Here is a 69975-nt window from a genome sequence, read left to right as displayed (position 1 = left end):
ACCTAGTAAGAATATATGGATATTGCTCAGAAAGATCTCATAGGATGCTGGTCCTCGAGTATGCTGAGAAAGGATCATTGGCCGACGTATTGTTCAAAAGCAAAATCTCTTTAGACTGGAAGCAGAGATTCAACATTGCCTTAGGTGTCGCCAAGGGGCTGGCCTATCTTCACCATGAGTGCCTAGAGTGGATCATTCACTGCAACCTGAAGCCTGAGAACATTTTACTGGACCAAGATCTGGAACCTAAGATCACCGACTTCGGGTTGGCGAAGCTGCTCAACAGGTCTGGGGATAATGAAAACGTATCTCGAGCACGAGGAACCATAGGTTACATTGCTCCAGAGTGGATATCTGGTTTGCCGATAACCGCGAAGGTCGACGTGTACAGCTATGGAGTTGTGCTTCTTGAACTAGTGACAGGAACACGGATTTTCGATTTGGTCAAAGGTGAGGATGACAAGGTGCATGTCATGCTGAAGAAGTTCATAAAGATGCTTTATTACAGATTGGACAGGGAGGAACCCTTTTGGATAGCAGAGTTTGTAGATGTCAGACTGGGAGGTGAATTCGACTACTCGCAAGCGAAAGCTTTGATCAAGTTGGCTGTCTCGTGCTTGGAGGAAGAGAGGAAGAAAAGGGCAACGATGGAGTCAGTAGTCGAGAGTCTCCTTTCAGTTGATTTAGCTGAAGATCACTGAAACGGCAATATAGTGAAGGAATCAAGGTTTCCTTTTTGCTTGATTCTAAGGTGCCATGGAATCCATTTATGATTTTTTTTTTGTAAGCACCATACTAGTTTTTGCACTCTTAATTTCCTAGGAAAATGTATATTATATGGAACAGTGGTAATGTATTTCTAGTGTCTTTTGTGTATATTAAGAATGCTCTCGATACCGACAATAATAGAAAGCACATTTGGGATGCTCTCTATATTTGGAATCGAAGTAACACTCTGAAATAGTGGAAAAATAGCAGGTGCATGATCCATAAGTCTGAATGATAAGAACCTGCATCAGCAACACTGGTACCAGCGCAATACACCTTAGTCCACAAATGTCTCTCGCACCTTTCGCTTCTCCTACTGCACAAGACAGTTTTGTTCTGCTTGCAGGGATACAAACTCCGCAGCGCAGCGCAAGTAGTTCTCTTTTCGGTGGCAAGGCAAACGATGTGCGCCTGTATTTGGTTAGCATCCCTTTCTGCTAAGACGGGCTCAGACAAGAACCTGAGGCAAGCAACGTTCAGCCCACATCGCAAATGCAAGGCCGTGCCCAAATACTTGATAGACAGAATGTCTGAGCAAACCACCCACACATGACGCGGCGTAAGTTACAGCAGGCAAAACTGGTGATAATAGACATCACAGAAACTAGAACGACATACTCGGGGTTCCCAATTCTCAAAAGGCTGCAAATAACGGTTTTAATTCAAATCCAGCCAGGCAGCAAGACAACAAAAACTTTGGTACCAACTGAGGACCTTTGGTCATACAGAACAGAGCATTAAGTTCAAGACTCCAGACCCTAGCGACACAAGACAGGAATTCATCATCTGAAATTCCAGCAGTTTACTCCTCTGCCTCAGCCTCACCGCTCTTCTTGTTGTTCTTCCTTGAGTACCTCAGGTTCCTCAGGAACTTTGGGTCCATCTAAAAGAGCACAAAACGAGACAGTTAATAGACAAACACAGAATAAAACAAAATTCAGAAGAGCATACTTAAACAAATATGCACAAGGTTTTACGAAAAATTTCATGAGCACTATACAGACATCAGAATATACAGCAAGAAACAATCTGTACATCATAATAACTAGCACTACCACAAACATCTTTTTTGGATCAAGCCACCAATGCAGAAGTACATAACCCATGCCATCAAGGCATAGGTCACCACAAGGGCCAAGTTACACCTTAGCCCATCGGTGACAAGTCTCATCACCTCAAAATCTTCAACATATCAAGTGATTTGATGTACAAAACACAAATCAAAGACCATTGAGGCAGCAACAAACACTGTAAAACATCAGGAAATGTAGCTACAAAGTTACAAGGGAAAATCTACAGTGGTACCAATGTAATCAAACAGGTCTAAAACTGGAGCAACATACAACAAAAATACCTAATCCTAGAGCCAGCAGTGAACCACTAATAAAACAGAAATAGACAGCATACCAAGTTCAGCGTAATACAAATCATAACTTCTACTGATGCACATTAAATACTTATACAGCATAATGTGAAATTTTAGAACAGTTACACTACAATTGCTTTCACAAATGTGCAATAAGCAAGATGATTTCGGACTGGTAGAAAACTACAGTAAGTTGCCAGCATCTGGTATTTATAGCATCAAACCATGATACTGAACCTGTTACGTTTGAATTAGACCACAAGGCCACATAATGAATAACATCGTGTTCTAGCGAAAGGCTGTAAAAAATGCAAGATTTACAGAGCATGCTTTCTTAAGAATTCAGATCTAGCATGATGCAGAGGCAAGCCTGGAAAGCGAAGCACGTACCCCCTTGGTGGAGGTCTGGCGGTGGCGCTTGGGCTTCTTGATGCCGTTCTTGTGCGCCTTGTACGACTGGTTGTGCGCCGTGTGGTTCTTTGACTTGGCCATCGCAGATCCCTCTTCAGGCTCCTGCTCCTAATCACCTGCGGTTCCGCAAAGAAATCCAAATACGAACAATCGCATTAGGATAAGGGGAAATGAAACAGAGGAAGGGAGCGAAGCAAAATGATTGGGAGCGCGCGCAGGAGGAAGAGGAGGAAGGGTTCTCTTGGGTCTTACCGTCGGCGGCGCAGCGTGAGGAAAGCTAGGGTTTCAGGGGTGACGATGCTTCAAGGGCTCGGTTTATATAGAGGAGGGGGCATTTTCGAACGCCCATTTTCAGACGTGGGCTTCAGCCCATTAGTAGCCCACCAAAGTGGCCTTCTGCGCACTCTACCGGCTACTCCATTTCCGTATGGAAAAAATCCTTTTATCTCCCTCAACTTTAACTTTATGATGAATCTGCATTTCCTCGCTACACAATAAAACCATATTCTTATTGTTGGATTCGCGACACCGGATACACGACCTTCCTGGATGGTTTATCTCAGTAGTTTTTTCTTTTTCTTTTATATTTAATTTGGCTAAATATTTGAAAAATTATAGTAACCACATAAGTAGATCTATGCAGTAAATATATGATATAATATAATTTAGTAAACTTTCTTTTACTTTTAGATATATACTTTTCTGTAATTAATTCATAACTACAGTTTTCGTAGTCCAATTATGATAAAATTTTATGATAGGCTAACCATTATATTCTTGAGCTGTAGTAAAAACTTCATACTCATTGGATCACGTATGCTTGAGTAACTAAATTCCAAGCTATATTAGGGAGATTATACATCCAGTATCGTAAGTTTAAGTAGTCTAGACGGACGATTTCATTGTTTAGTAAGAAAACGCGAGTTCATTCTAAAATTTAGGGAGATAATTTTTTTTCCTTTCCGTATTGCTGCTCCGGGCCCGTGCTCCCGACCCAGGCCGTCGTTTTTTCATCCGATTAACCCACCTACTCGAATGAGAACCTAACCAAACCAGCAGAGCGATCAAGTCGATGACAAAGGAAATTCGGAGCTGTAGAGAACATTGGGGGCTCGAGATGTCGAGAGGGAATTGCTTCTAAAACGATGGAATGTACCGTGGACGTGACCTGAGCTCGATGCATAGCTAATCACTTGCTCCTCTACATTATAAATTATTTTAACTTTTCTAAATATATATCATTTGCTATATCATTTGGTATGCATCTAGATTTAAATTATACCTAGGTACATACTACCTCCGTACAATTCGTTATTCATTTTGACTTTTTTAAATATATATTTTGCTATACATCTAGATGTATATTATATCTAAATATATAGCAAAATTATATATCTAATAAAATCAAAATAAATTATAATTTGAAACGGAAGAAGTAGAAAATACTATAAAAATACTATATATCTAGAAAAGCCAGAACCTCTGATTTGGAACGGAGGGAGTACGAAGGATCCAAAATAAATTGTTAATTTTCGGAATCACAGAAGACAATGTGAAAGTGGCAGTTCATCTAAGATCCTTCCCACCATACTCGAGCAACAGGCACAATGCGTAATACAGAACTAGCAGCACGCCGGATAGGGAAAGGCAAGCAGATCTGAGACACGCGCAATTAAAATTACTGAATCCATGATCACCATCACTGTAGTACAGATCATAAACAGCTGCCTCCGATGCCAAGTGATATGAATGCCAGCAGTACAAAACATGGTTGAATACAAGATGAAGGCTACCTGCTGCAGGTTGCTCTTTTCATGAAGATAGCCCTACACACCTGTGAAGAAATCGCAGGCCAAAAGCAATACCAGCTGACCATTCCCCAGTCCATCTTTTTGTTTAAACAAAAAACAAGTATCAGCACATGCTTCTGCTGAATTTTCTCCTACAATAAATGTATTCGGACATTTCGATCCTCATTCTGTTGAATTTTCATGGAGTAAAACGTACTTCCGGCTGCAGGGGAAAAGAGACCAACCGATTATTTTAACGTGATGATTCTGGAAATGTGTGGAAATAGAACCATTGCATCTGGTATGGAGAAAACATCAGGCAGCAATAAGTAGTAACTTTTTTCGGAAGATATTAAGAGGTCAAACTTGTGCGCACAGATCAATAAAAAAATGTTTTCCCATAGTAGAACATATGTTCCTTAGAACGACTTGGAAAGTTGAATTTGCAAACTGAAGCCGATTAATAGGGAGCACCATGAGGATTAATAGGGAGCACCATGAGCATAACGGGTATCATGCTGCAGGAAAGTTCTTACATTGTATATACTCCAACAACATATATAAGTTGGTTTAGCCTCAAGAATTCTCGAAAGAGATTGTTGCACCAATTTCATATTGTGCCCTAACTATATTAATGCAGTTCTCATAAACAAATGAGCCTCCACATTTCTCTTGAGCTCCTGCCCCTCCCCAACATACTTAAAAGAGAGAAAAAACTTAAGTATGGGGCAAATGAGGGGGCCATGGTCATTTTCTCTTACTACTTAATTTGTGAACCAAAAGGTGAAACAAATTACATTTCTATCAAAAAGAAGTACTTTCCTGAGAAATGACAGAATTAAAAATATACAATATATTAATATAGGTGGGAACAAGGAAAAGCTGCCAAAAGAAGAATGAATATATTTCACACCTAAATTTGAAAAAGGTTTAAACTGAGCAATTCACATAGGAAACCAAGTTACTACACATGATACTGAAGAATCTAGATATATGCCACTTTCTTGAATTGATGCAACGAGGACAAATGAAGAGAGCAAAGACATCTATGCACATATTAACCAGAAAACAGATATCGTGCTTCTTCAGTGGTTATGATCATGCCTACTATTGCCAAACTTGATTGTATCTTTTCCAAATAGTTCATAATAGCGACAAGGTTCGATGCGATTTTCCTGCATAAATAAAGCACATTCAGAACATGACCGCAGTCTGACTAGATTGACACAAATTACTAGAACACTTACATTAATGAAAGTCCCATTTGTACTATCAAGATCCATCAGATAAGGCCTGCCAAACAAGGCAGTATGATAAAGCATTGCTAATACATTGCAACCACAGAAGGCATTATAGAGATTGAGTAATAAAAACACTATGAAAACAATAGGATAACCATAAGAAACATTCAAGTGCAAAACAGAAGCATAGGATCACAAAGAGGAGCATGTCAGTTCTTCAGCATTCCACACATGAATTGTAAGTTCTAATAAGTATGATTTTGCAGGGTTCCACAAAATTGGAAAAAGCCAACTGATTGCATATGGTTTTGGTTTTGGTTTTGCATTTAAATGATTTTAAGCTTTAGGTAAAGAAGCCTAGAACCCTACAACACAAAAGGGGGAAGAAATGGCCCTAAGTGATGCAGGAAACTGAATAAAAGAGGTCAGATACAAATGCGCCTTCGGACCGCTGGTTGAGTGCATACCGGAGCTCAAATCCACTTTGCTGGCAACCTTTAGGTATGTTGGTCATTTGACCCACATTAGCAATGATATGGTCAACAGTAACTAAAACTAAATTAAGTTCATTCACTCCGATTCAAACGAAATCTAATGAGATATCTGTTGTGAACCGATGCTCAGCCGACACTGCAAATCTTTATTCATTCATGAAATAAGTTGCATTTGACGGATACAGCACACGGTACTTCAAAGAGCCCTTCTAATTCTCAGGAAGAGAAAAATAACTGTATTAGTTTAACCTTATGTTGTTATAATGTCATACTCCAAAAGTCCACAGGTTTGCATGTGCCCTATTTAAATGAACTGACAAGTGTCAAAAACTTTCTAAAATTGCTAGTAATAAGTGATGCTAGGTGTATTTAGACAAGCTTCTTGCGGTGGACCAGTTAGAGCGTTGAACTCCAGGAGTTGTTGAAACTAATGTTCCGACCCAGGTTCGAAGCACGAGACCTTAGAACAAAACCTGGGGAAGTCTCCCCTAATTGTTGAGTTTCTTTAAGATAGTGGTGTTTATGTTGTTTACGTGCAAAATTTTAATTCTAATTGGTGGATTTACCGGAGCATTAGGGGGGACCAGGGCTCCCCCTACCCACCCTACTGCCCCCATCCCTGATTGATAGTACGCAAAAGTTTGTTCTCTGTTACACTTACACCTCTCTGTTGCCATGGTCATTCCAATTGCAACCAAAAACAACTTGTCCTTTGCTTAAACTCGGGAGAGAAATTAAACATTATTATAAAGGTCCGCAAGTGGATAATTGTCATGCTTAAGTGATACAGTAGACATGAGATGTAGATGAATGTGGTCCTTGGATTTAATGGGAATGTGCCCATGGTTAACGATTAGAACAAAGGAGATAATTTTTGCTAGTGCAGCTGCTGGGTTCATCCGAGGAAAATAAGTATATGACACCATATGATGTTAAATGCCTAAATGTTAGTATGCTCCTTCTACCTATTTTGGGAAAAAAAAACTAGTTAACTAACAGAAACCATGACATGAAACAAAAATGGTATTCATACATGGAGTAAACAAGTCGAGAGAACAACTACCATTCAGCGGTTCTCCACCCTTAAATACATAGGGGCTCCATCTAATCTCTGACTTGCGAGCCTCTGGGGGTTCTGAATATAATAGATTTACACCTGAAGTAGGAACAAAGTGTCATCACCAAGGACAATGCAGTATGCTCACAGCACTACAGGCACACACAATTTGCTGCATCCAATTAATGGTTTCACCACTACAAACGATTGCACACCTATGCTCACATAAATAAATTATCATAAGATACAAGAGCCAAGCACCTGCAACTCTGTTGGTCTCCTCAGCAAGCTTTCCAGATAACTCAAAGGATGGCTTTTGCTGCAAAACAAGGGTGTGGGAGGTTTCAAATAACAGTACGCAGAAAATGGCAACTATCTAATATTTAAGAAAACAGCAAACATCGCATAAATGGAAATGCTGCAATATTCTTCAGATAGATAAATTGCTTTCATCATCATCTACTATATTCGTCATGGATCATGCACCACTTTTTCTTTTGCTTCAAGAGCTTCTGTGGCAGCATTCATTATTGCCAAAGCATCAGGATCTCCGCTCCTGACCAAAACAGGAAGACTTCACCATTACTAAATGTGAAGCATATATAAAAGTGAGAACCTTTCTTATAGTAATAGTAAACAGCAGGATTGAAAGCCGACAGTACAACATTATCTAATAGCAGGATAGAAAAAAGGCTAAATCCATCAATCCCACATTAATAATGAGAGGGTGAACAAAAGATAACGATCTGTCAATGCTAAATAAACAGCTATAGAAACTGCAAAGTGTTGCCTTCATTATGACTGTGTTTGGCATTGCCTGTTTTCCGTAAAGTGGAAAGATAACTGACTAGAGAAAAAAAATTGGCTCCTCAATGTCGAGCATTGAAATTGCAGATCAATAGCTGTTTTCGCTAAACATTTGTTCATCTACAGACTAAAATTAAAATCAGCAGCACACGATGCTTCTATTACAGATTAAAATGTCAAGAGTTATGGTGCTAATGGAACATGAGAGAGGTTAGTGTTGACTGTTGAGCACTGACCTGGATGCTTCACCTCCTCTAGAATTGATATCCTGAAATAAAACATAACGACAGTCAGATTGATATAACTAACATACTGCATCAGCAGTGAGAGTGTGAGGACTACTAATTTCACAATCTACAATTAATAGTCCAAAATTGATGGCATTGGAAATAATTTTCTGACTTCGTACTTATTTGGGAGACTATAAATTTGCCAGTAGTAACGGAAAACAGTCATGCAATAAGAGAACACCAAGCCAAGTACATATGGAGAAATGGAGAGATACAAAGTGAAGGATCGGATATCATCAGAGACCTCAGTACGTGCTGCACTTCTGGAGACCCTCGGTGATGGATGGGACTCATGCCTGCCCCTATGCCTGTGCTCATCTGGAGACACAGATCGACCACGCCTAGATGACCTTCCGATCCTCCATTGCTCTCCTCCCGACCCGTCAGTTTCTCCCTTGATGAATCCTTTTTCTCAGTACGGTCCACCCTTTGCTCCCTTGAAGAAGCAGCTTTCCAGTCATCGCGATCAGACCTTCCACCTCTTGAATCATGCCTATCATCATCCGGGCTCGACAATGTCTCCTTTGAAGCACCAGACTTATCATCCTTTCCAGCCCTTCTATGCCTTGAATGATCCTTTGAATCATCTCGATCAGATTTCTTATCTCTGGCATCCTCCCGCTCTGCCTTTCTATCTCTAGATGCATCCCTCCCTTCATCATGCTCACGGTGCTTGCCTCCTGAGTCCCTGTCTTCCCTGTGAAAGGACTTGCGGCGGTCACCATTGGTTACCTGCGCCATCTCCCGCTCAACCTTCCTGTCACTCGAAGCATCCCTCGCCTCATCAGGCTCCCAGTGCCTCCAGGTGGACTTGCGGCGATCATTGTCAGTCACCTGCGCAGCCTCCCGCTCGCCATGGGCTCTCCTCAGCCTCTTGGTGCGTGGTGATGGAGACCTAGAGCCGCGCCTCCTGGCAGGCGAAGGTGATCGTGACTGCTCCCTCCCGTGTTTCGGTGACCTGACCCGCTGGTCCTTCGCCTTCTCCCTCGGAGGCGACCTCTTCCTCTGCGTCAGGCTGGCCTTAGCAGGAGACCGCGGCGACCTGGTACGCTCCTTCGCCTTCTCCCTCGGAGGCGACCTCTCCCTGTCCCTGTACGACGCGCTGGCCTCCGCTTAGGCGGGCTCTGCCTGCATGGCGGCGTGCCCCTACGCTCCCTGTCCCTGGCCGGGGAGCGCGATCTCCGGGAGTGGTCCTCCCTCCGCCTCTCCACCACCGAAGCCATTCCAGACCTGGTGCAACATACTTTCACACCGTCGATTCAGGACGCGAGAAAAGCACCAAGCAATCGGGCGAGGGTTTTGGCCCGGCATTCGTGCGAAAACGAGGGAGGGGGACTTACCGGAGACGGCGGCAGCGGAGTGGCTAGATGCTACCTCCCCCGCGGTGGCGGCGGCAGCGCCACTACTGCTGTCCCGACCCCTACCGATTTTTCTCGGTTTCGATCGAGAATTCGAGATGTTCGATGGGAAGACACCTAAAAGCCTGTCCAATCCGATAGATGATGGGCTTCGTTTGGGCCAAGTTCAAGGCCCGTCTCTTAATTATAAAAAAGGGCCTGTCTCTTTCCTGTGTAGAAGGTCCGGGCGTTTGGGTAATTCAGGAGTTTCGGGTCGGATAATTCGGGTAACCGGGGGCCGCGGGCTGCTGCGGCTTGCCGATTGGGCGACGCGGCATGGCGGCAGGGGGCTGGGGCTGCGGGTGGCTGCGGACTGCCGGGGGGCGCATCCACGGACTAAGGGTCTCTAGGAGGGCTCTGGCTCCATGCTAGTTTTTCTGGCTCCGTCTGCTCTACCATCCCGTAGGCAAAGCCACAAAAACGGCTCTCACATATTTCGGTGGAGCTGCTTCACCTCCTTCCCCCGTTTGGTAGGGCTCCAGCAGAAGCTGCTGAAGAGCCAGAGCCGAAGCCCTCCCAAAGGGCACTACCGGAGATGGCACCTTTGCCGAGTGCAAAAGTTTTTGCCGAGATCATTTCGTCGGGCACTCGGCGAATAAGACCTTTGCCGAGTGCTGCACTCGACGAATAAGACCTTTGCCGAGTGCTGCACTCGGCAAAAAGAAACGCTCGGCGAACAATAGATTTGCCGAGTGTCAAGCGCTCGGCAAACAATAACACTCGGCAAAATCTATTTTGCCTAGTGCCCTACACTCGGCAAAGACAGACACTCGGCAAAGCTCTGTCAGCTGCGAACGACAGCAAATGGCCGTTAGCTTTGTCGAGTGTCGGTATCGCGGACACTCGGCAAATGTGTGATTTGCCGAGCGCTTTTTCTAGACACTCGGCAAAACATATTTATTTTTTTCTTTTTCTACCCAAACTTTTTCTGTTGTGATTCTAGATTACCTTGAACTACATACGCAAATTTGGTACATTACTCAAATTGTTTGCTATATTTAGTCAATTTATTTCATTTGATTGAATTTCTTGGAATAATTCAAATTTGAATTGCAAGTCATTCAAAGAGTAGAAAAAAATGAATCGAAAAATGATATTCATATTATTGAGCCTACTTCGACACCTTATCCATGAACAGACAAGAATTTCAAACATACCATGTTCACGAAGCATGACCACAAACTTGGGGTCCGGTTATTTTTAAATTATATAAAATGCAAATTTGGTCAGAAAATCATGAAACTTGCCCAGATGTTATGATATCATATGTAGAGGCTATGATAAAATTTTGGCTAACTTTCGTGAAAGTTTGTCAGCTACGATGTTTAACACCTAGTTGACCTTCACATGAAATCATGAAACTTATTTGGACATTCTTCGGTTTGTAAGCATCGTATGTTACAACTTTTATGAAACTTTATCAAATTTTTATCACAGCCTCCACATATGATATCATGACATCTGGGCAAGTTTTATGATTTTCTGACCAAATTTACTTTTTATACAATTTAAAAACAACCGGACCCTAAGTTTGTGGTCATGCTTCATGAACATGAGATGTTTAAAATTTTTGGATAAGTAGGCTCAATAATATGAATATCATTTTTCAATTTATTTTTTCCACTCTTTGAATGACTTGCAATTCAAATTTGAATTATTCCAACAAATTCAATCAAATAAAATAAATTGACTAAATATAGCAAACAATTCGAGTAATGTGCCAAACTTGCATATGTAGTTCAAGGTAATCTAGAATCACAACAGAAAAAGTTTGGGTGGAAAAAGGAAAAAAATAAATATGTTTTGCCGAGTGTCAAAGAATAGCGCTCGGCAAATATTGTCTTTGCCGAGTGTCCAGTTTGTGAAGACTCGGCAAAGGTTGCCACATTTCAACAGTTCACGATGATGCGTTGAAAAATAAAAAAATAGGAAACTTTGCCGAGTGCCTGTAACACCCTAATGTAATTTCCCTAAATTTTAATGAATTTATTTGGGCTTAAATAAATTTTCCAGGCTTTTCCTTAATTTTTGTGGCATTTAAAGCAATTTATAACACAAGGAAATAAAATTTATCATAGGATTAAATTGTTTGTGCATTCATGCTGCAGCATTGTTTTATTTGTGTTGAGTTTATAGGTTTGAATTCAAATTGTATTTTGAATTCAAATGGTTTGTTTGGATGTTTGAGTAGAAAAGAAAAGGGAAGGAAGTAACCCAAACCCCATAGGCCCAGTTATCTCTCTCCCTTCTTCTTTCTTTCCCCGGCCCACTCCCCTCTCCCCTCTCTCCCTCTCTCTCGGGCCCCCTTTCCCCTCCTCACTCCCGCATGGGCCACCCAAGGCCCAGCTCTCTCCCCTCTTTCCTCTCTTCCCCCGCGTGGGCCGCGCCCCGACCCACCTTTTCCCCAGCCCAGCGCCTCTCTCTCTCTCTCTCTCTCTCTCTCTCTTTTCTCCCGCGGCCCAGCCCGAACCAGCTCCCCCTCAGCCGCTGTCCCTCCTTCCTCTCGCTGCCAGCTCGGGCCCGCGCGTCAGCGCCTCCCTCTTCTCTTCCTCTTCTTCTCCGGCGCCCAACTCCCTCTCGATATCCCCGGCGAGCTTTTCCTCGGGCCCGCTCGCCAGGACGCCGCGTGGCCGCCCTACGAAGCCCCGCCGCCTCCCTAGGGTTTCCCCCAGGTCGCCGCCGTGCTCGCCCGCACCAAACCCTAGCCGCCGCGCTCGCCATCGCCGCAAGCCTCGGGTCGCCGCCGCACCGTCTCCTCGCCGCCCTCTGCCGTCGCCCAAGCACCGTGGGCTTACCCCGGTGTGGTAAGGAAACTCTCTCGCCCATCTTCTCCCTCGGTCCCGTCCCTCCGCAGCCGCCCGCCGCCGCCGGAGCTCCCGAGCCTCTGCTCGCCGCCGCTCGGCCGCTACGGCCGATTTAGCTGCCTCCTTTTCCCCCAATCGAGTTCCCCGTGCTTCTCTCTCTCTCCCCGTGCCAGCAGTACCCCGAATCGAGGCCGGAAGAGTCTAATCGCGTGGACTCCGGCGAGCTTCCGTCGGCTTCCGCCGCGCCCATCGTCCCGCCGCCACCGGAGCCGACCAGATCGCCATTAGATCTCACCCGCTCGTTTTGAATCCGGTGGACCGCGTGAGCTTCAGCCGCAGATCTCACCTCAACCGTCCGATCTTGATCCGAAGGCCGACGATCGCGCGTACCCCTTCACGTTATAGTTTCTAATCTGGGCCGTATAAATTAGATCCAACGGCTCAGATTAGAACGTACCCTTTCGGCCTTGTCTTTTTGCTAAAGAGGCCCTGTCTTTTTGAAGAATCAACCCGCAATCCACCAGCAATCCACCCCGTGGTTCAAAAATAATTGCAAACAGGTCCTTTTCTTCCTGTTTGACCCCCTGAGCTTCCTGGAAAATAGTTTATCAGCCCTAGCCCTGTAGTTTTTGCAGTCTAGCTCCTGTGTCTAGGGTTTATTTACGTTTAGGCCCTCGGTTTTTGCGCAGAACCCCCCTGGAAGTTCTGTTTTTCTCGCAAATAGGTTCCTGGATCTTGTTTTAAGCGTAGTTTTCGCGTTTTAGCTCCGTTTTAGGTGTTCTTTATATCCACGCGATCGTTGTAACGCGTAGAATAGTTCTAGGCCAGTTTTATGTGCTGTTCTATTGTATTGGTGTACTGTTTCTTATATTTTTCTATTGTTTGCATGTGTGTGCATGTGTGGCCCATGTATTGCTGTTACGATCGTGAATAGACGTCGAGCCACCGGAGCAGTACCAGGAGCAGCCGTCTTCCGAGCAGTTCGAGCAGCAGCCGGGAGAGTACGAGGAAGGCAAGTATAACATGAACATCCTATCACCTTTTAATACAATTTCATATTGCATATTAATACTGTATGCCTATAAGGATTTCCTAGCCACTTTATATCCTATATATATATATATCCTTTGGGTTGCATTTTGGTTAGTTGTGCTAGGTTGCTGCGCTATAACACACTTGGTCCTTTTTAATTAATTTGTTAATGATCCTATGCAATTTAATTCTGGAGCCGACCCTCTGTGCTGTGTGCTTGAGTGGTTTGCGCACCTTAAAAGATGCTTTTGATAGAAACTTGGTTTAGGGGGCCAGCACGGTGCTTAGTGCTTGGTTGGCCACTCTCCATAAGGACCGGTTCATAGAGCGACAACCTGGGACAACCGCGCAACCACAAGACTGGAATGGGACGGTCTTGACTTACTAATTAGGTCATTTTGGTTCGGGAGTAACTTACCTGCGTGGGCAAGAGGGGTGATAAGCTTCAATGGTCCTGCTCCTCCGGCTTGGTCTGTGCTGTGTGTCTTGTACCCCCGGAGGTGGGCCCCATCGTTGCTGATCCAGAATCCTTAGCGGTTACACCTTACCAGTGTGATCCTTTGTAACGGTCTCGTAGTGCGCTTGCTAGCCATCTCACCTAAGGAAGTGTGATGAACAACTAGCATAGCTCACGACTTGTGGGTAAAGTTGTGCAACCTCTCGAGAGTGTAAAACTGATATATCAGCTGTGCTCACAGTCATGAGCGGCCCAGATCCTCCTTTTGATTAGTGGGGTTATCAACCTTTGACTAGGGAGATTCCCCGGGTGGTTTCGGTTTGGATGGTTCTCAGTAGTTCTTAATTAATATTGATTAAATTCTTATGAAATTAGGTTATGGTAATTCATCCACTTGTAGTAATTAGTTTTAATAAAATTTGCCAAGACTAAAAGCTAATGCAGTTGAGTCAGCTAGCCTAGAGCCTCATAGTTTGTGTTATACTTGTTGAGTACTAGTTTGTACTCACACTTGCCTCTCTACTCTTCTGTTCTATTTCGGATATCTTCGGCTGCTGCTCAGTGCCCGGCAACGTGGAGGACTACGTCAGCGGCTTCGACGACTTCTAGGCGTTTGTCTCCCATTCGACGTCCCTGTGGCGCCTAGCTCTTCATGTATTCATTTTACGCTTCCGCATTCCTTGAACTGATTCCTGATTCAGTTGTAATAAAGATATTCATTTTATAATATTATACGCTTTAATTCGTGACATGTGTTGTGATATCTTGATAATCTGTTGTATATATATGCGTGACTTGATCCTGGCGCATATATGATTGCTCGATTTATGTTCTTATAAATCGGGTGTGACAGTGCCCGTGATCTGGCACTCGGCAAACTTTCCTTTGCCCAGTGCCCGTGATCTGGCACTCGGCAAACTTTCCTTTGCCCAGTGCCCGTGATCTGGCACTCGACAAAGGGTCTTTTATTCCTTCACAGGCTACCCGAACACTTATGCACTTCATCAGCTCTTTCATTCCTTTCCTCGCCCAGCTCCTCGCCGCCCAGCTCAGCTCCTCGCCACCGTGCCCCGGCCCCGGTCGCCGCCCGGCCCCCGCCGCCCCAGCCCTCGCCGCGCCCCGGCCGCCGCCGCCACCCCGGCCTCGAGAACTGTAAAGCAGGTGAGTGCGCACTGAATAATTAGAATATGTACATAAATCTTTCTTGAAATATGGCATGAATTCATATAACTTTTTTTATGATAGCGTAGTCAATTATAAATTTGGAATAATATAGCTTTTTTGAGTAATATAGTATCAGATTTTGAAACAATTTAAGACCTACAAAATACAAAAAGTTCTAGTGTCCAATTGTAGATCATCAATACTATTCTAGAATAATCATTTAGAAAAATCTAAACGGATTCTTCCCCAGCACATATATAGGTTAGTTGTATCCTCTGCCTAGCAGCCTTGGGTTGCGATTGTACTGGATTGCCGACGGCGCAATCGACTCGTCCTCTACTCATACTCTATCTCAGATTAGAGCAAGGAGCACCAGCGCGAGCCCATCCATACGACCTCGGCAGGACACTTCACAGTACCGGATACAGGCACTCCAGGTTATTCTTTCTTTATATATCGTTTATTAATTATTATAGATCTTTTCTTTGCATTATTGTAATATTGGGGTGAAAATTTTGCAGGACCAGCTAGAAGAAGAGAGGAGGCTACGTGTGGACTGAGGCGAGGATGAGGGCCGAGCGTGAGGCCGGGCAGCAGAGGATGAGCGGCTGGCCGAGCAGCAGAGGATGAGTGAGATTCTTGCTTACATGGAGAGCCTTGGCGCCGCAACAGGTGTTGCTCTGCCAGCTTCGTTATTTTCTCCACCTCGACCTCGACCTCCACCTTCCGATCCGTTTTCTACTCCTGTGAGTATGGATAAGTTTTAATCATGTATAATCGTCATTTTTCTTATCTCACACATGTAATCTCTTCTACTTTGTGCAGAATCAATCGGCGGCCTCAAATGATCCTCATGTTTCTCCAAATCAGTCTAATTGGCCAACTTGGTGATGGTTCTCGAAATTAGTCAAATGATCCTTTGTTGTGAACTTATTGTGAACTTGTTGTAATAAGTGGTTTCGAGAACTGTTTGTGAACTTTGTGAATTTGTCCATTGAACTTTTGTAAAACTATTTTGCATTGCTTGTTAACTTCGTCGTTAAACTCTTGTAAAACTTGTGGTCGATCAGCTTGCTTGATGCACTGTGTAGCTATTATAAACTTGTAAAACTATTGTGTAAGGCTTTCCAACCGGGGAGGGAGAGAAAACAGGCGTTTCCAAAAAAAATTTATACCTTTGCCGAGTGTCACTCCACCAGCACTCGGCAAAGAGCATACGCTTTGCCGAGTGTCACTACACCAGCACTCGGCAAAGAGCATACACTTTGCCGAGTGCTTCTCTCAGGCACTTGGCAAATGTTCGTCACCGTTTTTTCCGCCGTCATGTCCATTTTTTTGGCTGAGAGCAGGATTAGGCACTCGGCAAAGTCTTTGCTGAGTGCCCGACAAAAAACACTTGGCAAAGAGGCCTTTGCCGATCCTTTCTTTACCGAATGCAACACTCGCCAAAGGATTTACTGAGTGCTTATGTTGTTTTGCTGAGCGTACGGTACACTCACTCGGCAAATAAGGCTTCTCCCGCGGTGGGGGCCTAAGCCGGGAGTCCGCAGAGCAGGCGGGCGCCGGAGTGGCGCAGGTGCTCCTGATAGGCGGGCGGGCGGTTGTGGGGTGCGAGCTGGCAGGGGTGCGGTGGCTGCGGACTAGTCGGGAGTGCGGAGCAGGTGGGGCACGGACTGACATATGACTCAGGTGGGTTAGAAAGTTTGTAGGCCTGAAAGAGTGGGAGCCAGCGGGGATGGGCCTGGCTACTTTGACTATTGCGCCTCGTCAGCATGTCGGATATTTCGGGATATTTTCGGTACCAAAGCTGTATAACCGAATTGCCCGAACTAATTTCGGCAAGGATTGAGGATGACGCTACCACAAGTTTTACCAGACTTGGTTTTATCTTTTTTTTGCGATTGAAATGGGATTATATTGCTGAGTCAAGCACAGTGCAAACCCATTTTACAAGGAAACCCCTGAGCTTAGCAGGAATTACATAACACGCACTCAGGAGTCCTGTCATCACCATCTTTGGCAAGCATCACTGCCCATCGCCTCACCCACAGACGCCGACACGAAGAGAAGCAGACACTCCTGGCCAAGGTCCTCCTGCCACCGCCGGAACGCAGCTCCAAACCTTGGAAACTGCTGCAAGAGCCAAGGCCATCGAACCACGTCGATGACCTATTGAGACCACTCGACGATCATCGGTGCTGCCGCTCCTTTGATGGCAAGATGGCCGGTAACTCAATCCGCCATCATCTTCACAGAAGAAGTCGACCTGGAATAATAGAACTCCCATTCGATTGCAAATCAAAAGGAGTAGACGAACCTCACGGGGGAGCGACAAAGAAGACCTCGCCGGATACGCCCCGAAGGAACAAAATCCTCACCACCAACCTTCCATCCCTCCGGATGGCGCTTGCGGTGATGAGCAAGAGCAGATCCCCCGGCGACCGAACCATCATGGGGAAACTTTATTTAGATTTAGACTAGATCCGAACTCTAGATCTAACCTATACAATCTCCAGCCGATTCGGCTTCCCCTCCCTCTCCGGCGCCGACGAGGCCATCGGAGAGGAGGGGGAAGCGGACAAATCAAGCTGGAGCCGACGGAATCACCTCCCGATCGCCCTTCTCAACTGTAGCAAAGGGGAAGAAAAGGGAAAAGAGAAGGGTCGAGATGTATGGTGTGGGGCCGCTCTGCAAACCTACTTGGTTTTATGTAAGTACATAACACTCTAGTGTTTTTTTTGGTTGTTGTGTCACTCAATTTTCTATCCACTAGAAACATGATACATGGCAGTGTTTAGAACGCAGAAAATAGGTGAGGTGTGATTCAAAATTCAATAAAAACGGGAGGTGCGGCAACACATAAAATCGGCTAACTTTTGTAAGTGAATCAATCAACTTTTTTAATCTAGTAAAAACCATGACACGTACTATCAACTGGGGTCACTTAGTTGATAAATGGTCTTAGCCTAAGATAATTGGTAGTGCGCTTGCATGTATAGGACGCCCACAACAGCAAACGTCGTTGCTGGCGACGGCCATGCACCCGAGCTCCGGTGAGATTTTCGTAGGCAGTGGCCGAACGTCGGTGCTGGCGATGCCCATGCACCCGAGCTCCGGTGAGATTCTCGTAGGTAGTGGCCGAACGTGAGGCATATGGAAGAAGGTCCGATTATTGTGACTTAATTAATCTACCAATGTATAACCGTTGAGAATATAGGTAATTGTAGTATTAAATTCCATACGAAATAAATTATGATGAATACATAAACTAGCATGCATAGCTCTAACATACTGACAATATAAATAGCATAGCAAGGATCTCAGGGTACATGCTTAAGAAGTAGATCAGATCATAAAATACGTACTGAGTCTTGGCTGGAGGGCTGATAATGACGAACCGCCGCTGCTGGAGATGACGAAGGCGGTTGGCCCACAAGGTGACAGAGTTAGGTGGAAGACGCGCCGTGGTGAAGATCTTGAGCAGTTGCGCGAATCGCTTCCAAAAAACCTTATTCGCTCTCTCCCGGTGCAGGATCCCAAAGGCGAAGGGTTCCGGAGATCTGCTCTCTCATTCGCTAGTGCACGCCGACGCTCGGGATAGAGAAGGCTACAGTGGCGGCGCAGCAGCAAGAAGAGGCAAAACCCTATCTCGTTTTGATGTATTTTTTGTGGAGGCCGTTGAGTCATATATACAGGAAAACCAAGCACCATCCCTCTCCTCCACTAGCAAGGCAGGGCTAAACTTGCACCATATTCTCTTGCATACATGGATCTTTCAGATTTACTAGAATTTCTAAAATTGTTAATGGGCCAAGCCCACTAAAATTCGAGCAATCCCCCACCAGATCTCAAATACCCGTTTAGAATTTTGCCCGTTCTTACCACTGTTTGATATACTAGTATTTCAGCAGAGACGGTTAAGTTGAATTTCCGCCTAGAGCTTCAAGCTACGCTTATTCACAACTTGACAATGGACTATGCATTGAATTGTTAGTTTTCTGCAAACAAGTTTCACTCAAAGTCATAACCAGTACAAGACAGCCAGTAGCCTACCCCTCGGTGGAGTATATACGTCGTACTCTCTTGTTTCTTCATGAGCTTGCTAGAGATTACCCAAATTTTACAGACTGCGATGTTTAACAGTCAGGCTCATATAGATGTGTTCTTTCAAGGATACTCTGTAGGATAGCACCTTTGCTTATCAAAGCATAATAGAAACATATTAAGGCGTGCCTTACAGCATTTGAGAGTACTGCATCTTCACTTAGAGAGGGTTAAAAGTTACTCTCCTCAGGTAACCAATAGCTTGTTCTTCTCAGGTCTTAATTCATGAGATCTCCGATCACAAAGGTTGGATTACTACTATAACAACCTATGTGGGTCTCATACCTATCTCACTCGATGCATTTTCAGTCACATTCCGTGAAAGCCCTTTTGTAAAGGGATCTGCCAGATTTTTCTTTGTTGAGATATAAGTTACACTTATCACTCCGGAGTTTCTCAACTTCATGACTGACTTCAGTCATCTCTTGACGTCTTGATGACTTCGTATTATCTTTATTACTGTTAACCTTGACTATCACTGTTTGATTGTCACAATTCATAAGGATAGCCGGCACCGGTTTTTCAACCACAGGCAAGTCCATCTCACTCTATCGGGGTTTTACCGCCACGCCCACCGAGGGATACCCCCGAGGTGGTGAGTTTGTAGGTAGGGTGTCGCCGAGATCAGGAACTCGAAGGTGCAAGGAACACAAGATTTAGATAGGTTTGGGCCGCCGAGAGCGTAACACCCTATATCCTGTGTGGTTTGTATTGCCTTTGACGATGATTGTCCCCGAGGGGGTTCCTGTCCGCCCTTATATAGTCTTAGGGGATAGGTTTGCATGGAAGTCCTAGTCGGGTACAATCCCAGGAGTCCTACCCGAGTACTTCTCGGGTAGTTTCCTATCGTGTCCGACTAATTTCACTACTGTACGAGTAATCCTACTGCATTATTAGTAGTTACAACACATGTAGGGCGTGAGCCATGTCTCATCCCGTATCCTAGGAGAAGTATGCCACGTGGATAGTCCCGTGTGCCCGGGTCTGACAAGCCCCCGAGCTCTTCGTAGCCGAGTACTACGAACGTCCGAGTAATTCTGAAGACGTCTTCGAGTTCTTCCAAACTTCATCTTGAAGGTGCCCTCTGAGTACTTCCTTGACTGCATCGAGGCTGTGAGGTACTCATGCACCGAGTAGTTGTCCAGTCTTCTTTATATGGGGTGCGATTAAACTCGCACTCCATATGGAGTAGCCCCTGATGTTGTCGGTCGAAACCCACAGGCGAGCAGCGACAGGCAACACGAGGAGCTGGGAGGCTCCCGGGACTGCTGGTGAGCCCCGGTCCCTCGGTCAACGGCCGAGGATCTGGCACACGACCTGGCATCTTGATCTGCTAGGCGTGCCACCTGACCTATATCTGATCAGGAAGGTGTAGATGTGATTTCGATTAGTCTCCTGCATACACAAACACGTTCAAACATTAGTCCGAACCGTGAATGGCTCTTCGAGTGATCCCCGCAATCGCTGCAAAGAGCCGATTACTCCCCGATGTCATATTGGATCTGTTCGTTTAAGCATAATACACAAATCTGATGATAATATAAACTTGCTCTGTAATCAACAGGCTAATTCAATCTACGACGGTTAAAGCTTTCACCATGTGATTGGAACATCCTACGTGCAGTTAAGCCTAACAAACATGAAAGATAACAGAATAGCAACTTAAACAGAAGCCTAAAAACCAGCAGAAAGCCGATTTCCGGAATCATTCCTCTTTAGATCAATATAAAGTATCAAACGTATTGCCGGATCATTCAACTCGTTTGAATGGCCTAATCATGCAGATCACAAGCCAAATCTTTAATGAACAATGACTAACCATAATAGATTAGATCTACTAATCAAAACAGAGCAAGGTGCTTCCCTTACACCCGAGATCGGGCACGAAGACAGCTAAATGTTTACAGGTAACAAACAATGCATGAATACAATATAAAAACCGATGCATCCCTGTAAGCGCTAAGGTAATTAGTGTTACTCGCCATCAACAATGCTTCAACATGAGAAACACAAAGATAAATAGGTAGGAACGATGCTGATCAGGGCTGCATGGCACTTACCCGAGAAAAAAACCTAAAATAGGAGTGGCGATGCGCCGAGAGTTGTTTGCGAATGCTTGGTCTTCTTTTTCATTCGTAGTCTAGGGTACTCTGGCGACTTGCCTCTCCTAACCAATCCTGATTGACTACGACACGATTCCTGACTATCTATATCTAAACTAACTTAAATTAGAAACATGGCCAATCTGGCCTTAAACCACCCACGTAGGAGCCGATTCGCAAGCCCATTACAATTATCCTTTGAACCCATCTTGCTCGCGGTCCACCTTCTGGCCCAGCCAAATTATGGCGATAACACCCGAGCAGTAGGTTAACTCGTAGAATCAGGCCGAAGGTCAATTTAATCTTGAGTCTTCTATCCTTATCTTTCAGTAATTTTGAAAAATAAGTCACTGATGACACGTGTCCCGCAGCCCCCGAGCCTTGAATCCAAATCCCCAAGTTTTGGAATAAATGATCCAAAGAGTAGTAAATTTGAACATGGGCAAATTGGTGTAGTAAATTTGAAAACCTCTTTTTTTGGGGATGAGTTCCCTGAAATAATGGTTAAAAAATAACATGTCCAACAAACACCCAAAATTACCTCTCAAATCAATCTTTGTACCCTGAGCTAATGACTAAATAAGTTCTCTAGGTAATAGTTTGAACAAACACCTTATTTCGGAATAAAATCCCTGAAATAATGGTTAACGAACATCTACCCAAGACAAATCTTAAAAAGCCTCTTGGATCGGGAATTGTTGAGTAAATGTACAACGTCCAACAGGTAAGCATGAGAGCTGTCCTGGAGGCACGCTGAGTGCCTTGTCGCATCAAGCCCCCGAGCTAGGAACCAGATGATAAGCATAAAGTAGTCGTAGCAGAATGGTGGCGCTAGCCCCCAAATCCAGGCATTGAAAAAGTAGTTGCTGGTGCATAGACAGTCGATAAAGCCATCTAGTCAGAGTCGGTTCCGACTACGATTGCAGTCGAGACGAGTAGTTGAAGTAATCGCCAGCTTGTCGCTAGGCATAAACGTCTCCAACTAGTCTAGTAGGCGAAACGAGTAGTCGAAGTAGTCCCTAGCGTGTCGCCAAGCACAGTCGATTCCGACTAGCTTGTAGGCGAAATGAGTAGTCGAAGTAGTCGCCAGCGTGTCGTCGTGCATTCTTCGTGAAGTCAAGTAGTCGTCGACGGCTGTTGATGAGCCCAACTAGTCAGAGTCGAATCTTGCGAGGTGTAGTCACGCGTTCTCGCAAAGTAGAAGTAGTCGCGGCGATTGTTGATGAAGCCAACTAGTCAGAGTTGAATCCGATGTGCCCAGTAGCACGATCCAGTTCAGGTCCCCTGCAAGGTAAACATAAAAGTATGTTGTAACTGATATACATGATATCACATTGGGAGCAAATCCCAGCATTGTAAAATGGATGTAAAATTATTCACATTGTACTCGTGCTAGGTCGCATAATGACACCGGGTAGGTAGCCTGTTACGCTATGCACGTGATCCCTGATTACCATAAACTGTTGCGTAGGGAGTTTGGCCGCGTGCACGCGTAGTTGCATAGGCGTACAGAAGAGTCGAGATGCCACAATAAGCGTATGCAACCTGGGTATTGTAGCAACCATTGAGAGGAAACTAAAGCAGTTGACGCTGTGCGAAAAAAGAGAACGCTCGTGGAGCACACTTATAGAGTGTAACCCAATCGCCCGTGTTGCAGGGCGGACCGTGCAGGCAATCGGGAACAGGCATGACATGGCCTGTGAAGAGAATGCGCATTGCACAAAAAGTATCCGAGCATGTGAAGAACAAGTCGGAAAAGGTATAAGTGACTTAGCTTGATTCGTGAATGATTGTCGACGAGCCACAGCGGTAGTCAGTGGCGCGGCGACGGTTTGTTGATAAAGCCAACTAGTCGAAGTCGATTCCGATTAGTTGTCGACAGTGTGAAGCCCACTCCCGACTAGTTTTCTTGCCGAAACAAGTAGCCAGAGTAGTCAAAACATGCCCACTCATGGACGGTTGTCGACAAAACCGCAGCAGTCGTCAAGGGAGCCGCGATAATTTTTTGATGGAGCCAACTAGTCGGAGTTGATCCCGACCAGTTTTTGACCGTGCAGAGAAAGTCGCCAAGTAGTTCAAGGCTCGTTAACAACTAGTTTCTAGTCAAGATGAATAGATGAAGTAGTTGTTGGCGATGCAGATTTGTTGAAGTACTCGTAGCCGTTGACAGCAGCGCGTCTGCGCTGCGGTCCTAGCTGAAGTCGAGCCGCATCGTCAGGGTGGGCGGCGATGGTGTGTCGTCGTTGTGGCACAGGCTGAATTCGAGTCGATCACGAGTAGGAGCCGGGTTGGATCCAGGCTTGTCCTCATGGTTTCTGATTAGATCTGAAAATCAAATTCCGCCGAGATCCTCGACGAGATCGTCAATGTCACGGCAGGATGCTATAGAAGATGTCATCGGCTTCCTGGTTTCAGCGAGGTAGTAGTTGAAGCCACCACCTCATCAGCGATGCAGACCCAGAAGCCGAAGGTGAACGCCGACGAGGTGGCTGACTCTTCGTTGGAATCCGAGTCATAGTCGAGAATGGGGATCCCCCGACGGGCGGTGGCTCCCTCGTCTCGAATCTTGAAGAGGCGATCCGAGTCCGCCTCCAAGTCGGGGAGGGACTTGGATCACGAAGCCTTCTCAGATTGGTTTGAATCTGATCCAAGTAGTCCTGGTGCAGTATGACTTGAAGTCGCGTCCATGTCTTTTTTATCTGCCTGGGTAGATCTGGGAGCAGCAACTTGTCGAGATCAATGACGAAGGAGTCGAGGCTGCTGCGTCTAGTTGCAGCAGAGGCCTCCGGCTTCCTAGAATCGATTAGGTGGCTGTAAAGCTACCCAAACCATTGGCGACGTTGATCCAGGAGCCAAAGATGAAAGTTGTGCCCTCGTCGAGCACGTTGCTGGTGAAGCTGAGAGATGCCATCGAGTTCTCCAGTAGATGCTCGATGAACACCCCTACCTGGCGCGCCAGCTGTCAGTGTTTTACCGCCACGCCCACCGAGGGATACCCCCGAGGTGGTGAGTTTGTAGGTAGGGTGTCGCCGAGATCAGGAACTCGAAGGTGCAAGGAACACAAGATTTAGATAGGTTCGGGCTGCCGAGAGCGTAACACCCTACGTCCTGTGTGGTTTGTATTGCCTTTGATGATGACTGCCCCCGAGGGGGTCCCTGTTCGCTCTTATATAGTCTTGGGGGACAGGTTTGCATGGAATTCCTAGTCAGGTACAAGCCCAGGAGTCCTACCCGAGTACTTCTCGATTAGTTTCCTACCATATCCAACTAGTTTCACCACTGTACGAGTAATCCTACTACATTACAAGTAGTTACAACAGATGTAGGGTATGGGCCATGTCCCATCCCATATACTAGGAAAAGTATGCCATGTGAACAGTCCCGTGTGCCCAGGTGTGACACACTCCGCTTCAATAGTGGCTGTATCTAAAGCGGTGAGTTCTGCTTCCATGGTTGAACTCATCAAAATAGTCTGTTAGCAAGACCTCCATGATATCGCACCACCTCCAAGGGTAACACATACCCAATCATGGCATAAAGTTCATCTCCATCAGAAATCCATTTCAAATCACTACATCCCTCTAGCACAGCGGGGTGTCCAGAATAGTGAATCCATAGTTCATAGTGCCTAGCAAGTAGCGCATAACCCAATCAAGTGCATGTCAATGATCAGAACCCGGGTTTGACATGAACCTGCTCAACTTGCTCACAACAAAAGATATATCGGGCATCGTAGTGCTAGCTAAGTACATGAGTGAATCAATAATCTGAGAGTACCTCAATTGATCCTTAGCAATTTTCTTATTCTTGCAAAGTATCACACTGGGATCACATGGTCTTGGAGATGGCTTGCTACCCATGTAACCGAACTAGCTTAAGACCTTCTCCACATAATGGGATTGTGACAAAGTAATCCTATTCTCATTCTTAATAAGCTTAATGTTGAGGATCACATCAGCTTCTCCTAGATCTTTCATATCAAAACCCTTTGACAAGAAAGACTTGACATCATTAATCACCTCAATATTTGTGCCAAAAATCAGTATGTCATCCACATACAGGCATAACATAACTCCTTGATCCCACATGGCGATAGTACACACATCTATCAGCGTCGTTAATGACAAAGCCCGCAGAAGTCAAGGTTCTGTCGAACTTCTCATGCCATTGCTTAGGTGCTTGTTTAAGACCATACAAGGATTTTAACAACTTGCACACCTTGCTTTCTTGACCTTCAGCTACAAACCCATCTGGCTGATCCATATAAATCTCCTCATCCAACTCTCCGTTTAGGAAAGCTATCTTAACGTCCATCTGATGTAAGATAAGACAATATGAGGCAACCATGGAAAGTAGTGATCGAATAGTGGTCAATCTAGCAACGGGTGAGTGAGTGTCAATGAAATCATCTCCTTCCTTTTGTGTATAACCTTTGATCACAAGCTGAGCCTTATACTTCTCAATAGTACCATCAGGCCTAAGTTTTTTTTGAACACCCACTTACAACCAATTGGTTTGCAACTATAGGGTTGTTTAGTTAATTCCTAGGACCATAGGATAGAATCAAGTCCATCTCGTTATGAACATCTTCCTTCCAATCATCAGCATTAGGAGATATGTATGCCTCTGCAATAGACGTGGGAGTGTCATCCACAAGTTACACTTTGAAATCATCACCAAAGGATTTTACAACCCTTTGTCTCTTACTCCTCCTAGAAGCTTCACTGTCATCCTTCTCAAGGATTTCCTCATTCTTGACAGGTTGTTCAGAAAACTCAACAGCTGTAGTAGGTTCAGGAGTTATCTCAGAAGAAAATCTAGAAATGCTTGTATATCTTTCATTGGAAACATATTCTTAAAAAAATGTTGCATCACGAGATTTCATAATAGTATCAACATGCATATCAGGTACGTCAGATTTAACTACTAAAAATCTATAAGCAATGCTCCGCTGAGCATACCCCAGAAAGACGCAATCCGCTGTCTTAGGTCCCAACTTGCGTTTCTTCGGAATAGGTACATTGACTTTCGCCAAGCAACCCCAAGTGCGCAAATGAGAAAGCGATGGTTTTCTCCCAATCCACATCTCATATAGTGTTTGATCTTTATTCTTGTTTGGAACTCTATTCAGGACATGACGTGAAGTCAACATAGCCTCCCCCACCATGCCTTAGATAAACCAGCAATTTCCAACATGACGTTAACCAAGTCAGCCGGGGTGCGATTTTTCCTCTCAGCAACCCCGTTTGATTCGGGTGAATAGGGAGGCGTCCACTCATGAATAACACCATGTTCCTCACAGAATTCATCAAAAAGTTTGGAGAAATACTCACCATCACGATCAGACCTTAGACGTTTGATCTTTCTCTCTAGTTGATTTTCAACTTCAGCTTTATAGATTTTAAAGTAATCTAACGTTTCATCCTTAGTTTGCAGCAAATAAACATAGCAAAATCTAGTCGCATCATCAATCAACGTCATGAAATATTTCTTTCCACCTTTTGTCAACACACCATTCATCTCGCAGATATCAGAATGTATGAGTTCTAGAGGTGCCAAGTTTCTCTCCTCAGCCGACTTGTGAGGTTTTCGAGGTTGCTTCGATTGCACACAGCTATGGCACTTAGAACCTTTGGCAATAGTGAAATTTGGAATTAAAAACATGTTGAAAAGCCGAGACATTAAATCAAAATTAACATGACATAAATAAGAATGTCAAACACTCGCATCATCATTAACGCCACCGCAAATATGGTTCACTAACTTATTACAAAATTCTGCAAGGGAAAAGCAGAACAAAACTCCACTATCATAGCCTTTACCAATAAATTGTCCATGCTTAGACACTACTAATTCGTTGGACTCTAAAACTACCTTAAAACCATCTCTACACAGAAGGGAGCCACTCATGAGATTCTTGTTGATAGAAAGGATATGATGCATGTTCTTCCGCTGCACGATCTTTCACGAAGTAAACTTCAGATCTATCGTGCCAACACCATGAATAGAAATATGTGACCCATTCCCCATTAGGACGAAAGAACCCCGAGCAACATGGTAAGAAGAATACATAGAGATGTCAGCACACAAATGAACATTAGCACCCGTATCAAGCCACCAACTAGTATATTGAAATATAAAAAAATAGTAGATAAATTACGTACCCGTCTCAAGTGTTGCTCATGGTCATTGTATTGACAGTCTTGGATCCAGATCCATTGTTAACCTTCTCCTTGCGATCTGCACAGTTTGGATAGTCCCTCGCGAAGTGTCCTCCATCACCGCACGTGTAGCAAGCTCCTGTAGCTTTAGTAGTCTTCTTCTTCTTAAATGTAGTAGTCTTGACAAGTTTGTTGACAACCTTCCCTTTGTTCTTGTTGTGTGGGTAGTTCTTCTGCACCATGTTGGCGCTGGAGTGGTCCTCACCTCCTTTCTCAGTAGCATCCTTAGCCCGAGACATCTCCTCAACATCAAGAGATGCTATCAGATTTTCAACTGATATTTCCTATCTCCTGTGTTTCGGAGATGTGGCGAAATTCCTTCATGAGGAGGGCAACTTTGCAATCATACACCCAGCCACAAACTTGTTTGGTAAAGAACACTTTAGGAGTTCAAGTTCCTTCATAAGGATCCGTATCTCATGAGTCTGCTCTACCACAGACCGGTTGTTTACCATCCTGAAGTCATGAAAGTCCTCCATGGTATAAAGTTCATTGCCTGCATCGGTCGCATCATACTTTGCAACCAATGCATCCCACAACTCTTTTGCATCTATTATGTGCATGTACACATCAACCAGACGATCAACAAGAACACTTATAACATAGCCCATGAAAAGATTGTTGGCATCTGTGAACTTCTTCCTCTCCTCAGGAGAATGTTCACCTGCGCCTCGCTTCCCATGCATGCATTACAATCAGAGATGAACCTTGACTTGCCATCACTTAAAGTGCACGCTAGAAAACTTTTCCGGCCTCAGTGCATCAGCAAAACCAGCCATTGTAAAATCAACAGATTGCCTAAAGTCAGATTTTTTATTGTTGAGAGTATAAGCAATTGCAATATTAAATTCCGTATAAAATAAATTATGATGAACATATGAACTAGCATGCATAGATCTAATATACTAGACAGCATAAATAGCATAGCTAGGATCTTAGGGTACATGCTTAAGACATAGATCAGATCACAAAACACGTACTGAGTCTTGGCTGGAGGGCTGACGACGACGGACCGCCGCTGTTGGAGACGACGAAGGCGGTTGGCCCATAAGGTGATGGAGTTGGGTGGAAGACACACCATGGTGAAGACCTTGAGCAGTCGCGCGAAGCGCTTCCCAAAAACCTTATTCGCTTTCTGCTGGTGCAAAATCCCAAAGGCGAAGGGTTCCGGAGATCTGCTCTCCCGCTCACCGGTGCACGTAGGCACTCGGGATGGAGAAGGCTACGGTGGTGGCGCAGCAACGAGAAGGCTCGTTTAAAAGCCAACCGCCATCCCTCTCCTCCACTTGCTGCAAGGTGCGACTAAACTTGCACCACATCCTCTTGCATACATGGGCTTTTAAGATTTACTAGAATTTCTAAAATTGTTAATGGGCCAAGCCCACTAAAATTCCAGCAATAACTGTGCTAATATACAATGTCATAAAGAAATTTCGTTGACAAGGTGGGGCCAGTACCACCGTTCCGCCTCTGCAGAGGTGTGCCGGTGCTCGTAGGTATAGTGCCATAGCGGCAACACCGCATCATGCACTACACATGAGAGGCCCATTTGATGGGATTTTCAGATGACACAAATTGTGAGGTGGCTGGCGAGAGAGGTGTCGTGCCGCCACGAGAAACTTAAGGTGCAACTGATATGAAGCTAAAGAATTCTATATAAAAATCTTGTAGGTATAAATGGGGTCAAACTGAAATAAATGGACAAAGCACAATAACAATCAGCCCATAAACCAACTGGATAGAAGGTGAAAAACAAAGAAACATACATTTCAACACTACAAAAGGTGACATGGAATGTTAATTAATAATGCAAATGAAACAAGAATAGCAAGATCTTGACTCTGCAATGCACCGCTCATATCTTGAATTACAAATCAATACACATTCCTCTATTAAATTGATCGGAGCTAAAGTTTTTACGTCATGTATAAAAAAGAGTAAATTGCACCCACCATACACCAACTTAGCAAGAGTGTATGTATTGGTCCAACAACTTATAAACCGCTCAATTTGGTGCGACAACTTAGCAAGATTGGTCCAACTACTTGCAAACTGCTCACTTTAGTGCAGCAACTTGGCAAATTGGTACATCTACGGTTCAAATGTTGCTGGCACGATGTATCATATATGTGATCATAATAGACGGTGAGCTATCAAAGGGGAGGGTATAGGCTGGTATTCACCTGAGGGGGTAAGTGGAGATATTGGATAAAAATATGACCATGCAGATTTTTCTCGGTCTACTCTCTATAACGCTAATCGTGCTCCACGAGGATGGCATTGTCAAAGGAGTAAGTGTGGAAATAGAGGCGTGGAGGCGTATGGATAGCGCTTGGTTGAGCTCACAATTATAGAGTTTAAGTTAAAATATCAAGCGCTCACAATTGTAGAGTTTAAGTTAAAATTTTTACGGGTTGATAACGGATATCATTACATGTGTTTAAAATATAGAATATGATTTTTTAAATTATTTTGATATTATAGGAAATTGAATAATAAATTGAATATTATAAATTACAAAGTAAACTGCTACTCATGAGTCATGTACTTGCCTGAAATACATATTTGTAGTGTAAGGATGTGTTTGGTTGGACTTCCAACCTACTTTTGCTTTTTGAAAAAGCTAAAAGCCCAAAAGCCACAGCTAAATGTAGCTTTCACGTGGTTCATTTTTCACAGCAGGGGAAGAGCTGCTTTCACCGGCTGTAGGGGTGTGACTTTCAACAAAATTACCCGCACTGCCATCGGTTATGAAGATAAGGTTTCGTTCTTTCCCTTTTTGTTATCGTCTGCACGAAAGCAGTGCTCTGTTCCGGCGTCGCCCAGTCCTCTCCGTCCGCGCCCTGGTCATCTCCTTCCTCGCCCCACTCCTTGCTGGCGCCGGGACTCGCCAGCCCAGCCCCGTCCCGGCCTCTCTGCTTTGACACTAAGCCCCTGCCCCCCTCCCTCTCCTTCTCCCGCACAGAGGCGGCGGCGCGAGCTCCCAGCAGGGGCGGCCACGCGAGCTCCCAGCAGGGGCAATGGCGTGAGGCCACGTGAGCTCCCAGCAGGGGGCGGTGAAAGGATCTAGAAGTCGACTAGAGCGAGTGAATAGTTAAAACTAGAAAATCACAACACTTAAAACAATTCTATGAGTAACTTTCGGAGTCTCCGGATATTTATTCGAAATCTCCGCAACTTCTGAAGATTCCGAAGAATTGTCCGAAAACTCTAGAGAAATGTACTGAAACCAAACTCGACCAATCAAACCTTAACCAAAAGTAGATCAAAGTAATTTCCAAGATTTCTAGGTTTATTTCTATCTCTTTTCTCCAATTGCCTGCAGTCAAAACCTTTCCAACAAGTAGATCGAGAGCAAATCCTAGAATTCTAGTAAGACACGGGAACTTCAACAAAATACAAAGTAAATGCACAGAGACATAAGGATTTGTTTCCTGAAGTTTAGTTCCCCATAAGGAACCTACGTCTCCGTTGAGGCACCCAAGAAGAACACTTACTTCTTGAGCTATGAAATAGCCCCTTAGCAGCCCCAATGTTGCTAAGGTCATTTACTAGAATGTGGAGGTTGTACATACATCCCGAGGCACACCACAAGCTTGGGTGCTCAACGGGTGACGTCTAGCCGACTAGGATCTTAAAGCTCCAAGAGTAGCAAACACGAAATCAACCAGCTTGACGAAGAACGAGGTGCTCAAGAGATGGAAAATCAGTTCACTAGCACTCTCACTTGCTCTCCCTTCAATTTCCCTTCAAATCCCTCACCAAATCTCACTTGGAATCAAGGAGGGGAGTAAAGAGGGGCTCTTGAATGCTCAGGAGAGAGTGCACGCGAGTTAGGTCGCAGAAGATAAATGAGAGGGGTGTGAGGGGCATTTATACCCCTTCCCTCAAAAATAGTTGTTGTGCAGTTAAGTTCCGAAGACTCCGGATATCTCTCCTCCGGATATTCCGCACATGTCCGGAGACATGTCAACACTCCGCAGAAAATTTTCCGGACATTCCGAACATTCTGCAGTTAGCACTCCTAAGGTATCTCATGTGATGTGTAAGTGCAAAGATGTATCTCATGGATTGTTAGATCATCTTGAACACCTTATTCTACGCAAAGCGAGTATATTTCATATCCCTCTTGATAGTACGGTATTTCTATACTCAATTTCAAAAGATGAAATAATTAAATCCTTATGAAGCTTCACTTTTCTACTTTTATTTCCTTTTTGGTAGGCATCTACCTTCAATTGTTCAAATATCACCTATACTTCTTGCTCATCATTCTTATAAATAGCATTAGTCCCACAAGCATATGTCACTAACCCACCAAAACCCAAACAGGTCTACATGTACTTTCAACGGCGACACGAGCTCCCGCGCCTACTCCCCCGCGCGAGCTCCCTACGGGCGGCCTCGATTTGGCTCGTCCCTCCATGGATTTGCGAATTTGAGTACTTAAATGGATTCGCAAGACATCAACGGAGCTCTGATTGCAAGTAATGAGTTGAGATTCAACATGGATGCCGAATTTTACCCCAGCAGTGAGCGTCAGGTTGAGGATTGGTACGACTGACATTGCCATAAGCTTTTGCAAAAAGGCCCTCACCAAAACTTGTAATTAACTGTAGTATTTTTGTGTCTAGACGTTTTACAGAAAACCCCCAAAATTTAAGAGAATTTACCAAAAGTTTTTAAAAGTTGGGATCATACGTTAATGGTGGATGCAAAATTTAAACAAATTAAATTTGTCTTTCTAAAATAGTTATTTGCATGTGAATCTCTTAAGAAGATAGTGTTTCAAGATCATTTTGCATATAAACTTTCTCAGAACTTCAAGGGTATTACAGGTATTTCATACCAAACCCACACGGTCACAGCCAAATCAATTAAACGGTTTTCAGCTTTTTCACAGCTCGTAGCCTACAATAGTCTTTTTTCATAGCTCATAGCCAACAACAGCTTTTCCACAACCACAATCCAACCAAACATACCCTTAAACTAGCCACCATGAACCTCACATGCAATGCACATGCCACAAACTGGCCATTTACCCTAGAGCTTAACGGGCCAAGATATATTTTGCTAACCTGGATACATTTGGACCATAGCTACACCAATTTATCAACCTCTACAAAAAATACAACAAATGAAAACAAATTACACTAAACATAGAATATTAACAAAGAATAATTAAAATATAAAAAACTAAATAGATAAATATATTAATACTTGACTACTTGGTCGATCGTCAAACAAGCCCAGCACGATCCTTTTCACTATCATCTAGTAATTAAAGGCCCAACTTGCGGCCCGATCCAACTCCACAAAGACCCAGTCCATCCTCACCGACAAGCTAACGAGCCCGCTCAAAAAAAAAACTAACAGCCAGTTTACTTAGGCTATTCTTAATGTAAAGTTTTATTGTGTAGTTTTCATAGTTCTATCTAGGAATATTTGAGTTGATGATGAAACTAGATCTCAGAATTGAAAATTTAATTTCACGATTTCATAGACTAGCATATCATTTAAATATTATCCTTAAGTGACTAATGGAGTGGATGAAATATACGGAGATGAAGGTTTGGTGGAAGTTTCAAATAGTTTTCAAGGTATTGGTAACCATGATGAAACAGATACCATCTCTCATCATAAATATCATGTTATGTTATCTAATCTACTGATGTGACACTTTTTTAAGTGCAAATGAAGTCCCTATAAAACTTTACCGGAAGCAGCTAGTAAGATTTCTTATGGTATCTATTCGAGTTCGAGCCCTTGACTCAACATGGGTTCTGGCATTTTTATGGATTTGTTCTAGAAGTTATCCAATGCTAAGCGACGTGCTTGTTCACAGCGAGACATCTGTAGTGACTTAGTTAATCATCTGTAGTGACTTAGTTAATCTTAAGAATCTGCTAGCACAATTTCTTGGAGGTGCTCATAGAGATAGGGTTGTGTGCGTGTATTTATAGAGATAAGTTTGTGCGTGTGTATGTGAGTGTCTGTATTATATTTAAAAAACTTTCACAATGAATAGCCTTGGGGTATGTTTAATTGGACTTCCAAACTTACTTTTGCTTAAAAAATTTATAACCTAACCAAATGGTAGTTTTCCCATCTTAGGTTCTATTAAGAAAGCTACCTTTTTAAGTTCAATTTTCACCGCAGCTCTTCCCCTTGCTTTTTTAAAGGTAGTTTTTTCTCAAAATTATTCACCTACCACTAGTTATTTGGTATTTTCTTTATTTTGGGGGTGTTCGTTTCCTCCCCTCTAAATTTTAGACCCATCACATCAAAGAGAATCTTATCATTTAGAAGTATTAAATAAAATCTTTTTATAAATTTTTTTTGACAGATGGATGTTAATTCGCGAGACAAATTTAATGAGCCTAAATAATCCATAATTTGCCACAGTGATGCTACAGTAATCATCCACTAATCATGGATTAATATACCTCATTAGATTCGTCTCGCGAATTAGACCTGGGGTTCTGCAATTAGTTTTGTAATTAGACTTTATTTAATACTTCTAAATGACAAGATTCTTTTTGATGTGACCCCTCTAAAATTTAGAGGCAGGGAAACGAACGCACCCATTTTCCTGCCGCTCCGGCTCATCTTCTCCGCTTTGTCATCTCCGTCGCGCCTACGCCCAGGGGCAGCCCCGCGCGTACGGTTCCTGCTCCTCGCCCAGCCACGCGCCACTTGCTCCTCGCCCGGTTCCACGTGCGGCCCGCCCGCCCACATGCCGCTGCTCGGGGTGCGCGCGCACGCCGCCTGCTGTCCTGTCCGGTCCCAATTGGAGTTTCATAAAAAATTTAATAAGTATTAAATAATATACTATATGAATAATTCTTTTGACTTAGCAATGTCATTATAGGAGAGAGAAATGAGCCTTATCATAGGAGAGGAGTTTCATACTTAAAACTCAGCTAGTATAATTATCAAATTCTCAATCTTAATAATTGTACACTAAAACTAATCTAATAAATCGCGTACGGCCGCCGGTGCTAATGATGCCCCAGTTATTACTGCCATGCACGTATGCATGCCTTGCGAGAGCAAGCGAAAGTAAAGAAGCAAAATAAAAAAAGGACAGAAGGAAGAGGAAATAATTGTACAGCTCTCTGTCCAACCATGTCCAACCAAACGGACTCTTAGCTTCCTGTGCGAACGCAGCAGCATCATACCTAAGCTAAATCCCACGACAGCAACCTCTAATGGGCCACAATTATCAACCAGCGCTCTTATGAGCTTCAAACCAGAGGCTGGAACAAAAAAAAATCGACTGATAAAAGAGAACGAATTTTACTTAGATGTTCGTCAGAAGCACCGTTTATCTAATCCTACAGCGGAAAAGAATATGGGAATCATGATAGCTAATTTCATTGCCAGAAAATTACAAGCACACCATCAGATTCAACAAAACTTATTAGAAAGAAAAATGGTTCAATATATCGGAAATTACCCCAGTAAAAAAATAGTAGGAAGAAAGATGGTTCAATATATCAAAAATTAACATGGTAAAATAAGTAATACAGCTCATTGACCAATGCATAGGCAGAAATTTAGTACCATAAACTCTAAACACTCGAGGAAACACATGCAAAATTCACTTGCCCAGCTATATGTTCAGTGCTACCTCTTTCGCAGGTTTGCCCATTTCAACAACTGGTACATCAGTCTCACAGAAGTATACAAATGATGCAAAGAAAATACCCAATACAAATGTTTCAGTGAGAAGGGTTTGCATTTCTATCGTTTAGCCAACATGTAAGTAGTATGTTACTAGATGGAGAGTGTTTGTATGAATATAGCTACAAAATTTGTAAGAACCAAAGCTCGCTATGTGGATCTTTCAAATCCAGAAAAGAATGAAGACACTGCAGTTCAGTAGTTCACAAACCCAGTAAGCGAACAACAGCTCTGAACAGCTAACATCTCATCTGATGGTAGCCCTCAAGGTGAGGGCTTGTGATTTCAGTAGTAGAATCTGCACTTGAATCTTGTGTATCCAGTCTGCTACAACAGTACAACCACCAAATGCCGCTAGAATCTCCAAGTGTATATCTAATTATGTGAAAAATGTGACAACATCTCTTGTGTATCCCCTAACTATTAACATGCGTGGGACATTCTCTACAAGCAAATCCATGTACTCCATGTAGAAATACGAAGGATGATTTAGTGGTGGTGGGGGCAGGCTCACAAGCACCACGGCTGCCATTCTGGAGTACCTGAGTATCGTGGAGTTCAACTTCAACATTGTGTATAGGAACTTGTCAACCTTCTGCTCATTCACAACGACTTGCCTCCCATTCTCCATTAGCGGCTGCCTTTCTCTTTGTGCAGTTTCCTTCATCTCATCAAGGTACGTCCTGATCCTTTGCTGTGCGCTTGTGTAAGCCTCATGGGAGTCATCCTGCTGAGCACCGGTGCTGCTGCTCTCCATGTGTGATTCCCATGATTTCATAGTCACAACGATTACCTCAGCTTGCATCCTAAGATCATACAAGAACTTTTTGACATCCGCCTTCAGCTCCTCTGCATCAGTGTCCTCTTCAGATATGCAGAAGACTTGGATCTTACAGCTCTCAAAGCTCTCCTTTGTGAGTAGGAGCTGAGACAGAAGAAGCATCAATCCTCCATCTCTTACAATCCAGTACAGGTCAATAGTCCCATACTGTCGCTGGTACTCATTAGGCCATTCATCAAGCCCCTTCACAATGACTACTGCCTTGTTAGCAATAATGCAATCGTTTATTATGCTGACAAAGGTTGACGGTATCTGTGTCAAATTCTCACGTCGCCAGATCTCAGGGTACCGCATCACAACAATGTTCGGCTTCAAGTTTCCTAGGCCCATGGTCTGCACAATGCTACGGAAGCCATCAGACATAGTGGGGGCCACAATGATCTCCGCAACACCCTCACAGCGTTTGTAGTCAATGTAAGCATCCAGCTGACGGCATGCAGTCTTGGCATCCTCGGCCAGTTCATGATAATCACCATCAATTATTGAGACAAAAATTGACATACCACGGCCCTTCTTCTTCATACAATTAGCAAAGTCTGCAAGTTTCGGATGACAAGGAACATTTTCTGGAAGTTTACCCCATGGACGGCAGAATATCAAAGGAATGGGGTACCAATTCTTAGGATGGACTTGGTTTGCTGTGGAAAGGACCAAAAGTTACAAAAATGCAAAGTATGATTACGTATTGGCAAAGCTGCAATCAGGCATACCTCCAAGTGATCTGAGACTTCGGAGCGCCAACTGAAAGTATGCACTCTTGAACCCATCTCCCCAGTCTCCAGCCTTCCCTTTTATGCTCACATAGTAATAGATGAGGCTTGCAAGGGCAAGGGAGACAACAGTGAAAGACCATGAGATCAGAAACATGATCACTGAAATTGAGAGAAAGATCCAAGTAAGCGATCATAATTATAATACAGTTATCGGTGTGTTTTAGTTAGATGTGTGCTAGTGTAAAACACAATAAGCGATACTCATGTACAGGTGAAGAGAAGGTTGGATTCAAAACAATAAAAGTGAATAAAGTATTGAAATCAAACTAATGCAATAACTCGAGTTCTACAACAGTTTGTGCTGAATATCATCGTAAAACAAAATAAATGGTAAAAGAATTAAGAACCATACCAACACAAAGCAATGCACCAACAAGTGAAAGGCTCCAATGGTGAAATTTCCATCGAGGACGCCAACTAGGAGCATCAAGGAGGTCAAGCAAAAAACATGACAGGTTCACACCAGCATAGCACAGAAGAAAAAACATTGTGATAGTGGGTGTAATCAAATCCAAGTTTCCAATAACCACACAGCAAATACAGATGAATGCCGTGAATAAAGTGGCTGCATGGGGTTCAGATCCCTCAGAAACTTTGAAGTAATTAAGAACTGGAAGAATATCGTCGTTCGCTATTGCTGCAAGTAACCTTGGAGCCCCTGTCAGACTCTGAAGAGCTGCACCTAAAGTGGACAGAATAATACCAATGTAAATCACTGCAGGAGCAGGCCAAGCCACTGTAGCAGTAAGAAGCCTGCAAGAGTTAAGGGTATTTATGAGCTGATTGTGCAAGCAATAAGAAACTGTGTAACAACTGGAATGCCTTACGGTACTACAGCGATGCTGTTAGAATGTAGATCCAAGACAATAGTTAATAAGGAAAAAATATTCAGGACTTACAAAACAAGATAATTGATCATAAAAGGTATAGTAGCCAATAGCATTTGCTGGCATTTGTTTATATTAATTCTAGACAAACAATGGAACTGGTAATGCATTCTGATGTAAAAGCGCCCTAAACAGGTTTATGTAACAGTAACCATACTTGAACAATTCACTACCCGAAAAAACTTCTGTACAAAACACATACAGCCAGAAGCAAGTGATGGCTGTGTAAGATAGTGTATAATGCATGGGATGTATTGCATTGAGCCCTTTGGGCGGTATATATAGAGTACAGAGACTTGGGGGGTAAGGCACCTCCCCAATACATACGGCAGTCCGGGATTACATATCCTAACCTACCAAATATACTCTAACATCCCCCCGAAGTCGTAGCGGTAGCAACACAAACGGACAGACTGGAGAACAATGGAGTCATCCCCCCAATGGTAGACGAGGCAGCTGAAAAGCGCTCGGGCGTCTTCCTTCAGCAACATCGGCGGCGGTGTCTACGCGAGAACGGCAGTAGGCGCGGACTCAGATCGAGTGCCAGCTTGACGAGGACCGGCAGCGGGTGGCGCCACCGCCTGAAAAGGCGGCGACACCGGCGATGATGGCTTGACCACGAGCGTCAATGCTGCAGCCTGTGAGGGCGCGCAACAGCAACCTCGTTCTCGGGAGTGTCGATGACAATGCGGCGACGAACGGCAGGGCGACGCAATCCGATCTCTGATCGGAAAAAAAAAGAAATAGCAGCAACAGGAGGCCCGCGGGTACAATCTCGGGTGCACCTAGTGATGCCCCCCAACCTTATCCTCATGCGCCCGTCGGTCAAAGGACACAAAGGGAGAGAGAGGCAAAGCAGAGGGGCGAGACCCACCCGCGAAGGAACTTGACCGGGCAGGATGCAGCCCGAGCGGCGTCCTTTTCCAGCTGCGCGGCGGGCCAGTGGCCCCATGAGCCGCCCTGCAGCCGCGTCCTCGTGCGCATGGCGGCGGCGGAAACGGCGCTGAGGATGAAGGGGACGGCGCCCGACAGCGCGGAGGAGAGAGCCGGCGAGGGAAGGACGGAGCTCCCACGGCGCGGCGGCCCACGACCGATGGTGGAGAAGCGGCGCAGTGGAGTGGGGTCAGGCGGGTCGACGCATCCCGGCGACGACGACATCAGGCGGTGTCGGAGGCAGCACAGCTGGACCGACAAGGGAGGGGCGGCGCGAGGCCGTCGGGCGTCCCCAATGGTGTGGTGGCGGCTCGGCGCCCCACGGTGCACCATCGCAGCCGCACACTCACGCTCAAGGGCAGCGGTGGTGGCCGCGCTGGAGGAGTAGATTGGGGGGCGCCAGGCCTGACGCACGATAGGGGCGACGAAGATGGCGGCGCTTGCAGCAGATCCTGGCGGCGATGGGAGAGGTAGGTCCCCTGCTGCTACTTGACCACAACGGCGCGGCGGATCAGAGGGATCCGCGTGCAGATCCTACGAGGGCGCTGCCCCCGGCAGAGATCGATCTCCCCGGGGGCAGCGCGAGGGCAGCGGAAGCCAGAGGCCTAGGGTTAGAACCTAGACTCGTGATACCATGTAAGATTGGGTATAATGTGTGGGATCTATTGCATTGAGCCCTTTGGGCGGTATATATAGAGTACAGAGACTTAGGGGGTAAGGCACCTCCCCGATACATACGGCAGTCCGGGATTACATATCCTAACCTACCAAATATACTCTAACAGGCTGCAAGTAAGCCATTATGTCCTTTTTCTATATTATCACAAGAATTACGCAACATGACCATAATTATCCCTTTTGGCCACAAATTCCCGTTGTCTCGAACTTGATGAAACAACTAAGACATATATTTATGCTCCGATGGCATCATGAACTACAAGGCCAAATTTATCAAACCCTTAAAAAACACATTATCAGCAAGTGGAGAAGAAATAGTATGCAGTACCAAAAAGCAGATACCTATCAGTTAGAAGCTCTTCCCTTGTGGCCAAGGCTCCAAATAGAAGCACAGAGAACAGGTACATAGCAGTTGTTGTAAGAGTTGCAGATAATGTGCCGATTGGTATTGATCGTTGTGTATCTTTCAGTGAGGCAGATCGGTTTGAGCCAGCCATAATTCCTGTGACTGCTGGGAAAAAGAGACCCACCAAAGCACTGAAACACCAAAAAAAAAGTTACCAAGATGATCTTTTTTAAAAAAAAAGTCAAACACGTAGGAGAACTGTGTCACTGCATGAAGATGAACAACAGAGTTTGGTTTACGTCTGCACTAGCAGTTTTAGTTTGCATTCGCGCCCGTTACAAATGAATTTTTCACATACACAAGGAAATATGTAAAATGCAGTCAAAATGCACCAAAGGTTCACTTAGGTACATAAAACCTTGTCACAGTTGTCATCTAGTTCAACAGGCTGTGAATATAGGGCAGATGGAATTATTAAACAAGTGGATATGAACCGTGGTGAGCTGGTAACAAGCAATCCCGAAGTCCTGCTTAACATATTAAAATTTGGAGTTATTACCAATTAGTATCACTTTGATGAGTTATGTTTCCTACAAATGTGCCATCAGGAACAGGACAAACCATGTTAGCATGTATTTACCATGTGATCCCTCTTAAGGAATTCACTGTCCAGGCCAAATGATCGCATCAGTTCGACCTACTTTTGTTGGCTAGATTAGGATTACTGAGATAATTCTAAACTTCATGTGCTTTTGAGACTAAGAAGTCTACAGACCCACATTGCAACAGACTTTTCTAAAGAAAATAAAAAAATTGTGAGAAGAAACACATGACCCAATTATTTTATACATCTTGCAGAAAATCACCTAATGTCGAGTCGAGTATTTTCCTTATTAAAAGTAAAATATAGAATATCTGTTCCAACTCAACCCACATTGACACTCAGCACTATGGTGGTAACAGTGTGCTCAAGAATGCACGTTAGAGCGTTGAACACCGGGGGTCATTGAAACTCAAGTTCCGACTCGGGTTTGAAGCATGGCACCTTATTAGAACAAAGCCCCAGGGGAGTCTGCCCCCATGGTCGAGTTTTTAGAATGCACATTATGACCTGACCTCTCTCACAACATAGCCTGAGGCAGCCATGCAGCGGACAATGGTGCAAGGTTGAGAGGTGCATAGGATGATGAATAGTGGAGTAATCACTTCATATAGGCAGTGAGGCAAGGAGTTGGGGGATATTTAGTCCAGCTTTAGAGGAATTTCAACTACATGTTGGTTCCAAATGATTACCACAATACAAATCAATAGCAACATTGAAGCCAAGAGTCCATGCCAAGATTACTCAAAGTTCATAGGGTTTAGTGAAGTTATTCAAACTCTAGGGGAGCATTCTTAAATTACTTGTAATTTTTCCCCATGGAAAAAGAAGTCTGTTCAATTTTGAGACAGTAAAAACTTACTTGAAATCCCAATATATTGATCCGCTTGGATCAGGAACACCAGCATTGTTTGTACGTTGATATTCTGAGCCCCAATTATCTTTAAATGTGGTTATACTCAACCCAGTGATTCCCTCTACATGACAAAGTCAACAGTAAAATTCAGCACACAGTGATGAAAACATAACATAAAAGTAAGAACTAGGGTACTTACTTGGAGCATTATGCCTTGGTGCAATGAAGACACCAAGATAGATGCACAATAGCGAAAATAGAACTGGTATTAAGAAAGCAGGTGCAACCTTGTTGATGATTTTGACACCACCAAAGACAATAAAGCATAGCAGTATGGTCACAATCACACCATACACTTGAAGATCGTGCAAGCTGGGTGTAGATATAGTAGATGTGCCAGCAGTTTCTGTACCATTTACTAGTGTATTGTTAACAACTGTCACACTTTCTGCAGTTTGAAACAGGTACAAGTTAGTTCAAAAACAATCAGAAGCAGAAAGTTAAAGTAAATCAATTAGTAGTATATCTTTCATCTCTCCTATTTCTCACCATCAAGCTAATTAGCTAACATTGTTTATACTGTTGCATGTCATAAGTGATCAATGACGAAGGGCATGGTCATGACTGCAAGATAGGTTCTTTTGCGACTGCCATGACAGACACGCCAACAATTAACACATTTGCTTGCATGCATGCAATCAACAGAGAAAAATGGTGAGCTAACTCCTGTATATGTGCATCTTTGTTACAAGACAAGAGTGTCTGAGACGTAGTAAAACATGGCATGTAAACAACAAGGCATTCGCATCTTGTCTACACACAACGACTAAGGAGCTTATAACATCAAGAGTACAGCACCAGGAAATTAACATAATGTTCATGTACCAATGTCTTTGAAAGAAGAGAGAGTGGTATGTATGGATATTTAACTAAAAAATGTTGAAGCGAGAAAATGCAAAAAAGGCTAAACAAGAGAAAGGATCATTGAAATTACATGCTTGCCTTATATTTTACAACAAGGGAGAATGTGCTAATGTTTACATGACTACCACATCATAAACTGCAAACATGCTGACATAGATGCTCTATTTGTCATAACTAAGGCCTAAAGCACACGAGCCACACTTGAAAATATAAAAAAATAAGATCACCAATTCTATTCACAAACTAAGCATACTGATTCAAATCAATTGTAACTTACTTTGGAAAAGTCCAGCAGAAGGAACAGCATCAAGAAAGGTTTCTACAGCCCCAAGCACATACCTGAAAAAGACCAATTAAGTTTCCACTGCAGAGGTGAGCGACACTCATGTATGAATGCACCCCCACAATAACAAGTAGCAAATTATTCAAAAAATCTATAATATTTGAAGTTCCATTGAGCGTTAGAAAACATAACAATTGTACTCTTCTCATTATTTCCCCATCAATCTCCCATCCAGACACTTTTTGCATTTGGACATACTAGTCTGACTGCAGACTTGTGTGGATCTTTGTAAGTATCAGACAGTTGAGCTGCTCCAATCGTTGACCAGTAGAAGGTACAACAACATAGCCTGTTAGTCCTAAGCAAGTTGGATAGGCTAGAAATGAAACCCATCAAAAGCCAAAACGGAGAATAAAAATGAATAAGGATGTAGTAGTAGCTATAATAGTAGTATTACACTCTTTAAAGCCTAGGTGGTTCAGGCATGTGGATTGCTAATTCCTACACTCTTATCCAAAGATGGTTCTTTGGGTGTATTCCAATCTTTAAAGTCTAATTACTGCCACCTCCCATGTCAGGTGGGTTTCATCTACATAAGAGTGTGTTTTTTTTTTACATTGGCTCACCGTCTAATCAAAACCCTCCATTACATTGTGTCGTAACAACATAGGCTAACAATATGAGGCACAACAAGAGTTCACTACTCTATATTCTTTTACTACAATAATACATTCTATCTACCGCATGCCATCTAGAAGAGGCAAATGATACCTGCTTCTAGGGCAGGTGCAGAAAGGATGCACAAACATCACAAATACCCCCTCTGTTCTGTTTTATATGACGCTGGTTAGCTCAAATTTGAGCTAAGCAACATCAAATAAAAGAGAACGGAGGGAGTAGCAGAAACATGAAGAAAAGTGAAAACAACCTCAATTAGTGGCTGTAATGGTGTATACTTACATGGATCCGGCAACTGCATTCCCAAGGAAGAAGCATAGTCCAATACTAACTCCAACTTCAGGACCAAGTGCACGGCCTATAAGATAATATGGCCCACCACCCTATGGATCATTCAAAATGCAAAACAGTTTTCAGTGTTAGTTTATTTTGGTTGCACCTTAGAACATCAAAATGAGATCTCAAAGTATTTTGTCCCATCATTGAATCATGATTAAAGTTGCCCCCCCCCCCCCCCCGCCGCGGGGGAGAGAATTTTCTCCACATCCCATGAATGGTGTGAGAAGCAAAGAAGACAGTAGAAAAGGCAGAACAACCCAATTTTAAGAATTGGCAGATAGTGCGAATACTCAACATACCTTCATTGCTCCATTAGTTGCAATGGCACTTAATGATATTCCAGTTAAAAATGTGCAGGCGCCACAAAATGAAACTAAAACAAGCGACTGCCATACACCTGCCATACCTACAATCCTACAAAAAGGAGGGGAAGTATTGGTTGGTTTTTGAGTAGTGTATGAGGCAAGCATCACAATGAAACACCACTTATACCTTATCTGAATTGTTGGAGAGGATAAAAAAGGGATTAATACTGTGATAAGTCAAAGCAAGTACAGGAGGGGTATGACCAGCAGAGAAAACTAACTTTTTGCAGAAACAAAGTAGAAACAATGTATTGATGAGCGACAACAAAAGTAAGTGTACGCGATACCTTACCAGGTAAAACGGATATAATAAATGATTCCCAAGATATTCTGCAAGCATGGAACAAAGACGCCCATCATGGTGCCGAACTTAGGTCCAGTTTCCTGTACAAACATAAGAGTAATCTGTTCAGTGATATAGGTTGTCACTTGTACAACCTGTCCAAATAAACAAATAAGTAGACAAACATAACAAATAAAGTTAACAATTGACAACAAACATTGAAGATCAGACATGCATGAACCAATTGATATCCCAAACGAACTCAAATGTTCCAATCAACCAGCTCTTTATGCTTAAGTGAATACATTGAATAATCACATGAGGCAAACAATTTCTCATCCTGAACTTCACATTAGATGTCGAAGTATACAGATACACACCTTGAGATTACGACTGTTGCTAATTGTTAATTTTCATCATTGTACAAAATAAGAGCAACGAACTTTCAAACAGATGGCAGAAAAATGTTCGAATGGAATATAACCTTGGGGCGTCCAATGGTAATTGCTACATCCTCACCATCCCTAGGACTTGAAGGGGCCTGAATCTGTTCTCCTGTCATGCTGTTCAGATTCAATCAGATGCTGATACCATGAACTCATGAAGTAGAATCAACAGTTCAAACAATCTTCAGGGTGCAGATGCTAAACACTAATCAAAACTTTCAGCTCGTAATAAAAGAAACATACATCAAGATTTAGTTAAGGTAAAATCAGTAAAGACTACAGAATGATTGATCGTACCTCTTGAGGCCCAATATATTTACAAGAGAATCAAAACCAAATAGCTCTAGCTTTGAATCCCCTTGAGATCCACCGGATGTAGCATGATCATCAGGGGAACCTTCTCGCAAGCTTGGATCAACAGTTAGATTAGCATCAGGTTTAAGGTTCCTGTCACACATAAAAGAGTGTGTTCATACACATAGCACCTGGACAACTTGCATTCTACAAAATTCTCTTGTATATACGATTCTCAAAAGACACATTTAAAGGTCATTTTCTGTTGAAATTATATCTTAGATTCTGTCCCATGGGACATCCAAACAGCATAAGTGGGACACCAGCAGGTTTAATGCCAGCATGTACAGATATATAAAAAAGTAAGAAAATGAAAAGAACATGTCTAGTGATAACCATTTCTTCAAAATTATCCAGAGCATGCAAGGTTGAGGGTATATGCCACGTGGCAAGCCCTACCACACACAAGAGGACAGAAGAAAAAACACAGTATTCTTTTTCAAGTCTTAAGAGCTGGCATCCAACACTCTACCACAAAACTCAAATATACAGCAACAAGCCTACCATGGCTTGACATAAAGGCATGATCTATGACTAAAACTTGAAAAATATAATCTATACTATAAAGATCGAAAACAATTGAAAACGTTTCTCACCCAAATCGGGCCCATCGTACCCCTCACATTGGACCCGCCTGTCGGGGCCGTGGTGGGAGGAAGGGTAGACCCATAGAAACTAGGTGTTGGAGAGTGTTTCTGCCAAAAATAGAATTTTTTGTTACCATGATGTCCGGCTTGCCCGCTCGCATACCCAGGAACCCAAATCCACTCCGCTCTCCTTGGCAAAATCTCCGGCTCGAGCGGCGGCGCAGGACGGCTGCAGGAGGGCCGCGACGCACAGACGGTGGCCTTGCTGCGTGTCGCCGCTCAATTTCTCCCTCGGAGGCGTGGCGCACAATGGAAAAGGGCCATGGAGGTCGGCTCGGGCGACGGCGCAGGACGGCTGCAGGAGTGCCGCGCGATGCACGGGCGGTGGCCTTGCCGCGCATCACTGCTCGCTTTCTCCCTCAAAGGCCTCGCGCACGGTGGAAAGGGGCCGTGACGCTCGGCTCGGCCGGCAGCACAGGATGGCTGCAGAGGGCCACGCCGTGATGCACAGGCTGTGGCCTTTCCGCACGTCGCCGCTCGCTTTCTCCCTCGGTGGCCTCGCGCACGGTGGAAAGGGGCCGTGGCGCTCGGCTCAGGCGGCGGCGCAGGATGGCTGCAGAGGGCCACGCCGCGATGCACAAGCTGTGGCCTTGCCGCGCATCGCCGCTCGCTTTCTCCCTCTCTCTCCTACCAAATAGAACCAAGGCAGCCGCCTTGATCTCCTCCCTCGAGCCATCCTCACTCAAGGTGAGCCCCTAGCAAGCTTCTCTGACTGAGCTCTACCTTCTCCAAGCTCCATCACTCTGTATTTCTGCCCATGCCGAGCTTCAGCTCGAGCTACAATAATGGTGGCCGTCGCCCCCTTCTTCCCTCTCCCTCTCCCACCTTCCAACCAAGCAAAACGGGTTCAGGATTGCATGAGGATCCGACTCCTACCTTCACCATCCAATCGCTGCTCCCAGCACCACCGATTTGAGCTTCAAAAGTTCAACCATGGCAGACAATGTTCGGAGGAGCTCGAACGCATGTGCCCTGATCTATTTCTTACTCCTTTATTACTTCTTGCCCGGCCAAAACATTAGTAAGCCTATAAGCCCAAAGTACTACCCCATGAGCCCAAACAACCACAAAGCCCACCGGTCGAAGATCATACTTGGATCATCACGTGCAAGCAAGCAATTATCTATTTCGTGTTTTTCTTTTCGGAATAATAAACCAGCATCCATCCTTGTAAATACATTCCTAAAATTCTTCTAAAATCATAATCTATCCTTTCCAACCATTCTTGTTGAGCTCATTTGGTTTGATTGATCGAGAAGGACATTGAAGGCCAGTACCACAAGCAAAGTTATAGAAACGGAAAGCCAGACCGGTTCACAAGTTCACACCAATAATTTATTTATCGGAGCAGTGGTTTATTATTTATTAATATTATATTAATTTTTTATGACTTCTGTAAAAATCATAAAGTTTTTCTTTGTGTTAATTGCTTGGGGAGAAATGTATTGTATTTTAGCACCATAACTTAGATCTTTGCAATTAGGCTAAGTAGGACATTTATGGTGAAAATTTGCAATGTATTGCGCATGATGAGAAATTGAGTGAGGGTTTGTTGACATGTATTGTTTAGCATTAAAATTATATTTACTATATTTTTGAAAATACGCGCGTGCCGCAATCTACCATGGCTTGACATAAAGGCATGATTTATGACTAAAACTTGAAAAATATATAGGACAAAGAAATGGCTAGAATTTACTACCACTAACGACCAAGGCATTGTACCAATATAAGTAACCAGCATTATGATAAGACCTCACTATGTTTAACAGCAACCAGTAATGGTCCCAATTTTAAACCTAAAAAAACAATTTCAGCACCACTCAAACAGATATCACTACAGATTTCAATAATGGTAGCCTTGCAGTTGTAGATGCCCCCAAAACAGATAGGACAGGCATGGATCTCACAGCCTAGCTCGTAATGCCCACAGCTCAAAATAGAAAGCAGCAACCCAAAGCCCAAAATAGTAGTTTTAGCGTTGCCTAACACCCCAGGGTAGTGAGCTCATAAATCTTAACTTCCGATACTCCCACTCCATCAAGTACGCTCAACAGTTCACTGATACTCTGCAATTGCTAGAATGCTAGTTGAACACCTCATTTTGCAAAACAACGCATGTCCAAGACAATGCAGACACTAATTTGCAGAAACTATGATAGTGCTCCACGCAGAAGTACGCTCTCTACTCAGTACAATCCATGTTCGATCCGCTAGCGCGTGACACAACCAAATGCTCGCGAAACACACAAATGTGGATGCGAAGTGTGCATCACCTCGGAGGCTGGGGCGTCACGACGGCATCGATGGAGGCGGCGGAGGAGGACCCCGGCTCCATGGAGGTCATCTGGACGACGGCGCGGTCGCTCGACCCGACAGGCCGGTACCGCCGCCCGTTCAGCGGCGTGGGCACCGGCAGCGCGTCGTCCGCCTCCTCGATCCCACCGTTCTCCATCCCTCCGGGACGCTGAGTAATACACAGAAACTGATCGCGGTGAGATCCAAGGTTTCACAGCCACGCACGCCGACCAACCCTCACAGCCGACGTCGGATCCAGATCCGAGGCGGCACGTGCTAGCCGGAGGAGCAGGGAGGGCGCGGGCGGGGGGAGCGCAGCAAGGTCTTCGGATGCTTTGCTTACCTGGGAGGAGGAGGTGGGAGGTGACTCCGTGGCGGTGGAGGAGGAATAGTCGCCGGCGGGCGGCTGTGGCGACGGCGGCGAGGAGGAAACGGAGACAAGGGGGACAACGGTCAGAGGGAGTAAAGGTATGAAACTGGGTTTACTTCGTTCTGTGCTTTTTGTGCCCTGGTCCCTTTGCGAATGCAGAATTGCCAGTTTTAGCCTAACCGTTTGCTTCTCCTCGAGGTTTGCGTGCTTTGACCTTCTAGAAATGTTGCTGCAAAATGTGGCAGACTACTACAGCACTAAGAAATGCTAAACTTAACTGATTTTAATGTTGGGAGATCTCCAGTGAAAATACTATAAAATTTTAGTAAATAATAGTGCACACTTAGTTTTTCTTTAGAGTTGGTAAATATGTATTACAGCTAACACCATTTTCAGTAGGAATGAAAACGAAAACGGTAATTCCCGATTTTCGAGGATCGTTTTTAAAATTTACCAACTTTTAAGCCTAAACGAAAATGAAAACAATTATCGAAATAATAGAAACAAATTAATATGGAAATGAAAATGAAAGGGGTGTCTTCCGTTCGTTTTCAAGAAATATTATCGTGTTCACGAACACACACCCTGCTATCTTTATTTTTAAAGAGTCATATCTATAATTTTAGAGTCATGGCTCATGTATCCTACCTCTAACCTGCAACCTAGTTGATCTAAATTCATGATGACTATGAATAGTTTCATTGATGATGGGATTAATATCTAAACTTTTAGTACTATGAAATGAGACACATATCATGTATTGTTGGATACTTGGATTAATATGTTAATCATTGGTACTTTGTGTATGAGATGTGTCAAGTCATATGGTTAGTGTTGTGCTCTATGGTTTGATGTGTTTATCTTGATACATTTATTATTTTTGAAATATCATCTGAATGGGGTTTGATCGTTATCGATGGATTCTCGACCGTATATTTTTGTTTTCAAAATTATCGTAATACCGATGCCGTTTTCGTTTCCGATAATATCGTATCATTTTCGTTTTTGATAAAAAGAATATGAAAGTGAAAGTGATGGAGCTTTTCACCGATGGTTTCCTACTGTTTTCATCCCTACTTTTCAATTCTTATTATGGGGAGCGAAAGAAAATATGAGAAAAAACACCTAATTTGAATATTCAGTGACTGTTTTGCGGGCCTTGGATGATTTGGTTACGGTAGTGTCCATTTATTTTTAATTTTTTTGGGGCGGGGATTTAAACGTTGCTGCTGAAACAATCACAACAGGTTATAACAATGTGTTCATAATGATTGTAAGGATATCAAACATAATGTACATTACATTGAAACAATGCTCACAGCTTTCAAAAGATCATGTTCTATCACCTGGGCTCATCGTTGATCAAACACATGCCAATTGGAATAATTATGTATCTAGTCAAGTGGAAAGTCATATGCGTGGTTCTCACATGGTAGCTCAGCTTGTAGGGGCATAGCCATGTCACATACTAATTGTTGGAGGCTTTTTGAAATAAATATTATGAACCCTATGATGACTATAATTAGAAATACAAATATAAAACATCTTAAAAAAGAGAAATATTATGAACCCTATGATGACTATAATTAGAATACAAATATAAAACATCTTAAAAAAAGAGAAAAAAACATGAAGAAGCATATCCAGTAACGTAATTCAAACATGCTTCATACCACAAGTACATATAGAATACAAGAATGTTTGACACATATTTCTCACAAACCTCTTTAAATGCATCAAATTTATATACCATTTTTTAAAATAGAGACAAAGCCATATAACAAACTTAGTTGGTGATAAAATGTGAGAAAGGTTCATTTTACTACCCCTCACTGTGGAAACCATTTAACTTGCAATGGAAATGGCGAGATGCCAAAGTATAATCTACAATCTGCTTTCTTATATAATTTGAAGCTAAAACAAAGGGTCCATCCTGAGGAAGAACCATTCAAATAATTGTATATGGTTTCTTGTAACTTTTCTCAAAATCGTGTTTCTGTTATATTAAATGCAAAAAACAGTTACCTAAAAATCTCCCCGAAAAGTCGATTTTGGAGACATGCACTTTTTATAAAAATTTGAATTTTCAATGATGTGCCATGCATTTTGAAACTAATAAAGAATCATCTCCAATTACCTTCCGATCTGAGATCTCCTTGGGGTCATATATTTAACCCAATTTTGATTCTTGTTGATTTGTGTGACAGCACGATGACTTGCTACGTGGTCAAAGGATCTGCATCTATATTGCATTTGGATCCGCAGCTATCTTTGCGGAAGATATCCAGAGGAATTAGTTAGTGGGGGCACTTTGTGAGCAAATGCCGGGTGCTCAGGAAACAGAGGTTGCACTCGGAGTACGGTTTGCTTGCGCGTGTAGTCAGACTCGCACCTGCAGAAAGCTACAAAAGGGAAAAAGGATTTGCGGAAGACGTACGGGTGAAATTGATCAACCTCTGTTTCCTGAAGCAATGTATCAGGAGCTGCAAGGCGGACGTCCACAAAAGTGAACGTGCGTCCCGCTTGGCCGTGGCCGGCGGACGACAGCTGGGCGATGAAGCGAACCTGCACTCCCACATCCCGAATTCCCGATCGATGGTGTCTGTCGGTGCCTCGGTGGAGACCTTGCTTCCCCGCGCTCTCGCTCCTCCGGGTCCGGGCTCGCGCGCGCACTTTTACGCTCCAGACCACCCCAGTTGTTCTAGAGCACCCGGCGGCGCGCGCTGGATGGCCGGCCTGACCCCCCGCGGCACGGTCGTGGGTGTAGGTGGGATCTTGGTTGGTAGATGGCAGGGGTGGGAAACGCACTCGCGCGTCGTAGGCGCCGTACGGGTGCAGGTGGCGCGGCCACGGAGAGGCAGCTAGCAGCCATTGCTAGATCCGGCGGGGCCTGGGAGCTGGGGGAGGGCATGCGTGTGCGCGTGGAAATCGATCAAGGGGGCAGGTCTCGGGTGGTTGCGTCGCGCCGTGCGCGGTCAAGGGTGAGCTCAACGCCCCCGTGGTCGCTTCCCGCCTCCGCGCGCCATAGGTCGTCGACGCCATGGCGATGTCAGGCGCGCGTGCGGGCTTGCGAGTGCCACGGATAGAGCTCGCACTGCCACTGTTGACCGAGCACTGCCCTTTATTTCCCCCCTCTTGGATGTGTCTCCTTTTCTTCACAAATCTTCTCCGTTCAGGTAGTAGGACTGAAACACCCTTGATTTCCTGGTGATAGACATATGATTACATATGCATAATTTTATTTTGAAACACATGCAGCACATAAGCAAACGTTTAACCTGGCCAATTTTAACTTTCTGGACTTCAACGACATTTTTCACCAGTAACCTACTCCTACCTCGTTGCAGCGCAATTTTCTATTGTACAAAATCACACTGTTGAGTATAGTGGTTTAACAACCGTACTAGCATCATACCGTGTGCCACACAGTACATACCGGCACAAGCTACATTGCATACACAGAATTTGGACAACCTATCTATCTTGTCGTGGTAGAAAATAAGCACAGGGCATGCTCATTGGAACCCCCTGCAGACGAATAAACCCTTCAACATCAAAGTACTGTACGGCGTCCAACATAGTCAAGAGAACTAGGCAGGAACTCGAACCTATGCCTGTTTAGGTACGATTTCTGCACGCCTCCCAGGAAGCGAGTCTAGGGAACAAGTGAACGGTAGTTGGTTCTTGTGTACCGAACACTGGCACAACCGCACAAACCGTCACACACCCTCGTCAGTTTTATAGCAGCTCAAGCTACCGCTCGTTTTCTCCAGTTCCAGGTCCTGAACTCCTTCCGATCCTATTGGTTCCTGCAATCGCATTTCAGAACATAAATAGTATCCGCCCCATGTTTTCTCATCAAGGAGCAAGCCATTTCCAATGTCATGGTTGCTTAAACCAGCCTTGACACTTCTCAAGCTTATATATATACAGCCAGGTGTTGCAATCTAGCAAATTAAAACCTGTGCATTTGTAGGGATTGCACATGCATCTAGGTAGCAGTGTGAGCATAAAGGTGTGAGGCTCATACTCACAGGTAGCTGCCATGGTTGCATTCAAGTTGAGGCTGAGACATTTCTGTTTCGCAGCTGTGCTTTCATCCATTGCCGTCTCTTGTTGCAGAGGTAAGCTAGCATAGCTTTGTTGAGCACTTTGTCCTGTATCTGTCCAATTACTTACTTGGACTTTGTTTGCCTGGGTTAAAATCTCTCCAATTACTTATTTTGACTTTGTTAACTTCCTATTAAAGTTTAAGCTCCCCCCCCCCCCAAAAAAAAAACAGAGCCAGATTGTGAGGCAGGCTTTCCAAAATAGGCTATCTACTTGCTTGGTGCTCACACTCGACATGCACAACTCGTTGAACACTTTGGTTACGTTGTTTCTCTGAACAATGCAGGGCAAGGAGGAGGAGGTGGTGCTGGGGGAGCAGCAGGTGGTGCAGGGGGCGCTGCAGGTGGTGCGGTGGTACCCGGAACCCAGGATGCCATCCAGATTGTGGCACAGGCTGCTCTCTGCTTTGACAATAGACAGGTAATGATTCTCCCACAGTCTCACCTGCACCCTAAGCTAAATTCATCAAAAACCAACTGCTCTCTATGAGGGTACACACAAACAAGGTTCTTGCTGACTAAAACATCAAAGTGACTGCACATCAGCATCGATCATGCTTAACCCCAGTATATCTTCAGAAAGCTAATCTCCCAGGTTAGGCGATGCCTTTTAATTCGCTTTTATAATCTCCCTTTCTTCAAGGTCAATGTCTCTCTTTTTTTTAAGAAACATAGTAATAATGATAATTTAACTTCTACAAGATTCTAGAATGCAGAATAATACATACTTTCACGCCTTCCAGATAGCCTTTCTTTTTCTTTTTCTTTCCCTGCTTGATTTGGGTTCTATACTTCTAATAAATAGACAACTTCAAAATAAAAATCTAATTGGACACTCCACTGAAGAACGGGTAAGTGTTGCCTGATAGGTGATGAACGGGTGTCTCCAAGCAATGGGCATCAACGTCAATGGCAACGGCGGCGGCGGCGGCGGCAATGCCAACGGCAGCGGCGGAAACAGCAACGGCAACGGTGGCAGTGGCAATGGCAACGGTGGCAGCGGCAATGGCAACAACAACGGCGGCGGTAGCAACGGCAATGGCAACAACGGTGGTGGTGGAAACAGCAACGGCAATGGCAACGGCGGGGCAACGGCGAGCATGTGCCAAGGGCCGTGCTTCGGGCAGATGATGCTGATGATGAACTGCGTGAACGGCATCCTGGGCAACATCCAGGGCTACAGCCCCGGGCTCATGCAGGGCGTCCAGGCCGTCTTCCAGATGTCCTGCGGCAATGTCGGCAACGGCCAGCAGGGCGGCGGTGGGGCTGGTGGTGCTGGTGGCGGAGGCGCCGGTGGAGGTGCCGGCGGTGCTGGTGGAGCTGGTGGTGGAGGTGCCGCTGGTGTCGGAGGTGCCGGCGGTACTGGTGGAGCTGGTGCCGGTGGCACCGCTGGTGGCGGAGGTGCCATTGGTGCTGGAGGTGTTGCTGGCGGCGCCGGCAGTGGCGGAGGTGGTGCTGGCGGTGGCGGCAGTACGACCAGCAATGCTGTTACTGCTGGTGGTACTACGAGTCCAAACGGAGGTAAGAACGCCATTTTTTTTGAGCAAATTCCTCCTTGTTTATAGATAGTTTTTCCCTTTATCTAAAAAAAGATAGTTTGTTTATACATAATATACATGCTGAGTAGGTAGACTGTGTTCAAAAACAAGAAAAACATCATAGTAATTTCACACCAAAAAAACATTTATTTTCTGAGTGAATTAAGGCAAAAAAGTGTCAGATACATCATACAGCGGGTTGGAAGTTGAAACGGGACGAACAAATTTTGTCTGTTCTGATTTTGCTTTATTATAAAAACGAGATTATATGCAATTTGCTACAGAAGCTTCGTGTGCACAGTGCACGCATACAAGTCAAATCTGACATCTGCGCTGATGTGTGCACCTGCAGGCTCACACGTGGCGGTAAGCAACCTAGGCGAGCCAACCAGCAGCGCGGGCGGGCCCACGGCCAGCCTCACCAGCGGGTTTCCCTCGGCGCTAGTGACGTGGACGTGTATCTGGCTACTACGGCTGTTCTAGCTTCGATGAAATTGATGATTAGTGACGACGAGAACGTTGCAAGAAGCTGTGATTCGTTTCTTTACTTCTTAGGTAGTAGCACAGTAGAACAAATTTACCTTCTGTGAGGATTTTATGTAAAGCCAGCATGTGCCTTCTCCATTTAAATTTATAAACAAGGAATTCAGCAAAGGTTTGTTCAACTTTCAAACACATCAAAAGACTTTGTTTAGATGTAATCTCTGGCGCTGCACACAGGTAGTGGAAGGGGCACTCCCTGATACATGCACAATACGTGAAAAATGCAAAAAAAAAAATGCACAATACTTGTTGATTAGGATTATTTGGACCTCAAGTGACATACTTGGTAAGTTTAGAGGTCTACACATGCATTTTATGAGTCTATGGATCTACTAGATAATTCACAAGCCGATACATTTATTTACTCTAGTTAAAAATATTTTAGTTTGATGTCTTGATCCAAGCTTTAATTTGCGCCGCCTAGCCTCCCTGAATTGCCTCCACTAAACAATGGTAGGATGAGTTTTTAGATCAATCACTCTGTAAGATTTTATAAGAGAAGATATCTAGATTGCAAAAAACGACACAATATTGACAAGTACTCCAGTTACCTTTCCTACACAGATGAAGAGCGACATGATCTTCCAACATCAATAGTACTCAATACCCCTGAATTCAATCTCAACTGATTATATTGGCGGTGGTTGTCAACGAAATGTTTTCGTGCAAGCAAGCTTATAGCTGAGCACTTGATGATCAGATTGTTATAGCCCGTTACACCTGACAAAGATGCCGGTACGAAAAATTTCAGCTAGTCCTAGCAACCAAGAGATGTCAGTTTTGACTTGGCAATGCAAGAGTGGAAGGCAAAATACTCTTCCTTGGGCTACACTTCCCGTTTCCCTCCGGTGCATCTAGGCGTTTAAATACGATCTGTATTTCCTAAAATTTTCTTTAGGCGTTTGAATCAAGGAGCTAATTCAGGGCTTCCAGGATAATATCCTATCTGTCCATTCAGATATTGCATAATTTTGCAACAAATGTTCCTTCATGTAGAGTTTTGCCCAAGTTAACAACATGTGCAACAATGCTCAAAAGTTTTCTTTTGAGCAAATTACGTTGCTCCAAGCCTCCAAGTTAGAGCATATAGGAGATTCTTCCAGAAAAGTTTATCGAAGAGTGTATAATTGAGCTTCCTTTGGAGTATGAGTAGGACTAGGTCGGTAAAAATCTTTCTATTCGCAAGATCAACACGCATGCATGCTCAAATGGCCATTTATAACCGATCGACACAGGCTAATTCAGAAGCATTAGCGAGCCTAACAAATTAGCTCTGCTCATCAGCTCATCATCAGCCTCCTGTCAAAGCAATAATGGCCTCGCAAAGAAGTGCTGGCCTGTTATTAGCCTCACTAGCCTTTGCCATTTGCATGTTGATCCCCTGCTGCTGCTCCAGTGAGTATCTCTAATCGCAGTTTTCTGTTTCAGCTATGAATTTCATAATCTGTCATTTTCCTGGATACTGATGTAAAAGTCTGATAAACATCCCTGGAAATCTGAAGAAAGTCTGAAACCTCTTCTGCCCATCTTGCATTGGCAGGTAAAGAAGCCATGGAATTGTTCGAGAGAGCGTGCCATTGCTTCGATGACCCCAATGTAAGACATCAACGCTGAGCTCGACGCTAAACAGCTACAGAAAAATGAATTTCTTGCACGACGATGCGTTCGCAGATCTACGGGCAGTGCGCGGCGGAGCTGCGGCTGAACGCGGAGGGCGCGTTCCACGTGCAGAGGAACGAGGTCGACGAGTACTGCGGCGGGCCCTGCATGGAGGAGACGAAGCTGGCGCTGCAGTGCGTGGAGGAGGTGGCCGCCCAGAGCTTCAGGTTCTCCAACGGCGCGTCGGTGCTGGCGGTGAGGCAGGCGCTGGGCACCGGATGCGGCTACGGCCCCGACAGAGGTTCCTGCTCGATCACTCTGCGCTAGCTTGACCGTCTGGCGTGTGCTTCCCGTGCATCTGACGCTCTCTTCATTCCGTCGCGCGCAGGAACCTTCGAGATCCGCGAGCGCAAAGACTGCGTCGGCGGCGGCGGCGGCGGCGCCGACGAGTACTACTACCACAAGCCCCGCGACCACGCGCAGCAGAAGCCGGCCGCCGGCAGGTTCTACGGCGAGGAGGGCCAGCAGCCGTACGAGCAGGGCGCCGGCTACGGCGAGGGCGAGGAGCACTGCTACGGCTACGGGGACGCGGGCAGGCTGGCAGAGCACCGCGGGTTCCTGCGGACGACGGTGCCGGTGCTCGTCGCCTCTGCGGCGCTGCTCCTCAAACTCTAGTTCCAGTCTGTACTGCCAGGGAGTTAGATCGTGTTTGTATGATGCTTTGTTCTTCTTTCTCGTTCGTTTTTTTTTGTTTACTTGTCTTTTTGCACGTCAATATAATACGATCTGTAGCACACGTCTTCTATTTACAGGTTATCTAATATATGATACTATACTATACTCCTCTCGTTTCACTATGTTTGTCAATTCATCGCCTTGGGAGAATACGTTTGACAATACTTATGCGTTTGCAATGTTCGCGCACTATGCTCCTAATTAAATGATTTGGAAGAAGAGGGACGTGATGATTGTTTCATATGGCATTTGATGGGGGATACATTTGGCCATCTCACATTAATTTTTTTCTTTCTTGAAATTCATAAATTCTTATGGTGTGCGTGGATACGATGTGTCAGACAACTGTGAGGTGGTGAAAGTTAAGCTAGACTTGCACCCATGATCCAGATGGTGGGGAAAGACGAGTTGAGGCTTGGATCGTGGACAAGTGTGGCCAGGTGAAGTTATGGACCCTAACATCGGAGTACCCGTACAAAAGTGTTATCATACGGTTATCAAGACAGTCACGTCAGCTTGACACTGGAACGTAACTATCCCCTTCAATGTACAGCTTCATTGTACAATTTTATAGATAAAACTGTCATATTTAATTGTTGATTGGTGTTGTGGTCAAATGTGCCACGTGACCAATATAAGTTGATGAATGCGTGTACTCCATCCATCCCAAAATAAATATTCGTTTAGAAAATTTCAGATAGTGAGAACCTTGTTAACTATAGTAGTTGTGATTGAAAACCGCTCTGTTTATTTGGTTTTGGTTTTCCGGATCCTAGATAAATGCAAATGCATTGGAAACAGAAAAGTAACATCTATTTAAGCATTTGATTTGCTCTGTACCTTTCTCTATGCAATTGTTTCTTGATATTTGAACCTCACTATAATCTAAACGAACACTCTTTGTGGAACAAAATTTGAATGCTAAACGAACACTTATTTTGGGACGGATGGAGTAGAAGATGAAATTCAATCCTCTCAATGAAGTTTCATTCTAGTTTCATAGTTCTTGATAATTGTGTACGCTAAATTTCATCACCATGAAACTCTATTCTTCTCTTTCCTCATAAATTGCTTGCCATGTTATCACTTTTACATATGTGTCATCTCATTTAATAAGAATGAAGCTCATATGATACTTGCATTGAGAATGGTTTAATAGACAAAAACGACAGTGTTTACCACCAAAGCCAGGATCTAGCTCTTCGTGCTCCTCTCCTCCCCCTCCTCCTCCTCCTCCTCCGATCGAGCTGTAATCATGGGCCATCTGCTTAATTACAACAGCCTGACACGACAATGACGTCATGACGCCGACTAAGGGTAGAAGAGCTTGGAGTAGAGGAGCTCGTTCCACGTGTCCTGGAGCCCCGGGAGGCACCAGTGTACGCAGTCGGCGTACGTCTTGGGGTCCGCCAGCTGCTCCGCCGTGGGCTGGCTCCACTGCCGCTTGTGGATGGAGGTGTGCGCGTCCTTTCGGTACATGGACAGCTGCGTGACGTTGAGGAAGGTCAGCGGCACGTCGGCGCCATCGCCGTCCAGGATCTCCCGGATCACCCGCATCACGCTCCGGCGGCCGTCCGAGCCCCAGTACCCGGGGTCCGAGATCATCGCCGTCTCGTTGTAGCAGTTGCCTCCCGGCGCGTCACCCCAGTCCTGGCTCCTGCACGCGCGCACAGCATGATCTGAGCAAATCTATGGTGGCGTAGCTAGGAAACCTTCAGCCATGTGTTCATCGATCTCTTGCTTGCTTACTTCTGGTGCGTGGGCGACATGCTGGTGAAGAAGACCCTGGTGGTGTTCAAGTCCATGTTGTCCCTGACCCACTGCAGCATGTCCCGGAACGCCATCCCGTACGCCTCCTCCGTCGACACCCAGGTCACCGCCTCCTCCGTCCCGGCGCTCTCCCACGGCCGGTTCCTTTAATTTTGATCGCCCGGATAGCGCAAAATCAGATATCAATTCGTCCATTGGCCATTTGATACGTGTACGCCGAGCAATTCAATGAAGCAAGCATGTACAAGATCCTGAAGCGCAGGCCGGTGCACCACCAGAGGTAGGTGTTGAAGACGATCACGTCGGCACCCCTCCAGTGCCGGCCGTGGTAGTCGATGGAGCCGCGCCGCACCATGCGCTCGGAGATCCGGTGCACGACGGCGTTGTCCGAGTTGGACTCGAGCAGGAACGGCGCCCAGTAGAACTCCACCGTCGCGTTGTAGTCCCCGGCGGCGAACACCGTGTGCTGCTGGTCCGGCGACATCCGGAACGACCTGGCTCCTGCGTCCGGGATGGCGGACTGGAGCAGGCACACCATGGACGCGAACTGCCCGCGGCCCAGGGAGTCGCCCACGAACAGCATCCGCTTGCCGCGCAGAGCCTCCAGCACCCGGGCGGCGTCGAACGCCGGCAGGGTGCAGTCGTGCGGCTGCCAGCGCCACCGCTGGTACGCGGTGTCCGGCCGCCCGTGCGCCTGGCAGGTCAGCTGCGGGTGGATGTAGGGGCAGTCCTCCTCCCGGTACAGCGGGTAGTGCGCCGCGTCGTCGCGCACCCAGCTCCCCGAGAACACGTCGCACCCCTCGTCCTCGTCGTCGTCGTTCAGCGCGAACGCCAGCCGCCCATGCCACTTCCTCTTCGTCTTCCCCTCCTCGGCCACCTCTGATCATGTGACATCACGCAGCAGTCGTCCAGCTCCGTTAGCATCAACTCTTGACCGGCGATTGCCGATTGGAAGCTGTTCTGAAAGGTTTGATGCTTACCGGGTGGTGGCGCTGCCGGTTGCTCATCGCCACCATTGTTCCTGCTGCTGTTGCTGTTGATGATGAGCTGTGATGCTACTTGCGCTTGCCGGCCGAGGAGCTCCTTGAGGTCCTCGCCGTAGAGGAAGGAGAAGCAAAGTAGGAAGAGTGCCAGTGCCAGTAACAGCGGCGAAAAGCGCGCCTTCTTTGAGATCGACGAGCAGAAGGTGGCGCCCGACGAGGAGGTGGAGGAGGAGCTCAGTGGCGCCTTCATCTCTGATCAACCGGTGATCTCTTTGCTTGCAAACTTAAGCGTGATGGTTGTGGCAGAGATTCTGGTTGGGCCATATACAGGGTTGGATTAGTTGCCAGCATGGTGTTCTTAAATCTAACAGGTTGTGTTGTCGCTGTCTGAAGAGAGTGATATGAAATTTGAAATGTCCCGAAGAAACAAACGGTTCGTGCAGGACGGCTTGCCCTGGAGGTATGTGAGTTGGATTGTGATCGGTGTTCGGAAGTGTCAGATTCTGACCATTGGCAGCTTAGGAATATTTGAGCAGTTTTAAATGATCAATATTTTTTTTTCCCGAAGGCATGGTCACATGTGGGCATCACTTCGAATATGTTGGCCAGTTTCATCACTGATCCTTCTGCATCTGTATCTATGTTCTAGCTTCCATGCATGTGTGCTTAATACAGTGGCGGATCTAGCGCCGGATCAATATTCCAATAGGCAATATATAATTAGGTAAGATCCAAGGAACGATTGATAAAAAACTTATAAATTTTGCTAAGTATTACGGTATACTATCATAAAATAATTAAAAGCATAGTAATAATTTACTTAAATATCTTTTAATATCTTACAACACAGCATGGTTCATTTGTTTGGTGCGAGGCGTTTGTTGGCTAGAGCCACGAGGAGTCAGGCTAACATGGCCACCGAATCGTCGTAAATATAAATTCAAGAGGCATACTTTGAAGTGCGGGAACAAGTGATGTGATCAAACTATGGAAGATTATGTTGAAAATGACTGAGCAGAGTAGTGGATTATTTGGATTTGGATAAGGCGATCAACAATTTCTCCAAAATTAGAGACCTGGCGGACATGACAACCACCGGAACATCTGGGATTATGAGTACCTGTACCATGTTGATCAGTGAAGATCACAAGTTGATGGAACAATTGCAATTCAATCTAGGGTGATCAGTCCATCATCGGCACTGATGTCCGTCATAGGAAGGACATGGACCAAAAATATCTTATCACGTTCGTATTTTGCTAGTCATCAAGGTAACCTGCAGGCTTTAGTAGAACTAATGTCTGTCACAGGCAGTAGCCGGAGGACGGAGGTGGGATTAGTATTTAGTAGAACTGTGGAAAGGATTGAATCGCCCCCTTGGGATCTTGTAGACTCGGACGAGCAGCACAAGAAACGTCATCGGGGTGCGGGCGTTTATCGGCAACGGAAAAAATATGGGCTGCCTATGTTAGCCGGATTTACAGGGTATGCCGTGGCCCACGTGGCATACCCTGTAGCTCCACCCCTGGCGTAATATATGATAAATTAATGGTAGGATCACTAGATCAGTAGTTCATTCAAATCTAAACAACCAATGCAGCTCTTCTCAGGGCAACTTATTTTTCTCATCAGTTAAATTACTCTGCAGAAAACGGAATGAAGTAATCTTTAGACATTTTTTTTACCTTCATGTATAAGAGAAGTGTTGGATTCATCGCATCCGTCCAAATGCAAAGGAGAATGAAGCATTTTTTTTTAAAAAAAATCAAGAATCTAAAAATCCATTTATCTGCAATAACTGATACCACCATTTCCAGTAGATCACACCAAAATGCTTGTTGAACAAGTGTAGTTGGTGATTAACATGATGGTAACACTAATAAACATTGATTTTCTTGGATTCCAAGCCAAGGGAACTGGAAACAGCTGCAACCATCGCATAATTCCGTTGCACAGGGACGTTATAACTGACCATCAGATGGACTTGTAGGCCATGTCAGAGTATGGTTGCTATGCGTGTTTGGTTGAAGCAAAGGCATCGCGGTAAATTGCTAGTCTATAATTTTCTGATCATTTTTCTGAAGATTCTTCCCCCCTAGTGACACTTGAATAATACTCAAGTTAGTTAGGAGGGGATTAGAGGGATTGAGTGACTGATTGTCCACTGATGTGAAACTTTTGTTGCATTGTTCTTTAAGGAAGAGAGAGCACACTTAAGGCATCATGTAAAGGAACATCATAATATCATCATAGCTGGGGATTATGTACCGAAGGCCAGTTTCTGGGGTCTAGAACAGCAGGATTAAATGTCGACTAATTATCCAAATTCTCCATCAAGATCGAGTTGATTATTCAGCGATTCCGACAATGTCAAAAGTCAGAATGATCAGATTATCAGACCCGGGGCCACGGGACTGTGTACATAACGTAGTTTAAACAGGTTTAAGAGATTAAGTCCGTCTTATCTCTTATTCATCTCGTTTATCTCTTATTTATCCCGTATGAGTAGGAGATAAAACTAGTCGGTACAGAGGGAATCTATTCGAGATATGTTCTGGTACGATTTCTTGGCTAGTATCGGTTAGGATTCTTGTAACCCTGACCTCCCGGATATATAAGGGGGGACAGGGATCCTCTCAAAATAGGATCATCAGATCATTCTACACCCAAGGCAATACAAACCACCACACAGGACGTAGGGTATTACGCACCTCACGGCCCGAACCTGTCTAAGTTTTGTGTTCCTTGCACCTTCGAGTTCCTGATCTCGGCGTCTCCTCACCTAAAACTTACCACCTTGGGTATACCCTTCGGTGGGCAGCCGGTAAAATACCGACAGCTGGCGCGCCAGGTAGGGGAGCGCATCGAAGATCCATCGGCGAACTCGATGGCATCATTTTAGTTCACCAGGTCAGTTCCCTTTCAGGGCACGACTTTTTTTTTTGGCTCCTGGGTCTGCATCGCAGATGGCGAGGGCGATTTCCGTCATTTTCTCATCGACATGAAGCCGAAAACCCCCGCGGCGTTCTCTCAAAGCGACCTCGACAAGTTCGTCGATGATCTCGACGATTTGTCAATTCATAGGTCCGCGACGAGGATCAAGGAGGAGTCTGCTTCCAGCGCGACTTCATCATGCGCTGCAACAACTTTCCTTGGGTTGGACTTGTTTCAATATGAGGATTCGCGTAGCCGATCACGACTTGGCTAACACGATTTGGCCACTGATCTTCAGGAGGCCAACGCCTCCGAGTCCCTCTCCATAATGGAGGAGGACTTGGATTCTCTACTCCAAAAGCCTGAAGCCATCGTATGTCGGGGGACTTCGGGTTGTTTTGGCGCCAACAGTCTGATGATCACCTCCACTCCGGAGGGGCGCTTCGTGCATTGGAAGGGTATGAGCCTTTTTGATCTACTCGAAGCCGATGATCGACTTATGGCACACCTTGAGCCTTTGCCTTTCCAGGAGGGCAGGCCGTTGGCCACCGTGGCAGAGGAGTCGACTGAACTAGTCGACGCGAGCTCTGATGAGCTCATCTCTCGCCAGGTGCTAATGGCGGAAGAAGGCGAGGACGATGGCGATTTGCCCATCGCTGAATTTGATGATGTATTTGAAGATGAGGTCACAGCCAACACCGGCGCCGAAAATGACGACGATCGTGAGGCACGGAGGGCCAGGAATAGAGCCCGCACTATCCGGCGGAGGAGGGTCAACGAGTGCAGGCGATCTATGCAGCGCGAGCTTGACCCTGAATTCGCCACCGTAAGTGAACGGGGCTTCAGGACTCCGGTGGCCAACATCACCAGGGTTACAGCCATACTTGAGCGCAGTAATGATCCGAATGTGCGTCAAGCACTTCTCTACGCGCAGAGGGCCTGGATCCAGCTGGATCAGCAGAACCCGGTGTCTACCGTCAGGGAGGAGCGCGTGGGCGAGAGCTGGAGCCAGACTCACAGCTGAACGGCCGGCGGTCGTCCTCGACCTCAGCCCAGCCACAACAATGACAACGCGCGCGGGAGCCAGGCCCCTGGCGGGAGGCAACAGCCACCTCCAGGGGGTAACCCGCGACAGGCCAATCATTGGCCTCCTCCAGAAGACCTGCGCTAGCACATCAATGAAGGCCGCGATGCACGGTCCGTGATCGATTCCAGGCACAAGGTTCGCGAAGAAGTCGAGACCGAAGGTACTGACTGCAGCGATGAAAGCATTTAGGCCCCTAATTCTAGTTTTGGTAATTAATGACAACGGTTTGTGGATTAACAATTTCTTTTGAGATAATGAGTATAGGTTGATCCACGGATGAATGAGAGTTAATTTTGAACGTGTGGATTTTTGGAGACGATGAGCAAAGCATGGGCTCAAGGCAAAGGTATAAAATAGGGTCTTTTTGAATTTTACCGGTCACAAGGCATTTAGTGGATGAAAAGTGATCGGATTTGTTGGATAGATAGCCGTACTATCAAAAGGGGTCATGTACTCGTGCTTGACGGGTCTTTAGTGCCATTTTGCTCAAAATGGCTAGGTGCATGCATGAGGGCTAACAATGCTTTGTCGGGTTTTGAAAAAGAACAAGTTAGAGAGCTGACTGCTCAAGCGCGGACGGTCCACTCCATGCGCGCGGACGGTCTGCTACCGTTATAGTAGGTCTGGTGGAAATCTCATGTGGCTGGCGGACGGTCCAGCCCACGTGGGCGGACGGTCCGCTACTCTAACTCTTTTTGTTCCAGAAAGGGTGTTCTCTGGTCAGGCTTGTGGTCTGCTCTGCGGACGGTCTGCCGCTGGGGGGCGGACAGTCCGTAGGCCTTTTGATAATTTGAACCAGAAACATTGCTGTCTCTGCTTGATTTTCAAGGATGAACTGCGGACGGTCCGCTCTTTTGGAGCGGACGGTACGCTGGCTAATTTCAATGTTGTACCAGAGACTGGTTCGTCTCTGGTGCTGTGGAACTCTTAACTGCGGACGGTCCGCCGCTGGGGCGCGGACGGTCCGCCAGGTCTGTAACGGCTAGTTCTGACATGCATTTAATGTACTCTGTCTCTCTGGCATATAACGGCGGACGGTCCGGTTTTTGAAATCGGACGGTCCGCGATCTCGCAGAAAAGAGTGTAACGGCTAGTTTTTGATGGGATGTCTATATATACCCAATGCCCGGCCATTGGGTTATTATCTTGGCCATTTGGACTGCATTCTTGACACAATAGAGCTAAGTCATCCCTCTCTCACACACTTGCTAAGGGTTTGCATTTTTGAGAGTGTGAGTGCTTCCTAATGCATTGCATCAAGAGATTGAGCTTTGTGGCACTAGGGAATCTTCAAGCAAGGATCATTGGCTTGTTACACTTGAGAGTTGCCGCTCCCTAGACGGCTTGGAGAAGGTGATTTCATGGAGCTTCTTGAAGGAGATTGTTGAGGAGCCCTGATTTCGGTTGTGAGAGGTCTTGTGCTCACCTTACCGGAGTGGTGAAGAGCAACTCTAGTGGAATCGAGGTGTGGAGCGGTTCCTTGGTTCAAGCCGGCTCAAGATCAAGAGGTTCTTGATAGAGGAGCAGTTGATTCTTGGAATCCACCTCAACGTGGATTAGGGGTGACCGGCAAGTCATCGACACCACGGGATAAATTTGTGTGTCAAGCTTGGTTATCTCTCTTGCTCACTTTAATTGTTGTTTTATTTTGAGCAATTTACTTTACTAGAGCTTTATTTGTATCTTGTCACCCTAGGTTGCAAACCTTTGTAGAGGTAGTAGTAGCATGCCATAGGGCTTTCTTTTGTTACTAATTAAATTTCTCTAGTGTTGTTGTTTTTAGTTTTAAACGCCTATTCACCCCCCCTCTAGCCGGTGTTCTTGATCCTACAAGTGGTACCAGAGCTAAGTACTCCATTAATTGCGGATTTAACCATCTTGGAGTAGAACAATGACTAGTGATAATGGGATTCATGTTGGGAAGCCACCTTTCTTTGATGGGAACAATTATGATTATTGGAAGACTAGGATGTCGGCTCATATCAAAGCCATGAGTAGAAAGCTATGGAGACAAGTAAATGATGGATATGTCATTTTGGACTCAAAGAATTTGACACCCCTAGAAGAGGAAAATGAGATACTAAATGATCAAGGGGTCAATGTGCTCTTTAGTGCTCTTGGTGTGACTGAATTTAATAGATTCAAGAGTCTCACAAATGCACATGACATATGGGAGAAGCTCATGAAAATTCATGAGGGCACATCAAGTGTGAAGGAGGCCAAGTTATATTTGCTTAAGGGCAATTTTAGTGAATTTACCATGAAGAAGGATGAGAGTATAGCCGAGATGTTCAACCGGCTAAATGACATTGTGAATGACCTCAAGGGACTTGGATTTGAGGTACCGGATGCGGATTTCAACCATAAGTTTCTTAGATGTCTTCCGGAAAGATATGACACTATTGTGACGTTGCTCGTAAGGTCAAATGTGAAGACCGCAACTCCCACACAAATATTGGGAGAAGTTCTCAGCCATGACATGTTTAAGAAATCTCAAGATGAAGCTCATGGGGGGGAAATTGATATGAAAAAGAAAAGTGTGGCATTCAAAGCTCAAGATAGCAAAAAGGAAGAAGAAAGTGGGTGCCAAGAAAAAGAATCGGATAAAGAGATGGCTCTTTTTGTCAAGAGATTCAATAGAATGATGAACAAGAAGAACTTTGGCAAGAAAGGTCAATCATCAAGAAAAAATCCTTTTGTGGACAAGACTTGCTTCCAATGTGGTGAAATGGGTCATATTAGTGTAAATTGTCCAAACAAGAAGGATGACAAGAACAAGAAGGACAAGAAAAATGATGAAAAGAAGAAGAAGAAATTCATCAAGAAGAAGAAGAATGGTCAAACTTATTTTGTTGAATGGGATTCCGATGCAAGCTCCGATGATGATGATGATGATGATGACAAGCCATCCAAGGGAGTTTCAAGGATCGCCATCAAGGAGGCTCCATCACTCTTCTCCACACCACATTATCTTATGGCAAAGGGTGGTGCAAAGGTACAACAAGATGATGAACTTGATGAACTTTCATATGATGATCTTGTTGAAATGCTCAATGATGCCGATGAATTCATGACTAAAGAAAAGGCCAAATTAAAGGACTTGAAGTTGAATTTTTCTTCTCTTCAAGATTCCTATGAGGAGCTAAAGAATTCTTATGAGAATCTCAAAGAAACTCATGAGAAGCTTGAGGAAGCTCACAATACCTTATTTAATCATGAAAGAAAAGCAACATTGAGCATTGTTGTTAGTTGTGATTTAATTGATGATGAACCTTGTGGCTCTAGCTATACTAGTTCCTTTTGCACCAAAATTGACAACTCATCTTGCAATGAATCTCGTATTATGGAAAATGATTTGTTAAACAAAGAAGTTATTTGCTTGAGTAATGATTTGATAAAGTGTTATGATAGTAGAGCCATGTTTAATCATTGTTGGGCAAGCCAAAAATTCACCTTGAACAAGCAAGGGTTTGGATACATTCCTAAGAAAGGGAAGAAGGCTTTTGTGCAAACCAAAACTACTTTTGTGAGGAGTAGTGGTAAGTCATATTATGAAAAATGCAAGAAGGTTGGTCATGTTGAGAAGAATTGCACCAACATGAAAGTTATATCCTTTGATTCAAGTTACATTCTTATGAGAAATTCAAATGGCAATGTTAGTGCAAAATTTGTTGGAATACCTTTAGATGGTGCTAAAAAGAATGCCATTTAGGTGTCAAAAGTCTTGGTCGCTAACGTTCAAGGACCTAAGAAAGTTTGGGTACCTAAAAGAGTTATCTCTTTGTTGTAGGTGAACTACAAGTCCGGAGGAAGACATTGGGTGCTTGATAGTGGATGCACTCAACACAAAGTTGAGTGATTGGCTATAGTGATATCATCTTTGGTGACAATAGCCGGGGCAAAGTCAAAGGAGTTGGTACAATTTCAATCTCAAGTAATCATTCTCTTTCAAAAGTATTGTTAGTTGATTCTCTCAAGTTTAATCTTTTAGCCGTCACTCAACTTTGTGATTTTGGATATAAGTGTAGTTTCACTAAAGATGATGTTGTAGTGACTAGCTTGGATGGAAAAAATCATATCTTTATGGGATTTAGATATGAGGATGTATATCTTGTGGATTTTGCTACTAAAGAGGCAAACTTGTCTATATATTTGTTCACTCAATCATCTTTGGGTTGGTTATGGCATAGAAGACTTGGTCATGTTGGCATGAAACAACTCAACCGACTCATAAAGCATGATTTAGTAGTTGGCTTGAAGAATGTGAAGTTTGAAAAAGATAAGTTATGTAGTGCATGTCAAGCCAGAAAGCAAGTTGCAAATGCTCATCCCACTAAGAGTGTCATGTCAACCGTGAGACCATTGGAATTATTGCATATTGATTTATTTGGTCCTACAACATATAGAAGTATTGGTGGAAATTGCTATTGTCTTGTGGTAGTGGATGATTTCTCAACGTATACTTGGGTTTTCTTTCTTCATGACAAAGCCGATACTTATGACATATTCCAGAAATTCTTGACAAGGGCCGAAAATGAATTTGAACTCAAGGTGAAGAAAGTGAGGAGTGACAACGGAATTGAATTTAGAAACACAAGAATTGAAGAATGGTGTGATGAGAAAGGAATCAAGCATGAATTTTCAACCAAGTACACTCCGGAACAAAATGGTTTTGTTGAGCGGAAAAATAGAACCTTGATTGATATGGCAAGATCAATGCTCTCCGAGTACAACGTTTCCGATAGCTTTTGGGCCGAAGCAATCAACACGGCTTGCCATGCGTCTAATAGATTATATTGCCATAGATTTCATAACAAGACCCCATATGAGTTGCTCATTGGAAGAAAACCAAATATATCATATTTTAGAGTGTTTGGTTGCAAATGCTATATTCTCAAGAAGGGAACTCGGTTATCAAAGTTTCAAAGCAAATGTGATGAGGGTTTTCTTCTCGGCTATTCATCTTGTAGCAAGGCTTATCGGGTCTACAACAAAACACATGGCATTGTTGAAGAAGCATATGATGTTGAGTTTGATGAAACAAATGGGTCTCATAATGAACAAGAAAATCTTGATGATGTGAGAAGTGATGGTTTAAGAAATGCAATGAAAAATATGTCAATTGGTGATGTTAGACCAAGAGAAGAAGATGAAGATGATGATGGTCATTCTATCTCTATTAGAGTTAATCCTTCAACTTCTATCTCAAATGATCAAGCACAACAAATTGTACAAGATTCTAGTAATGACGATTCTCAAGTACAAGATCGAGTTGGTTCATCAAGTGCACCTTCTCCATCAACTCAAGAAACCATTGTTCCTTAAAGAACTCATCATATTCTTGCAAAGGATCACCCCGTAGTTCAAATTATGGGTGATATTAGTAAGGGTGTCCAAACTCAATCTCGCATTGCTTCATTTTGTGAACATTATTCCTTTGTATCTTTTCTTGAACCTAACCGTGTAGATGATGCTTTGAGAGATCCGGATTGGGTGAATGCTATGCATGAAGAATTAAATAATTTCACCCGGAATCAAGTTTGGGATCTAGTTGAGAGGCCTAGAAATTATAATGTCATTGGCACTAAATGGGTTTTTAGAAACAAGCAAAATGAAGATGGATTGGTTGTGAGAAACAAGGCAAGATTGGTGGCTCAAGGCTTCACTCAAGTTGAAGGTTTGGATTTCGGTGAAACTTTTGCCCCCGTTGCTAGACTAGAAGCTATTAGAATTTTATTAGCTTATGCGTGCTCTCACAACATAAAACTTTTTCGAATGGATGTGAAAAGTACTTTCTTGAATGGCAAGATTAGTGAACTTGTTTTTGTTGAGCTACCTCGCGGTTTTGAAGATCCCAAGAAGCCAAATCATGTATACAAGCTCTCTAAAGCTCTTTATGGTTTGAAGCAAGCTCCACGAGCTTGGTATGAAAGATTAAGGGACTTTCTTATTTCTAAGGGATTCAAAATAGGTAAGGTTGACACTACCTTGTTCACTAAAATAATTGGTAAGGATTTGTTTGTTTGTCAAATTTATGTTGATGATATTATCTTTGGTTCAACTAACTCAAGTTTTTGTGAGGAATTTGGTGAAATGATGTCTAGGGAATTTGAGATGTCCATGATCGGTGAATTGAGTTTCTTTCTTGGACTTCAAATCAAACAACTCAAGGAAGGCACCTTTGTGCGTCAATCAAAATATGTGAAGGATATCTTGAAGAAATTTGGTATGGAAGATTCAAAACCAATCAAGACTCCTATGGCCACCAATGGGCATCTCGACCTAGATGAGGGAGGTAACCCGGTTGATCAAAAGCTTTACCGTTCTATGATTGATAGTTTGCTTTATTTGACCGCATCTAGGCCCGATATCATGTTTAGTGTTTGCATGTGTGCACGATTTCAAGCCGCACCTAGAGAATGTCATTTGACCGCCGTCAAAAGGATTTTGAGATATTTGAAATATACTCCTAATATTGGTTTATGGTATCCCAAGGGTTCTCATTTTTATTTGGTTGGATTCTCGGATTTGGATTATGCGGGGTGCAAGGTTGATAGGAAGAGCACTTCCGGTGGTTGTCAATT

At 44.5% G+C, this 69975-nt stretch overlaps 7 protein-coding genes across 9 annotated transcripts in view; 3 read left to right on the top strand and 4 right to left on the bottom strand.

Moving 5' to 3' along the window:
* LOC112887668 (putative receptor protein kinase ZmPK1) overlaps positions 1-876 on the top strand; it is a 2805-nt gene extending 1929 nt beyond the window's left edge. Inside the window, exon 1 of the mRNA XM_025953911.1 lies at positions 1-876. This exon is cut by the window's left edge and continues 1929 nt beyond it. Within this exon, the coding sequence (XP_025809696.1) occupies positions 1-701 (701 nt within the window). The 3' untranslated portion in view covers positions 702-876.
* Positions 877-1332: 456 nt separating this feature from the next.
* LOC112887669 (60S ribosomal protein L29-1-like) lies at positions 1333-2865 on the bottom strand. The gene is made up of 3 exons (XM_025953912.1): positions 2798-2865; positions 2525-2661; positions 1333-1651 (listed from the first exon to the last, which is right to left on the bottom strand). The coding sequence occupies exons 2-3, from the start codon at positions 2624-2626 to the stop codon at positions 1571-1573; spliced, it is 183 nt and encodes a 60-aa protein (XP_025809697.1). The 5' UTR covers positions 2627-2661; positions 2798-2865; the 3' UTR covers positions 1333-1570.
* A 2341-nt stretch (positions 2866-5206) lies between these two features.
* Positions 5207-9657, bottom strand: LOC112886683 (serine/arginine repetitive matrix protein 1-like). The gene is given in 10 exon segments (XM_025952649.1): positions 5207-5510; positions 5583-5628; positions 7134-7226; positions 7389-7446; positions 7614-7683; positions 8171-8202; positions 8469-8581; positions 8584-9330; positions 9333-9467; positions 9565-9657. Coding segments are annotated over 8 exon segments (1239 nt in total). The 5' UTR covers positions 9448-9467; positions 9565-9657; the 3' UTR covers positions 5207-5510; positions 5583-5617.
* Positions 9658-35058: 25401 nt separating this feature from the next.
* On the bottom strand, positions 35059-48217 carry LOC112885820 (cation-chloride cotransporter 1). Of its 3 annotated transcripts, none has more exons than XM_025951477.1 (14): positions 48067-48217; positions 47702-47892; positions 44722-44871; positions 44463-44541; positions 43988-44079; positions 43630-43744; positions 43274-43374; positions 42308-42369; positions 41306-41554; positions 41113-41227; positions 39646-39840; positions 37158-37558; positions 36743-36904; positions 35059-36670 (listed from the first exon to the last, which is right to left on the bottom strand). In XM_025951477.1, the coding sequence occupies exons 2-14, from the start codon at positions 47878-47880 to the stop codon at positions 35571-35573; spliced, it is 3000 nt and encodes a 999-aa protein (XP_025807262.1). In that variant the 5' UTR covers positions 47881-47892; positions 48067-48217; the 3' UTR covers positions 35059-35570. The 3 variants fall into 3 exon arrangements, with proteins under 3 accessions (XP_025807262.1, XP_025807264.1, XP_025807263.1); XM_025951478.1 differs by having other exon boundaries at positions 35571-36670; positions 47702-47910; positions 48067-48198; XM_025951479.1 differs by lacking the exons at positions 47702-47892; positions 48067-48217 and having other exon boundaries at positions 44463-44533; positions 44722-44832.
* Positions 48218-51880: 3663 nt separating this feature from the next.
* Positions 51881-54415, top strand: LOC112887275 (glycine-rich cell wall structural protein 1.0-like). Its single transcript, XM_025953412.1, has 4 exons — positions 51881-52217; positions 52490-52623; positions 53072-53723; positions 54093-54415. The coding sequence occupies exons 1-4, from the start codon at positions 52139-52141 to the stop codon at positions 54221-54223; spliced, it is 996 nt and encodes a 331-aa protein (XP_025809197.1). The 5' UTR covers positions 51881-52138; the 3' UTR covers positions 54224-54415.
* A 1126-nt stretch (positions 54416-55541) lies between these two features.
* LOC112887618 lies at positions 55542-56722 on the top strand. The gene is made up of 4 exons (XM_025953842.1): positions 55542-55678; positions 55824-55879; positions 55955-56183; positions 56271-56722. Exons 1-4 carry the CDS (start codon positions 55597-55599, stop codon positions 56555-56557), a joined length of 654 nt encoding a protein of 217 aa, XP_025809627.1. The 5' UTR covers positions 55542-55596; the 3' UTR covers positions 56558-56722.
* Positions 56723-57682: 960 nt separating this feature from the next.
* Positions 57683-59664, bottom strand: LOC112887422 (protein trichome birefringence-like 33). Its single transcript, XM_025953594.1, has 4 exons — positions 59368-59664; positions 58633-59266; positions 58367-58531; positions 57683-58274 (listed from the first exon to the last, which is right to left on the bottom strand). The coding sequence occupies exons 1-4, from the start codon at positions 59618-59620 to the stop codon at positions 57929-57931; spliced, it is 1398 nt and encodes a 465-aa protein (XP_025809379.1). The 5' UTR covers positions 59621-59664; the 3' UTR covers positions 57683-57928.
* Positions 59665-69975: the final 10311 nt, after the last annotated feature.

Source organism: Panicum hallii, chromosome 3 (assembly GCF_002211085.1).
Source record: "Panicum hallii strain FIL2 chromosome 3, PHallii_v3.1, whole genome shotgun sequence".
NCBI classification, from domain to species: Eukaryota; Viridiplantae; Streptophyta; class Magnoliopsida; order Poales; family Poaceae; genus Panicum; species Panicum hallii.
The sequence above is the reverse complement of the archived record's forward strand: the minus strand, read 5'-3'. Positions and strand labels throughout refer to the sequence as shown.

Bases quoted from the DNA above. Each gene is read 5' to 3' on its own strand.
- LOC112887669 (XM_025953912.1), bottom strand. From the start codon at position 2,626: ATGGCCAAGTCAAAGAACCACACGGCGCACAACCAGTCGTACAAGGCG. The intron at 1,652-2,524 runs GTACGTGCTTCG...GTGCTCTTTTAG, and splicing joins GCCAGACCTCCACCAAGGGG to ATGGACCCAAAGTTCCTGAG.
- LOC112885820 (XM_025951477.1), bottom strand. From the start codon at position 47,880: ATGGAGAACGGTGGGATCGAGGAGGCGGACGACGCGCTGCCGGTGCCC. The intron at 44,542-44,721 runs GTACGATCAATC...GAATCTGAACAG, and splicing joins AATATATTGGGCCTCAAGAG to CATGACAGGAGAACAGATTC. The intron at 44,080-44,462 runs GTTATATTCCAT...ATGTTTGTACAG, and splicing joins TTACCATTGGACGCCCCAAG to GAAACTGGACCTAAGTTCGG.
- LOC112887275 (XM_025953412.1), top strand. From the start codon at position 52,139: ATGGTTGCATTCAAGTTGAGGCTGAGACATTTCTGTTTCGCAGCTGTG. The intron at 52,218-52,489 runs GTAAGCTAGCAT...TGAACAATGCAG, and splicing joins TGCCGTCTCTTGTTGCAGAG to GGCAAGGAGGAGGAGGTGGT. The intron at 53,724-54,092 runs GTAAGAACGCCA...GTGCACCTGCAG, and splicing joins TACTACGAGTCCAAACGGAG to GCTCACACGTGGCGGTAAGC.
- LOC112887618 (XM_025953842.1), top strand. From the start codon at position 55,597: ATGGCCTCGCAAAGAAGTGCTGGCCTGTTATTAGCCTCACTAGCCTTT. The intron at 55,679-55,823 runs GTGAGTATCTCT...TTGCATTGGCAG, and splicing joins GATCCCCTGCTGCTGCTCCA to GTAAAGAAGCCATGGAATTG. The intron at 55,880-55,954 runs GTAAGACATCAA...ATGCGTTCGCAG, and splicing joins ATTGCTTCGATGACCCCAAT to ATCTACGGGCAGTGCGCGGC.
- LOC112887422 (XM_025953594.1), bottom strand. From the start codon at position 59,620: ATGAAGGCGCCACTGAGCTCCTCCTCCACCTCCTCGTCGGGCGCCACC. The intron at 59,267-59,367 runs GTAAGCATCAAA...TCACATGATCAG, and splicing joins ACCGGCAGCGCCACCACCCG to AGGTGGCCGAGGAGGGGAAG. The intron at 58,275-58,366 runs GTAAGCAAGCAA...GCGCGCGTGCAG, and splicing joins ATGTCGCCCACGCACCAGAA to GAGCCAGGACTGGGGTGACG.